This window comes from Eurosta solidaginis, chromosome 4 (genome assembly GCF_040869045.1).
Source record: "Eurosta solidaginis isolate ZX-2024a chromosome 4, ASM4086904v1, whole genome shotgun sequence".
Classification (NCBI taxonomy): Eukaryota; Metazoa; Arthropoda; class Insecta; order Diptera; family Tephritidae; genus Eurosta; species Eurosta solidaginis.
This window is the reverse complement of record NC_090322.1, coordinates 137,252,605-137,324,693: the sequence shown is the minus strand read 5'-3', so window position 1 is coordinate 137,324,693 and position 72,089 is coordinate 137,252,605. Positions and strand designations below refer to the sequence as shown.

The 72,089-nt window shown below is 40.6% G+C and overlaps 2 protein-coding genes across 2 annotated transcripts in view; one reads left to right on the top strand and one right to left on the bottom strand.

Moving 5' to 3' along the window:
- Positions 1 to 15,763: 15,763 nt before the first annotated feature.
- Positions 15,764 to 37,495, top strand: mei-41 (meiotic 41). The gene is made up of 6 exons (XM_067783006.1): positions 15,764 to 16,120; positions 16,194 to 18,702; positions 18,764 to 19,057; positions 22,735 to 26,895; positions 36,360 to 37,088; positions 37,149 to 37,495. Exons 1-6 carry the CDS (start codon positions 15,870 to 15,872, stop codon positions 37,272 to 37,274), a joined length of 8,070 nt encoding a protein of 2,689 aa, XP_067639107.1. The 5' UTR covers positions 15,764 to 15,869; the 3' UTR covers positions 37,275 to 37,495.
- Positions 37,496 to 70,433: 32,938 nt separating this feature from the next.
- The window catches only part of LOC137250362 (uncharacterized), a 17,001-nt gene continuing 15,345 nt past the window's right edge, over positions 70,434 to 72,089 (bottom strand). The window contains exon 3 of the mRNA XM_067783005.1: positions 70,434 to 71,273. Within this exon, the coding sequence (XP_067639106.1) occupies positions 70,557 to 71,273 (717 nt within the window). The 3' untranslated portion in view covers positions 70,434 to 70,556. The remainder of the gene's footprint in view (positions 71,274 to 72,089) is intronic.

The window sequence follows — 72,089 nt, the reverse complement described above, 5'->3', positions numbered from 1 at the left end:
TCTTTGATCGTATTTGTCATGCGATTTCTGCGGCGGCCACCAAGACAGAATCGTCATGACTTTTATGAAGAATTTATTTTTATACCGGGATTTGTCACTTTCACAACCTTTTTGGGTTTGTGCAATTGTTTGATCTTAGAGAATTTGGGTACCTACTTTTATTATTTTAAATTTGCCTACTCGAGTAAATAATCATTTTCCACCAATTTGTCCCTTAGGACAATTGTGATTTTCTTATAAATACCAAGTCCTAGATTGGCGGCATTTGTACAACGTGTGTACAGCCTGATAAGTAATTGTCCTAAGTCAATTTTATCATCCACAATCAGGTTTCTTGTATTTTCTACGCTACCATTTTTCTATCCTAAGATGAAAACGAGCGCGACATGTCTTATTGCAAATTTGTATAGCGCTTCACTTATATTTTTATAGGTTCTCTTTGTGACTATTCTTCATCATTTTTTTTTTGTTGTTATGGGCTGGTTTTAAAAGTTTCTTAGTTTTTGCCTATTTCCACTGTCCTAAAATTTCCTATTGCTTCATGACCATTTTTCTCAGGAGCCATAAAAGGAGTTATGCGAAAAAAAATTTTTTTGAGTTGCTGTTAACTTTAGGCAGTGTTGCTTTTACTGTCGATTGTGACATTTTTAGGTTTACTATTTGAGATTTATTTGAATTTATCGCTCTTCCTCAGCTTTGGTTTGGTACTGGTAATGGGTTAGATACGGGTTGTGGCGGGTTTTACCTGCCTAAATTTGTGCTTTATATAGTTTTTGAGCATCATAGCTATTGTGATGATCAATAGCATGAATACACAACCTATAATTGCTAACCAAACATCTGGGATGTTCGAAGTACTTTCTGTATCTACCCTAGTTGATGGCTTATACTTGATTATTTTATTATCTCTTATTTCAGAGCTTTCTTTTCCTACTTCGTAGCCAGCTATGGCTACCATAATGCCTTGGGCTATTTTTGTCCACCAAGACATTTTGAGATTTTCCTATACTTTTATGAGAGTTGAACTAAATTGAATTTAATAAAATTTTTGATTGTATTCTTTATCTTAAGCATTCCTTTTTATTTTTATTATTTTTCCTTATTTAGTTGACATAAAAGTTGTTGGAAAAATTGTACAATTTTTTTAAAAATTAATTTGTATGCCATTTTTGCCAGATTTATTTGACATTATAAAGATCTAAGAGTGCTTTTGTTGATATTATTTTTGTATTGTTTACATTATTTTTGTATTGTTTATTGTTATTATTTTTTTTCTACGCCACATTGGGCTTCAATCTTTTTCATAATTTTTAGGTTGAAAATGCGCTGTTTTTTTTTTTTTTTTTTTGATGCTACTTAGCATTTGGCATTGTTGGGGAACACTTTAGTTATGGTGATTTTTAAAAATGTTCTATGGGCTTTCTTTAGGGGATAGGTGGACTGTCTGAAGTTGATTTACTATTTTACAGAGCTCTCCTAAACATTCCAATTTACTTAATTTTTTTTTTTTTTGTTATAAAAGTTTAATTTAGGATTTTTAGCATTTTAGCTTTTTTTTTGAATAAGAAATTTTTACTTTTTTTTCAATAAGTAGTTTTAATTTTCCTCCTAATTAAAATTTTAACAATTTAGTTTTTTATACTATCAATTTTTTTTCGAGGTCCAAAGAAGTTATTCGTACATACTTTGTTTTAGTTTAAATTTTTCCTTTTTTTTTTCAAAAAAAAATCCTAAGCAAAATTTCTTGTTTTTATACTCAGTTGAGCAGAGCTCACAGAGTATATTAACTTTGATTGGATAACGGTTGGTTGTACAGGTATAAAGGAATCGAGATAGATATAGACTTCCATATATCAAAATCATCAGTATCGAAAAACAATTCGATTGAGCCATGTCCGTCCGTCCGTCCGTCTGTCCGTTAACACGATAACTTGAGTAAATTTTGAGGTATCTTGATGAAATTTGGTATGTAGGTTCCTGGGCACTCATCTCAGATCGCTATTTAAAATGAACGATATCGGACAATAACCACGCCCACTTTTTCGATATCAAAAATTTCGAAAAATCGAAAAAGTGCGATAATTCATTGCCAAATATGGATTAAGCGATGAAACTTGGTAGGTGAGTTGAACTTATGACGCAGAATAGAAAACTAGTAAAATTTTGGACAATGGGCGTGGCACCGCCCACTTTTAAAAGAAGGTAGTTTAGAAGTTTTGCAAGCTGTAATTTGGCAGTCGTTGAAGATATCATGATGAAATTTGGCAGAAACGTTACTCCTATCACTGTATGTCTGCTTAATAAAAATTTGCAAAATAGAGAACGACCACGCCCACTTTTTAAAAAAAAAAATTTTTTAATTCAAATTTTAAAAGAAAAGTTAATATCTTTACAGTATATAAGTAAATTATGTCAACATCAACTCCAGCAAGAAAATACAAAAATAAAAGAGAATTTCAAAATGGGCGTGGCTCCGCCCTTTTTCATTTAATTTGTCTAGGATACTTTTAATGCCATAAGTCTAACAAAAATTTACCAATCCTTGTGAAATTTGGTAGAGGCTTAGATTCTAGGACGATAACTGTTTTCTGTGAAAAAGGGCGAAATCGGTTGAAGCCGCGCCCAGTTTTTATACACAGTCGACCGTCTGTCCTTCCGCTCGGCCGTTAACACGATAACATGAGCAAAAATCGATATATCTTTACTAAACTCAGTTCACGTACTTATCTGCTCACTTTGTATTGGTGTAAAAAATGCCCGAAATCCGACTATGACCACGCCCACTTTTTCGATATCAAAAATTACGAAAAATGAAAAAAATAATTATATACCAAATACGAAAAAAGGGATGAAACATGGTAATTGCATTGGTCTATTGACGCAAAATATAACTTTAGAAAAAAACTTGGTAAAATGGGTGTGACACCTACCATATTAAGTAGAAGAAAAGGAAAAAGTTTTGCAGGGCGAAATCAAAAGCCCTTGGAATCTTGGAAGGAATACTGTTCGTGGTATTACATATATAAATAAATTAGCGGTAACCGATAGATGATGTTCTGGATCACCCTGGTCCACATTTTGGTCGATATCTCGAAAACGCTTTCACATATACAACTAAGGGCCACTCCCTTTTAAAACCCTCAATAATACCTTTAATTTGATACCCATATCGTACAAACACATTCTAGAGTCACCCCTGGTCCACGTTTATGGCGATATCTCGAAAAGGCGTCCACATATAGAACTAAGGCCCAACCCTTTTTAAAATACCCATTAACACCTTTCATTTGATACCCATATCGTACAAACAAATTCTAGAATCACCCCTGGTCCACCTTTATGGCGATATTTCGAAAAGGCGTCCACATATAGAACTAAGGCCCACGCCCTTTTAAAATACTCATTAACACCTTTCATTTGATACCCATATCGTACAAACAAATTCTAGGGTCACCCCTGGTCCACCTTTATGGCGATATTTCGAAAAGGCGTCCACCTATAGAACTAAGGCCCTCGCCCTTTTAAAATAATCATTAACACCTTTCATTTGATACCCATATCGTACAAACAAATTCTAGAGTCACCCCTGGTCCACCTTTATGGCGATATTTCGAAAAGGCGTCAACCTATAGAACTAAGGCCCACGAGCTTTTAAAATACTCATTAACACCTTTCATTTGATACCCATATAGTACAAACAAATTCTAGAGTCACCCCTGGTCCACGTTTATGGCGATATCTCGAAAAGGCGTCCACAGATAGAACTAAGGCCCACTCCTTTTTAAAATACTCATTAACACCTTTCATTTGATAACCATATGGTACAAACAAATTCTAGAGTCACCCCTAGTCCACATTTATGGCGATATCTCGAAAAGGCGTCAACCTATAGAACTAAAAAAAATAATCATTAACACCTTTCATTTGATACCCATATCGTACAAACAAATTCTAGAGTCACCCCTGGTCCACCTTTATGGCGATATTTCGAAAAGGCGTCCACCTATAGAACTAAGGCCCACGCCCTTTTAAAATAATCATTAACACCTTTCATTTGATACCCATATCGTACAAACAAATTCTAGAGTCACCCCTGGTCCACCTTTATGGCGATATTTCGAAAAGGCGTCCACCTATAGAACTAAGGCCCACGCCCTTTTAAAATACTCATTAACACCTTTCATTTGATAGCCATAACGTACAAACAAATTCTAGAGTCACCCCTAGTCCACATTTATGGCGATATCTCGAAAAGGCGTCCACCTATAGAACTAAGACTCACGCCCTTTTAAAATACTCATTAATTCCTTTCTTTTGATACCCATATTGTACAAACGCATTCTAGAGTCACCCCTGGTCCACTTTTATAACGATATTCCGAAAAGGCGTCCACCTATAGAACTAAGGCCCACTCCCTTTTAAAACACTTATTAACACCTTTCGTTTGATACCCATATTGTACAAACGCATTCTAGAGTCAACCCTAGTCTATCTTTATGGCGATATCTCGAAACGGCGTCTGTTGTCCACGGCTTAAAAAATGACACGACAAAATGTGGTATTAAAATGTAACTGGCCTTAGCGGCAAAGTCTCTTTGTCTTTTTATAAACGAATAACGGATTTCGACAAATTACAAAGTATATAATAAAATACAAAAGAATATCAATACAGACAATTACTAATACAAAGTATCTATATTTATTTGGCAAGTATGTGTGGTAAGTGCATGCCAGTGCTGCCGTCGATTTAGGGCCAAATGTGTTGCCAGACTTGTCGGCGTAGATGCTCTTTTGGTGTATGACTTGTGGAACGTGTGGGTGTGTGGGTGGGTGTGTGATTTTGTATTTTTGCCCCCAATCTCTTTCGTTGGTGGCTTATTCCAACATCCCACCGACCAGTGAATCTTCGGCGGATTCACGATACTTTAAAGCGGCTAGCTTGCTGGCTGGACGACGCAGGATTCCGTGAGATGTCTTTATGGCCGCGCTTCGAATTCGGCCATCCTTATCTGGAAATACTTCCACCACCTTACCCATCTGCCATTGGCTTCTTGGCAGCGCGGGATCGCAGACAATCACCAGCTGATCTAGCTTTAGAGGATCGGATTCCTCCCTCCATTTGGGTCGACACAGCAGTTGTGGCAGGTATTCCACCATCCACCGCTTCCAGATTCTATCTGCGTGGAGTTCATGCATCCGACCAGGAAATGATTAGGAGTAAGTGGCTCCTCCTCCTCTGGACTAACTGGAATATCTGTCAGCGGGCGACTGTTAACAATGTTCTCTGCCTCTATCAGGACACTTCAGGAAGGTTTCGATTCGAGGCGCATCTTCCTTTAGTACGCGGTGCAATAGCTTCTTAACACACTGTATCAATCGTTCCCAGCAGCCACCTGCGCAGGAATTGGCGGGGCAGTTGAAACGCCATTCAATATTCTGCTTCGTAATTTCTTGCTCGATGCGCCCGAAATCAAACAGTCGGTCCTCGGACTTCAACTCACGCTGGGCACCAACAAAATTCGTCCCATTGTCGCTTCTGATTTGCACTGGTACTTCGCGTCGATTGACGAAGTTCCTTAAGCAAATGATGAAGGCGTCGGTGGAGAGATCTTCGGCTACCTCGAGATGAATGGCTCTTGTCGTCATGCATGTAAATAATACCACCCAACGCTTCTCTGTTCTGCGACCAATCGTAACCAGAAATGGTCCGCAGAGATCAACGCCCGCATATGAAAACGGACGAACGAAGGGCGTCAAGCGATCTGATGGTAGTTGTCCCATTAGCGGCACAACGGGTTTGGCAGTCCAGCGGATGCAGATTGGACAAGCTAGTTTGATCGACCTCAGTAACCTTTTGGCAGATGGCACCCAATATTTCTGACGCATTTCGTTGGTAACTAAAAGATCGTTTTGATGATGTCTTCTTGCGTGGAATTGTTGCATGATCAGGCGCGTGACATAGTGGTTTTGTGGCAATATTATCGGCTGTCTGGCTGACAATGGTAGACAAAAGGCTGAATCGATGCGTCCATGTACTCTGATAATGTTGTCTTCATCGACGAAAGGCGTAAGTTTGTGGAGACAACTACTCTTCGGAAGTTGTTGCTTGGCTTTCAATGTTGCAACTTCAGCTCGAAAACATTCTTGTTGTATTTGGCGACAAATATACTTTTCTGCTTCAGTGACTTCGGCAGCTGTTAGCTCTCCTCGTAAATGACTCTTACTGCGGCTATTACCCACAAAGCGTAGTATCCAAGCGGCAATTCTGACTATCTTTAAAAAACAAGAATAGTTAGTGTATTTGATTAAGTCACCTGTTTGACATAACAGCATAATTCTTTCTGGTATTTCTTCACGACTGCACTCGGATGTATCAAGTTGAACTGGCTCGCCTGGCCATTCCTCGGTGCCTTGTTGCAAAAATTCCGGCCCCGTAAACCATCGATGTGATGAGCATTGTGTAAATGTTGCTCGCGTTGCGTCATCGGCTACGTTGGTTTCTGGGGGTAACCATCGCCACATGCCACTATCTGTTGATGTCAAAATTTCGGCGATACGGTGCTCGACGAAGGGTTTATACTTTCGCTCCCTTGAGCGTATCCACATAACCACCGTTTGTGAGTCGGACCAGAACGCAAAGCGATGAATCTGGAAATCATGGCTCTGCTGAATGAATGTTTTTAGGCGGCATCCTAACACAGCTGCTTGGAGCTCCAGGCGAGGAATCGTCATTCCTTTTACAGGTGCACATCGAGATTTGGCACAGATGAATGCGATGTGAATTTGATGACCTTTACGCATTCGCAGATAGGCTGCAGCTGCATATGCTGTTGAACTTGCATCAACGAATATATGGACCTCGATTTCGTCAGCGATTGGCAATACATTTCCATAGCAGCGCGGTATTGACAGTGTTTTGATATTTTGGAACATGGACCACCATGTCGACCATGCCCTTCCGAGATCATTAGGTAGATGCTCGTCCCATTGGATCTTCCGCTTCCACATGGCTTGTATCAGTAACTTTCCTGCAATTGTTATACATGCGAGAAACCCGAAGGGATCATAAATCGACATCACTATGGCTAGTAAGTCTCGTTTGGTGGGTGGACGCTTACACTGTAAGATATCGGGAGAAATTTTGAAAAATTGAAAATGAAATTCAAACTTATCTTTTTCCGAGTTCCAGTGCATTCCCAATATTTTGTCAACGCTTGATTGCTTCTCCATATTAACGATCGCATTTGGCTTATTGTCACCGTTTAGAAGACTTTGGAGTCTTTTGTTGTTGGAGACAAAGTTTCTTAAATTTAACCCACCAGCTGCATTTATGTCGATTGCTTCATTTGTAATGATCTCGGCTTCCTTCTCCGAGTGAAAGCTAATGACCAAGTCATCAACGTACATGCTTCTTACTACCTCATCTGCTCCCCTTGGCATTGTTGACGAAAATTGTAGCGCGTTTGTATTTTTAACATATTCAGCACAACAGGGAAAGCAGGCTGCTCCAAAAATCATAGAGGTCATTACGTAGACCCGTATATCAGAGTTGCTGTCGTTTCTCCACAGGAACCTCTGTGCGTGCTGATCATCTGGTTTGATTTTTACCTGGGAGAACATCTCTTCAATATCACCCGCAACTGCCACCGACCCTTGGCGAAACCGATGTAAAATAACAAAGAGCGATTGTGCTTGCTCCGGACCCTTAAGCAGTTCTGAGTTGAGCGATGTGTTGGTGACCATTGCGGCTGCGTCGAAGACTATGCGCAGCTTACCGGGTTTATGAGGGCTCATTACACCGAAATGTGGGAGATACCATACCTTCCCACTTTGGTTGTTGACTTCAGCTGCAGATAGCTCTCTGGCATAGCCCTTCTCTATGTAGCGCGCCATGCCTTTGGTGTAACTCTCAGCAAAAACTGTGCTTCTCTTCATTTTGTTCTCAATACTAAGCAACCGTCTCTTCGCCATATCGTAGCTAGGTGGAAATACAATGTCGTCTTGCTTCCACAACAAACCAATCTCGTACCTGTCGCCGATCTTAATTGCTGTCGATTTCAAAATAGCTTTTGCACGCATATCGTCTTCTCCCTCGATAACAGCTGCTTTCACTCCCAAGTTTTCTAATGTAAAATATTCTTCGACCCTGTTGCATATCTTTTTCGACAGAGGCGGGTCTCTGATCATAAGTACCCGTGGACTAGTCGAATCCATCTTATTAGTTGGCCCGTAAGCCAGCCATCCTAATTTTGTCTTGGCGGCAATTAATTGGCTCGGCCCGTTCGTAACTGTTTCGGTGGCAATACCGAGAAAGCTGTTGTCTAAACCCAAGAGCAACGTCGGCTTTACGTTGTTGTAGCTGGCGACTGGTAAGTTACCAAAATGGCGATAGTTTTGAAACGATTGACTAGGCAGATTCAAGCTTTTGACTGTGCGAATGTTCTTGAGTGGAAATGGTGCGCCACCTTGATTACCCTGTACCTCCAACGACACTATGCGAGATTTCTCTGTTGCTGTGTTCTCGCCATACCATTGTAGTGTTAGTGATGATGATTGACCATTCAAACCCAGCTGATTAGCGACGTCTTCTTCTAGCAAAGAAATAGAAGAGCCTTCGTCGAACATGGCGTGTGTCTCCATGTGACCCTTCGGCCCAAATAATGTGACGGGTATAACTTTAAATAGAATGGAACGACACTCACCTTGGCAACTGAGGACGACTTCCGCATTATTTGTGGTAGCTGATGTGACCGTATGCGTATTCGATGGTGCGTGCAGTAAGCGATGATGTACACGTTGACATTCTTGTATATTACACCGCTTTTTCTTTTGACAGCTTTGCAAATTGTGTCCTCCTTGCAGGCATGCAAAACAAAGACGTTGACGTTTGACTAGGGCCCATCGATTTTCTATGTTACGTGTTTTAAATTGGGGACAGTCCTCCAATGAGTGTGACTGATTGCATGCAATGCACATCCATTGTTGATTTATATTACCCTGACTACTGTGTAGAAAGCGACTTGCTATGACCGGTCTCTGATCCGATCGACGAGGAGCTCTAAATGATGTTGAATGTGTTGCCTTATCAGCAACTTTTGGCATAATAGCTATTATTTTGGCTAGGTTACCGACCCATTCGGCAAAGGTTTCCACTGTGGCAAATGGTGTCACCGTAGATGCGTGTTTACTCCACTTGAACTGTTTCGAGGCTGGGAGCTTTGAAATAAGTTGCTCAAGCAACGTCGGATTTACTAAGTGCTGCTCACACCTTGCTGACTTAAAGAATGCAGTTATATTGCGTACCTGATTGGAGAGGTCCAGCACCTGTTCCATACGGTCCTCTGTTATATTTGGAAATGATTGTACCTTACGTAACTGCGCACGAATCAGCAGTTCTGGCCGACCGAAGTTAAATCTCAGCTCTTCTAATATGTTTTGCACGTTTTCTGGGAAGATAAGCAGTGATGTGACTGCCCGCTTCGCATCACCCTTTAACGCCTTTTGTAGGCGCATTAAATTTTGGCGATCACTATAGTTGAACTCACGTGTTGTGTCGGCGAAACTGGAGTAAAACAGCGGCCAATCCTCGGGATTGCCATCAAACTCCGGCAGTGGGTGGTGGAGGTGCAGATTTTGTACGTACGTATTTGTCTTTTTTTTTCAGTAGAAGCATGCGTATATATGTGTGTCGGGGGTTAAAACAACATAAAAACAAGAAATACCTACTCGTAGATGAAGGCTATTACGATCAATACATCGTACAATTGCTTGTATGTCCCTTTGAAAATCAAATAGTAAAAAAATTTACTTTTACTTATTTTCAGCAAGTAATTCGACACCAGAATTTCGGCTGTTAAAAAACTGAAAAATTTTTATTTAAAAATATTTGGTCATGAAATACTTATAGCTTTAAAGCACAGTAAAATATTCAAGTTTTTTTTTCTGTTGACTATGACAGCTCGCATCCATTCAAGTAATATCTGCAGTAAAATGAAAAAAACAATTTGTGTGCTTTGCTTTTTTCTGTTGCTGAAATATTTTCCAAATTTTAATTCAAGCAATTTTGTAATACTGAAAATTAGTTCGGCATTTTCTAACCCTGGAACTCATTATGTAACGTATACATATATCGGTAGTCTAACAGATATTAGGAAAGTGCATGTTTCCTTTGAAATCAGATCATTGAAATTTGAAACGTTGGGATGGAGATTCCTGGGACTCGGTGCCTTACTTACTACTTATTTTGTTTTCCTTCTTCCGATTATTGTCGACGAAGTTAAGCCGAGTCGTTTGACACCCTTTCTACTTTTTTTGACCCCTATAAGCAGTTTAACGCTGTTCTAGACGTTTACCCTATTAAAACAATAACAATTCGATTTGCGGTAAAGATGTACAACTCCGTGGCTAATGATTAGAGCTGACAGATGTCGTCAACGTATCACTCAACATGCCGATTTTGAGATCGATCAGCGGAGACGGCGGGGGATATCCTCCTGGAATGCGATGCAATCTCAAGTTGAGGGCTAAGTTTATGGGCTCACCATGGCCAGAGCATTGCCACATTCAATCCCTCAAGCCTAAAGAACTGCTCGGGTTCATCAAGGAAGTCGGCTTGGATGAGGTGCTGTGAAGGAGATGAGGGCATAATAGGCCAATGGTCGCAGTGCAATCCTCAATAAATTATATATTGTTACGAATATTAGCAAAACTAAGGAGTGCTGCCAGCTCTAAGCCGATCTAAGCAGTGACGTGAATGCACATCAATAATTCAATCATTATGTATCTACATAAACGAATAAATAATTGCGTCTACACATATGTACACATTCCGACGAGCAACATTTACATACAAGGCAGCAAGAGATGAGATGTCACACACCGATGAATTTACTTATACGCTTATGTGTGTGCGGGAGACTGTAAACTACAAACACATGCATATACCTTATCTGAGTTGTCACAAGAGAGAGCAATAATTTGTGCACGTAATTGTGGCTGGCGATTTTGTAGCCGAAACAACTAGTAACTTCTGGAAATCGAAGAGCCTAGAAGTATGCAGCGTAAACTATAAAAGCGGCGCCAGCGAGTAAGAAGTAATTCAGTTTGAGTTGAGCAATCAATCAGTTATTGATTAAGCACGCGATCTGGCGGCCAATAGTAGTTTCATTTGAGTTATCAATCAGTTTGGTTATTAAGCAAGCGAGTAGCAAAGTATAAGTGTATTGTGAAGTACTTTAATAAAGGCCATTTTTCCATTATTCAATATTGGAGTTATTTATTCAACAGTTTAGTGATTCGAACTTAGCAGAGGATTGCAAATAAGAGTATTTTCAAGCAATTTCGTTACAATTCCTCTCTGGTTTTCCAATTGAACGGCTGTAATATGCAACTACCTTCTCTTGTCCATCGACCAGTTGTGATAAAACGCCTCCTATAGCATATCATTGGGGCAGTGCACAACCGCTCTTTCAATGTTTGGAAAGCTACGTCTTGCTCCTTCTTCCATTCAAAAGCTTTATTTTTTTCTTGTTAGCTCATGGAGACTATGGGCTACGCTGGCAAAATTTGGTACAAATCGGCGGTAATATGTGCACAGCCCAAGGAAACTTCTCAATTCATGCAGATTCTGTGGTCTTGGCCAATCCTTTACTGCCTCTATCTTTTCATTCGCTGTACAGACACCTTCTGTCGTTACCTTGTGGCCCAAATAATTTACTTCCTTTTTAAACAGCGTACACTTTTTGGGACTTAACTTCAGACCAGCGCCAGCTATTCTCTGGAAAACTTCCTCCAAGTTCTTAAGATGTTCATCAAAGCTCTTGCCCAATACGATGATGTCGTCCAGGTACACCAAGCATGTTTTCCAATGTAGTCCTTTCAGTACCTGGTCCGTGAGTCTCTCAAAAGTAGCTGGTGCATTACAAAGTCCAAAAGGCATCACTGTAAATTGCCAAAGACCATCACCGACACTGAAGGCTGTTTTCTCTTTATCTTCCTCCTTCACCTCAATTTGCCAGTAGCCGCTTTTCAAGTCCAGTGTGGGAAACCATTTCGTACCAGATAGTGAGTCCAGAGTGTCGTCAATTCTTGGTAACGGGTAGCTATCCTTTTTCGTAACGTCATTCAACTTCCGGTAGTCCACGCAAAACCTCATTTTTCCATCCTTCTTCTTTACAAGTACTACCGGTGAGCTCCATGGACTAGCTGATGGTTCGATGACGCCGCTGTCACTCATTTCTTGTATGATTTGACTCACAACTTCCCGCTTCGCCAGTGGAACACTACGTGGAGCTTGACGGATCGACCTCGCATCTCCAGTGTCAATTTGATGTTTCACAACATTGGTGCGGCCTGGTTTGGAACCATCCTGATCAAATATGTTCGCGTATTTTATGAGCAGTTGTTTTGCCTTACTCTGATAGGCTTCCTCTAGCCCATACGTCCATGCCGTGATATATTTGAAAGATCAGTATTTCCAGATGAAACGTGTTCCTGGAGCTGTTCACAGTTAATAACTACTTCGGCATCTTGGCATCTTCCCAAAATAGCTCCTTTGGTCAAATTGAATGGTGACTTGAACTCATTGAGTACTCTTACAGGAATACGTCCATCTTGTTTTGTCATAGCCAGGGTTTTTCCTACAAGTATGTTCAGTGCTGATTTATTTGCTGCTTCGACTACCCACAATTTGTTTGTCCCACAATCTCCATCAATCCTTGCCCAGATGACTGCTTCTGATTTTGGTGGTATTTGCTGACTCTCTTCCACCAGCACTCGTTTACTGCTGTAGCCTCTCTCGTAGCCGAAATTAAGTGGCACATCCATGTTCTTATATCGCATCGTCTTGCTTTGCATATCGATCTTGATGCCTTGGTTGATTAAGAAGTCCACTCCAATTATGATTTCATCAACAATACCTGCCACTATAAAATTGTGAAGTACCGTGACGTTCCCAATTGCTACTTCCATTCTACTTCTCCAATTACCTGGGTGTCCTCTCCCGTGGCTGTACGTAATCTTGCTCCAAGCAATGGTCTTATCTTCTTGTTGACTAAATCTGATCGAATGATGGAATGGGATGAAACCCGTATCTACAGTTAGTAAACGTTCCTTTCCATCCACATGTCCTCCGACAGTAAGATTGCTTGACCTTCTTCCAATTTGCGAGATAGAGATTATGGGGCATTAAATTGAGGGAGCCAGCTGTCGCCCCTTGCGGCTGACTCGCTTTAGTTTAACGATTGAGTGGATTTGGAGATTTGCTCGTCTCCTTCAGCTCTGCCTTTACGGCCACCCACATTGTTGGAACTATTGGAATTGCTACTGCAATGACGTGCAATGTGACCTGGGTTACCGCACTTGAAACATTTCATAACTCCGGCATTTTTCTTTTGTGATCCCTTCAGAGCTTCCAAAATTGTATCTACCCACTCCGGCCTTTCTACTTCCACACGATGAGCTTTGTATGCTGGTTTACTCAATAACGACGCCGTTTCCTGAGTCAATGCATGGGATACCGTTTCAGAAAATGTTTGCTTTGGGTTCGCGTATGTGGCTCGCTTCGTTTCGACGTCCCGTATGCCATTTATAAAGCTCTGAATCTTCACTCTTTCCGTGTATTCCACGGGTGCATCCGCATTTGCAAGATGAGCCAATCTTTCAATGTCCGAAGCAAACTCATGCAAAGTCTCGTTAGCTTTTTGGTAGCGGTTTTGCAATTCTATTTGAAATATATGTTTCCTGTGTTCGCTTCCGTATCGCCGTTCTATCAATGCGTCATAACTGTTCCGTTCGTACTCTGGAATAGTCTGTAAGATTTCGGCAGCTGGTCCTTTCAATGCTACGAAGAGTGCGGCAACTTTATCTTCCACATTCCAGTTGTTCACTGCTGCGGTCTTCTCAAACTGTAGCTTAAAGACCTGGAAAGGAACAGAACCGTCAAAGGATGAAGTTTTTACCTTTGGATTACTCGCTGAAACTGCTGGACGATTTAATTGTAACTGCTGAATCCGATCTTTCAAGGCATCCATCTCCGCTTCCATTTTATCTTGTCGTTCACTAAAACCCTCCAACTGCGATGATATGCGATCTTCTTGCGCTTTCAACTGCTGAGCCAACTGAGATATCATATATATCTTCTGTTCTTCCAGTTGCGATGCCATATATGTCTTCTGTTCTTCCAGTTGAGATGACATATGCGACGACATTTCTGAAATACGCGTTTCTTGTGCTTCCATTTGTGATGACATATACGTTTTCTGTTTTCCAATTGTGATGACATTTGTGCCGATATTGCAACCAATATCATGTTCAGGTCTGTGTTCGCCATTGTCTGCGGTGTTTCATTTTTCTCTTCAATTTTTGTTGTTGTCTCGTCCTCATCAGGATAAAAAACATACTCGTCCACATCAATTCCTTCTGCTTCCATTGCCTCTCGTAGCCGTGCCTGAAGTTCGAGTTTAACGCCGCTTGTATTCAATCCACGGGCTTCCAACTCCTTCTTTAGTTGCTGGATCTTCAATTCACTGAACTTTGCCATGTCCTTGTTGTCCTCTGGAATTTATTCAACAATTCCTCTTCTGACACCAATTGTAACGAAATTGCTTGAAAATACTCTTATTTGCAATCCTCTGCTAAGTTCGAATCACTAAACTGTTGAATAAATAACTCCAATATTGAATAATGGAAAAATGGCCTTTATTAAAGTACTTCACAATACACTTATACTTTGCTACTCGCTTGCTTAATAACCAAACTGATTGATAACTCAAATGAAACTCTACTATTGGCCGCCAGATCGCGTGCTTAATCAATAACTGATTGATTGCTCAACTCAAACTGAATTACTTCTTACTCGCTGGCGCCGCTTTTATAGTTTACGCTGCATACTTCTAGGCTCTTCGATTTCCAGAAGTTACTAGTTGTTTCGGCTACAAAATCGCCAGCCACAACTACGTGCACAAATTATTGCTCTCTCTTGTGACAACTCAGATAAGGTATATGCATGTGTTTGTAGTTTACAGTCTCCCGCACACACATAAGCGTATAAGTAAATTCATCGGTGTGTGACATCTCATCTCTTGCTGCCTTGTATGTAAATGTTGCTCGTCGGAATGTGTACATATGTGTAGACGCAATTATTTATTCGTTTATGTAGATACATAATGATTGAATTATTGATGTGCATTCACGTCACTGCTTAGATCGGCTTAGAGCTGGCAGCACTCCTTAGTTTTGCTAATATTCGTAACAATAGCCGTGTTTTTTAACACGCGCGTATACGTTTCGTTTGCGCGTGTTAAAAAACGCCTATCTTCGCTTAGATAATGCTTAGGAGACCCATCTAGCGGCTGTGGTTAAACAACTAGCTACAGCAACACGGTGTACCGAAAAGCGGAGACGCAACGCTCTGATGGCCATAGGGTATAACATATAGCTGAATCAGTTGCGATAAATTGTGGACACACATAGAATACATAGAATTAGTGTAGAGGGTGACACAAAGACACATATTTCAGTTACATCTGAGTATAATGCGTATTGAAATTTAGTAGGACAAAATTTATGCGCAGCAATTTCAGAGGTGTATTTATAGTTTGTCCCTTAGCAGTCAATATAAAGTTTAAGCGTAAACGGATATACGCGTGTTAAAAAACACGGCTAATATCTATCTATCACTCAACAGTTGCATGTTCATATGACAACCATTTTCAGACGCTCTGCAACACTTTTGGCCTTTAACAGTTGATTATCAGCTGTCACATTTGTCTGCTGTTCAACAAATTTTTGCGCTAAGTATAATTTAAAATTTTGCATATTTTGGCGTTGATTTTTGTGTTTTCTTATGTTAAAATAAGGGAAAACCTGCAATGTCAACACGACGTAAAGATATCTGGATATTACTCTATAATTTAGTAGCACGTGATGGTACAGATATGAATGATGTATTCACTTTCGTTGATGATATACTCTGCCGGGAACCTTCACTCATACGACCTTCACTACGTGAACTCAATAATCGTTTTCAAGATACATTTGTGCTTTGGATCGTTAACAAGTTTATTAAAGGATTGGGTGACGCTAGCAAAGCTGATGATGGTAGGAGTTTTGCAGCCGAAGCGTAAGTACTACTTGCAAAAATGCATGTTGGAACATCTACTTAGTTAAATCGTTCGCTTGGAATCGCCTTTTAGACTATACGAACGAAACATTCAAATACAACAAAAGATACTGCACTCTTGCTTGGTAAATCGTGCACTGCTCTTCGAACGCCTAGTTATCTCCTACGTAAAAGCCATTGAGCAACTAACAAATGGATTACAATGGCTGGACAAACAGCGTGAATTGGAGGGTCAATCTGAAGCTGCAAACCATTCGCGTATCGAGATTACTACATTTTTTAGTGAAGATTTGTGTTTGCGTGAAATTGATGCTCATTTCGCCTTTGAAACGATACGCGTGCCCTATGAAAAAGTAGATGAGCGGGTACGTTCCCTGCTGCGTGTGCTTTATAATGCTACGCAAATTGGTTATGCATTATTACCGAATATATTTATTGAATCATTATTTTGTGGCTTACAAGCGGTACGTGAATGTGATTTAAGTACAAAAAAGTTAGCACTACGCTATTGTCATGGCATTTTCGAGTTGGCATGTGAACGTACGGCGTTATTAGAACATTATGCACTATTGACTATGAAAGCATTACTTTTAATATGGTCGCAAGTGGCATTTTGGTTGCATGTGCGCTGCATACATCTCGATGAGTTGGATGACTTGAAAGAGTTGACGTTAATTATGATGCGTACGTTAACACGGTTTGGTAGGGAATTACAGTGGACACGTCATGAATTAGCGCATATAACCATTAATATATTATACAATTGTGTTGAGCTTGAATCGAGAGCAGAGAGTAAAAATTATAGCAAAAAGTTAAATGAACTAATACAAGGTATAATTGAATATATACTACAATTGCCGCTTGAGGAAGGTGAAGAAGAGGTGCTTGTAACGGAGGCAGACAAATTGATGGCGCTGACAGAAAGAAATTCAAATATATTATACTTATTAGCAGTGATACTTGCGCGCGCAGATGTTCACTGCCCCCAATTTTCACGTGTTTCAAAGTTTTTCAAAAAAACTATTTTCAAAACATTAGATGTCACTGCACCTAAAGCAGATGCATTGAATATTTTGAAAATTTGGCTGCGTGCTTTCATCTACGCCGAGCATCGCAGCTGTCAGCGCAAACAACTCAACGCATTGATCAAATACACCGTTGACGAAGTATTGCAACAAAATCATCATAATAGCATTAATTTATTTGCAACCTTGCAAGACGACGAAGAACAAACAAAGCCACTGAACAAAGTCATACATGGTTATATACTCCAATTTAAGACATTGAATCTAAAGGATTTTGAAATATCAAAATTATATATTGATATTGCAGCATTGATTATGAATAGTATAAGTTTAAGAAACGCCTTGGATATGAGTACGCAAAATACTCTACTTGCAAATATAAGTGATTGGATTTATGTAACAGTGTGCGAACGTAAACCACCACCTTATCTACAAGCTTTAGCATTTGAAAGTTTCCGTGCATTTGCTAGCTTGCATATAGATGGACCAGCTGAGGTAGATGCTTTCGTGCGTAAACGATATCAAGATATAGCACGCGTAATTTTCACTAACGATCGCTCAACTCTGTCTGAAGAATTGTTAATTAGTTTGCGCAAGAGTTTTTGCACAAAACTCCAAACGCTAATCGCATGTGGTTGGATATCTCAAGATGATGTTTTACGTAATTATATTACTGCTATTAGCAATGATACATCGTTATTAATGCTTATGCTACGTAATTCATATTGTGCAGGTACTGCAACGCTCATGCGCTTGTTTATTCGTTTATCGCCCTTAGGTTTAACTGCGGATAAAATCTCACAAGAACCTTTAGTAGTTTGTCAAATTTGTAATGACAACAATTGTATATCACCAGCTCAGGTGCAAGCAAATATGCGCGCTCACAATTTAATACTGATTAAAAGTAATAACGAAAGCATCGCTACGCCTAATATACGTAAACCCCTACCGTCGCTATCGGCGAGTGTGCGCCAAACAATATGGAAACATTTGGTCACAGAAGACAAATCTGAATACACGCCAATTGGCCGTCATTTGGAATTGTCACATATTAGTTCTGGAGACTTCTTTAACGTTTTGCAGAGCGCGAAAGAAATTTCTACGCTTAATCTAAAAATATTGCACACTCTTGTACCCCATTTGATTTCTGTCGCAGGTGATGATTTTCTAATGAAATTCGCACAATATATATTACAGCATATTTTGCAGTCACTGCACATACAGCCCACAACATCTTCAACTTCAACATCGTCAAATGTAATGCAACGTCTTAATCAATTGAAATTACTGGAACTTGTTTCGTGTTGTGCGCATAGTGCCATAAGCGAAATGTGGCTTTTTCACTTCTTTAAATTGACATTTTTCTTCCTTTTACACCCGGAATCGGCTGTCGTACAAGAGGCTGTGATTTGTGCGACCGAAATGTGCTCCAAACATGGCTTACAATCAGTACGTCTTTGGAATTGGTATAAGCGTGATGCTCTCACGTTGGCTGTACAGTTAGTAGTGCAGATATATTTGAAAAATGGTGTGCGTTTGACACGTTCTTTAAAGGCGGTAAGAAAATTCTGTTATCTACGTTTTATTGTGAAACATTAACTTCATGTTATTTCAATAGTTTACAAAGATGTTGGGTTTTTCTTGTGTACAAGAGTTTATCTGCCGTTATTATCGGCTTTTGACGACAATGATTCTTCCATATTGTGTAAAGGAGCCGCTATGCAAGGGCCTGATAGTATGCATATCAAAAGTAACTCGAAAACCTATCTCAACAATATTTGTTGCATCGTTTCTTCGTATCTACACACATATTTATCTAACCGAAGAGGCGGAGATAGGCAACGAGTGTATTGAATTAATCGTTAGATGTACTGACTTTAGTTTGAAAAGGCTTATGAATACGGATGTCAAGGTGCGTTAAATCATCCACCGATCTACTGCATGTAAAATACTTAAATTACAGTCGAGATTCTATAAACGGCTACCTCCAAAGTCGATCGCTAATAGAGCTATATGATAGATCCCTTAGTAAAAAGTAATTTCAACGTTCCTCAAAGTTAGCCTCGCGAGGATCGAAATTGGACCTCTGAATATTTATTTATTTATTTATTTAGAACTTTAGAATATTCATAACATTATGCGAAGACATCAAACAAAGACAAAGACAAAGAAACGCTCATTTCCACATACAAAGCAATTGGCCAGCCGTTTGCGTGCTACGCGTCCCCTATATGGTCGCCAAGCCTAAAAACTACCCACTGGAAGAAGCTGCAGGCCTGCCAAAATACTGCGCTCAGATCCGCCACGGGCTGTCTTCTTATGTTCCCAGAACACCATCTATAATGAGGCGAGAATACTACCCCAGCGGGTTAGGGGATCAGAATATACCCGCCGTAGGTATGCCTGTCGTAAGAGGCGACTAAACTACCAGATTCAAGGGCCTGTGTAGCGCAACCTTTCAGGTTGCCAGCGCAATATATAGCTTCTCCAAACCCAATTGTCAACCTCACCTATCCGCGGCGAATCCTGTTTCACTAACAGACGAGGCTCTGGCGACCCCAAGCTCCTCATGTAACTTAGGGGTAGGGAGGGAGGGAATGGCCTGAAGGTTTAATGTGGCCACATAAATCGTTCCCGAGATGGTTGGGCTAGCACCTTAATGGTGCTATGGTACCGGAGCGTACCGGATTTGTATCCGGCAAAGGACCATCACATCGATAACACTCCCCAAAGCCTTCGGGGAGCAACCTTATCGCTACAACAACAACAACAACAACAACAGGCGAGAATACTCCCCATCAGGGAGAGAAATGAGATACTAACCAAACAGTTCCTGTTGAATACCCAGAAACCTGGGCATCCCAACAGACATCTCATTGATGAGCCAGCACCGCCTAGGGACTTAAGGAGTTATCTCCGTAAGCATTTTGAGGAAATACGGGACCTGAGAACTCAGCCGTATGAAGCAAAAAAACACAAGCAGGTCCTTGGTGAACTCCACAAATAGGCGTCGGACCTTTATGCCAGGAATTGCCCGGTGAATCCAGTACTCAAAGAACAGTACCCAAAACTTGTGGAAGAGGAACGCATACTCCCCAGGGAAACGCGAGTCACTCTGGCTCAACTTCGTTCTGGATACTGTAACAGGTTAAACTCTTACATATGCAGAATCAGCCCCGACATACAAAATGTATGCCCCGCTTGCAATGTGTCCCCACATGACACCAACCATCTCTTTAATTGTAATGTGGAACCAACGCTTCTAACACCCCTTTCATTATAGTACACCGCTGCCGAAACAGCAAGTTTCCTTGGACTCCCGTTAGAGGATATTGATGACAATTTGTGATCGGTCGCAGCTATTAGGTGGGGCGAAACATTGCTACAACAAGAACAACAAAGACATCAAACAAGAGCAAAATATAAAACCATTCAAAATAAAATGTATAGATTTTGTAAAAAAATAGCAGATCCAAATTTTGTAAATAATATCAATCTAATTACAAGTAATCCTCTTATTACTAAAGAAATAAATCAATCAGTCAACCATACAATAGAGCTCCGGTCAAAATCTTCGTAGTGTTCATGCCTCATTTCATTTAAGTAGCCAAGTTTTTTTTTTTATCAGTATGCACTGTAAAATCCGTTTGCATAATAAGTCGGAAAAAATCCCGAGTCGCTCGGGTATATAGAACGGGCTGCATTGGGAATCGAAATTGGCAACTAGCCAATCATCAGCATCAGCATGGTAGTAAACTACATAGCACAAAAAAATGCTTTTGATACGGTCAACCATGGCACGTTACTGCAAGACCTGGAAGGGTCTACCTTCCCCCAAGACTTAAATGGTGGACCGCAAATTATCTGGGTGGCCGACAGGCATCGGTGCAATTTTGAAACGCAACATCAAAACCAAGAAGAATTAAAAAAGGGGTGCCACAGGGTGGTGTCCTATCCCCACTTTTGTCTAACTTCTACATATCAAAGCTACCTTCGCCACCAGAAGGAGTTACTATCGTTTCCTACCCCGATGAATGCTTAATAATGGCCACAGGCCCAGGCCCACAGATCGATGAGCTTCGCAACAAAATAAACGGCTACCTCCTTGGGTTAAAAATAACGCATCCTGCCTAGGGAAACGCGAGTCACTCTAGCTCAACTTCAATCTGGATACTGTAACAGGTTAAACTCTTACCTATCCAGAATCAACCCCGACATACAAAATGTATGTCCTGCTTGCAAAGTGTCCGCAATAACACCAACCATCTCTTTAACTGTATTGTGGAACCAACGCCCATCTCATTATGGTCCACCCCTGTTGAAACAGCAAGTTGCCTTCGACTCCTGTTAGAGGATATTAGCATGAACGATGGCATCTTAAACTTGTTTGACGGTGATGGTAATAGGATACGCGCTGTGTTTATGCGTGTGTGCGCGTCTGTTCCCCTGCCTTCTGGCTTTGTCAACTGGAACGCATTACGTATTGTCGGCAAAAAGCGCTCGAAAAGGCGATGGATATTTTGTTGCTGTTGTTGTTGTTGCTGTAGCGATAAGGTTACTCCCCGAAGGCTTTGGGTAGTGTTATCGATGTGATGGTCCTTTGCTGGACACAGATCCGGCACGCTCCGGTAGCACAGCACCATTAAGGTACTAGCCCGACCATCTCGAGAACGATTTGTATGGCTATATTAAACCTTCAGGCCATCCCTTCCTCCCCACCCCCAACTTCCATGAAGAGCTTGGGGACGCCAGAGCCTCGGCTGTTAATGAAACAGGATTCGCCACGGATAGGTGAGGTTGGCAATTGAGTTTGGAGAAGCTATATATTGCGCTGGCAACCTGAAAAGGTTGCGCTATACAACCCCTTGAATCTGGTATTTTAGTCGCCTCTTACGACAGGCATATCTACCGCGGGTATATTCTAACCCTCTGACCCGCTGGATATTGTTTCGTTGTGCTTAGTCGGGTTCGATAGGTACTTTACGGTAGACCATAGCTTATCTACACCGGCAGAGAGGTTTCAATTCTGTAAGTGCTCCTCCCATTCCAGCCACTTGTGTTTATCCACAAGCTGTATATTTGGGGGTCGCTAGGGTCGTGCTGCCTTATAATGTCACGTTCTCCCGTTAAAGTTGCGACCTCCGCTGGAAAGTGTGTCCGGATTTCCGCTATTCTTCCAGCGGGGATGACACGAGCCGACGCAGAATCAATGACCTTGCCGTAAGCACGCTCTCCTCGATAGGCATCAGTCGAGATTGCGAGGGTAGCAAAGCGATTGTCAGTATATTTTTTATAGTCTCAGCGCATCGAAATTCATATTAACACAAGTGTCCAGTATAACCTAATCCACCAATTTTGTTCTATTTTATCTCTATTAATATTAACGGAGATCTGCCTTTTGACAACAATGCTTACAAGTGGTCTATATGGAGATTTGTTTTAGAAAAGTTTCATCAAATACTAAACACTTGTAAAAAATCTTAAATTTTTTTTATAAATTTGCCAGCGAACAAGTCGCCATACTTAGAAATGATTTTGTACCGTTTTTATTTACATTTACACCTTTTCACTAATCTCAATTGCTTTTAGCAAACAGTTTCAGAATTCCTCATCTACTTCAATCGAAATCCACAATTTGTCATGAAAGCATTCCAATGTTTGCTTTTCAACGATAGTGCAGCCGCAGCCGGTAGAGGAGTTATTGCGTCGAGCAGCAAGTCAACAGGCGTTGCACAGCTGTCACAAACAAGTAGCAGGACAGGAGATTTTGCTAAATTCATAGCCGATCGTTTCTTGGGCGTGATCACTTATTTTGAGACATGCCTTGCTGAGCCAACATTCGAAAAACCATTGAAAGAGGAGGCTCTCTATAGTCTCGGACAAATATTACGTTTTGTTGGAGCTAAACATGTTACACAATTTCGCTTCAAAATCATTGCCATGTTGAGTTTTGTGTTAACTCTACAAGATCGTCATTTACAAACGATATGCTTGAAGATTTGGAATATTTTTCTCCATATTGTAAACATACAAGAACTGGGCCCATCATTAAGCCGCATAGTAGCTTCACTACAACCGTTACTATCGTACCGCGAATCAGAAGTGAACGCTATATATGAGTTTGTCATATTAAAAAATGATAGCCTGCTAGGAGTCTACATACCTGATTTGTATTTTCTGGAGCAAATAGAAAACGTTACACCCGCCATACGTCAATGCATCGCACGCCAAACAGAGGTACTGAAAAGTGAACGTTCGACATTGCTGGATAAAATTGGTTTTCTTTATCGTCAAATAACTAATGAAAACTCGCAAGTACGCATTTATGGTTTAACATATCTACGAAATTTCATAGCCAGTCAGCGTGCAGATATTAACCATATGGTACTGAGTGAAATGCTTGTCGATCCGCTTATTGAAAAGGTAGTTGATACTTTGATAGCTGGATGTAAGCATGAAGATGTAAATTTGCAGCTTTCATCTGCCAAATGTCTCGGCGAATTGGGCGCCATCGATCCCAGTTATATTATGACAAGTCATACATTTGCACAGCGCGATGATTTACCGTTAAGTGTGCATACAGATGGTTTTGCTGTAATGGCGCTAACCGAACTTTGCCGCGCATATCAATTTCAAAAGGACACCAAATATGTCGACAACTTCTCGCTGGCAATACAAGAAACACTAGCTGTGTGTGGCGTTTCACCACTAGAGAATAAAAAAATGAATGTATGGGAAGCAATGCCGGCGCGCATGCGTCAAGTAATGGAACCGCTGCTCACATCATGCTATACGAATTCAAGGCGTGATAGTACTTGTAGCAATCATCCAATTTTTAACAGCAGTTATTGTCGCACTTACGCCGACTGGGCATTCAATTGGGCAGCGCGCTTAATTGATTACGTACAAACAGACGAAACCAAACACTTGTTGAACTCCTACAAGCCCAGTATTAAACGTGATAATAATACGCTAGTCACTTTCTTTCCATATATATTATTGCATGCCCTGCAAGATGGCACGGATATGCAGCGCCAAAAGATTTATGAAGAATTTGAGGCGGTATTCACATTTAGCAGTGATGACATTGTCGAACAACCAGTTTATGAGGCATCTGGTATGAGAGAGTTTGTATCCGCTAAGTATGCGGCTGATCTGACATCGGGTGGTCAAGTAGCGCAATATGATGCACCAGATCATATAAGTCGCACCTGCACGAAGCTTTGTTCGGAACAAATCGATTTTTTGCAGCGTTGGATACGCGAATGGCAGCGTTTGAATAATGTAAGTGCTAAAGCGGGAGAGGATGATAAGAACTATAAATGTATGCGCGATTTTATACGACGTTTCGACAAATTACTAATTGCAAAAGCGAACTATCATTCGAATGAGTATGCGCGTGCGCTAATGTACTTGGAGGCATACATCGAAGAGGCTGAAGCGGAGCAGCGTTTGCAAGCGCAGATTTCATTTTTGATAGAAATACATGGCGAGTTGTTGGATGCAGATTCTGTAGAGGGTGCAGTATACGTTAAAAAGACGAATCTAAGTTTGGATGAAGAAATTATGGTAAATCGCATTGTAGATAGACCACAAGAGCTACAAACATGCTATGAGCAGTTAATGAGTAGTGATGAGCCTGTGAGTCAAGAACACATTAAAGGTATGATAAACTGTTATCTGCGCATGGACACACCCGAAACGGCGCTGTTAATAACCGATGGCTTGTGGCAGAAATTAACTGACCATTATACCGATGATTATTTTAAGGAATGTAAATCAGAGTTATTATGGCGTCTGGGACGCTATGAAGAGTTGGAGGAGTTACTCGAGGATTCCGTGATGCGTCGTAAAACCGCCAACTGGAATATACAATGCGCGGATGCATTTTTACTCTATCGCCAACCCATCGTTATCAAACCGATGGAAGCAGAAGATACAACATTGGCTGAATTCACACAACGCCTGGACGTTATACGACGTAATGTGCTTGCGACTATGCGCAGCTGCTCGGGCATAAAACAAAAATCCTATCCACATTCATATGAAGAAGTTGTTAAATTACATTTACTGAATGAAATGGAAAAGAATAAACAGTTAATGCATAAAGTCATCGCAGCCAACGAGGTTGAATGTCTCTCGAACGTGCGCGATTTCTTCAATGACTGGGATAGGCGCTTGAGTGTGCTACAGCCAGTGGTGCGCGTTATGGAACCCATATTGTGTTTTCGTCGTAACTTGCTAGTGGAGGGCAAACGCCTTTTATCATCTGTAACTTCCAATGCGGGATCTTCAACGTCGCGGCAATTAGTTGTCGATGCAATTGATGCTGAAATTGGCAAGTTATGGTTACGTAGCGTACAAATGTATCGAATGGCCGGCAGTCTTCAGCAAGCACAGTTGTGCATAATGAAAGCAGCCGATTATGCGCCCAAAACGTTATTCATTGAAAAGGTCAAACTTTTGTGGCAAAAAGGCGATCAGACGCATGCTTTCAAATTGCTTGAAGAGCATTTAGAACGCATCGAATCACAGTGTGAGCGTAATGTGCGCACACTGGGCGCAACTGAGCGTGCGCTCTATGCGGAAGCAAAATATCTGCAAGCGACCTATAGCGCCGAATCAATGAATAGCTGCGCCGAGCGCAATTTGCGTTATTTCCGCGAGGCAATACTTGGCAATCGCAATTCAGAGAAGTGTTATGTGCAGCTAGCTCAGTATATGGAAAAGATTTACGAATCCTTTTCAGCCGAACAACAAAATGGCGATAACGGCCGAAAACTGTTACTCGATATTATGGTTAATTACGCAAAATCGTTAAAGAGCGGCTGTGAGAATATTTATCAATCATTGCCACGCTTGCTAAGTATTTGGCTTGATTTTACATCACGTAGCGCTTCGGTGTGTGAGGCTGCATCTAGCGATCCAGCACTTACCGCCAAAGCGCACAATATGCAAGAGATGACAAATAAAATGAATGACCTTATCAATAGTTGTTCCAATGGTTTACCAACTGCCATATTTTATACGGCTTTCTCACAGCTTCTTAGTCGTATTTGCCATCCATCGAATGAAGTGTTTGCTGTGTTGCGTACAATTATTATCAAATTACTCGAACGTTTCCCACAACAATCGCTATGGATGTTATTGCCCATACTCAAATCATCACAAACAAATCGTGTTAAACGTTGTAAAATGATTTTTACCGATGCGCGTTTGTCAAAACCACAATTTCAAAAACAATTAAATGATTTCAATACACTTACTGAACGTTTGATTGAGTTAACGAACAAAGATGTGGCGCATGATCGCGCATACGAGTTGAGTACGTTGGTTAAACAGCTACCTAAACTATTTGAAGATCCGAAATTCTCGAATATTTTATTGCCATTCGAGAAGTATATGCAGGCATCATTCCCTCTCACATCGGCAATGACTTCATCAGGGGATTTATTACGTTCCTCTGGAAGTTTTGAGGCTTCATCATCGACATCTGCGCTATCATCGTCGACGTCCAGCCCTCTGTCGGTGCCCTCAAATCCATTTCCTTATCAACAGATTTATATAAGCAGCATTAAAGAAGAAATCATTGTTTTGCGCTCAGCGGCAAAACCGAAAAAGATTAGCATCCAATGTAGCGACGGCAAAAGTTACGACGTAATGGTGAAACCAAAAGATGATTTGCGTAAAGACTTTCGTTTGATGGAATTCAATGGATTGGTTAAACGATTTCTACATCAGGATTCACAGGTAAGCTCATGAATATATTTAATATCAGTATCGAAGCCGATACTGATAAGGACCAGTCAGTTTAAAAACTTTGGCCTAGACAGAACCTTAGATACGATATTAGTCAGGCCAACTTCGCGATAACTTACGCGATTTGCGGGGTTGTCTTGCTCGTTGGACCGTATTTTACAGAAGGGGTATTCCATCGTCACGGATGGGACACTTGTACGCATAATTGCATGTTTGTTAAAGGATTTTAATAAATTTTACAATTTATTCCTAGTTTAAAAATAGGTTTTTTGAAAATATAGTCAATTGTTAATGCACCAATAAAAAAAGATCCGTAAAATTACAACGTATTTGGAAAAAATTTAATTTTAAAAATTGTCACGGGTGGGACAAAAAAGACAAGCTATTCCCTAGTGACATGAAGTATTAGTTAAACTCTGCGAATTTATAAAAGTAATTAATTTTATTTAAATATTTCTGTTAGCAATAACTGTACCGCGGAATTAAGTATAGATAACTGAACAGATTGAACCGTTTATTAAGAATGATGAAATATGAAAATTACTAGCGCAAAATGATATGACACAAAATTGAAAGAAAAATACTGGTACATATATGTATGTGACAGTGCTGCCATACAGTCAAGATAAAATTTCCTTCAGTTGACGGGACGTAACGTTTCATTTGTTTGATGACGTTTGGTAAAACATTCCAAGGAGTAATCCTAAACATCCTGCCCGGTCGAGTCGGCGGACTCGAAAGCTTCTTGGTCGAAGAGGCGGCACAGTTTCTGGACAGCTCGCTTCATAATTCCACTGGCGGTATTCAAGGTGACATTGCGTATGGCACCATCGTCGCCAGGATGGACTCCTGTCACACGACCCATGCGCCACTGAGTTGGCGGTAGGTTCTCGCTCTTAACCACCACAATATCGCCGATCTTTATATCTGGTTTGCGCCTTTGCCACTTATTGCGCCGTTGCAGTGTGGTCAGGTACTCCTCACTCCATCGCCGCCAGAATTCTTGGTGCACTTGTCTGACCCATTGCCATTGCTTCAAGCGGTTGGTTGGAATATGGCGTACGTCTGGTTCTGGAACAGCCAGAAGCGGAGCGCCGATAAGGAAATCGCCGGGTGTTAACGCAAGTTTGTCGTGAGGATCATCGTAGAGCGGAGTTACCGGACGAGAATTCAGACACGCCTCAATGCGTGCGGCTAAAGTCTGTAATTGACCATACCACAAAGTTTGCGAACCAACAAAGCGGACCAAGTGACGTTTAGCGCTCTTGACAGCAGCCTCCCAAAGACCACCTTGATGAGGAGCACTCGGTGTGATGAAATGCCAATTCGTCCCTGTGCCCGCTAAGGAGTGTTGAGTATAAGCGCTTTGCCATGCCGAAAAGTCTGGAGAAGTCGATTAGCGCCTACGAAGGCAGTGCCGTTGTCGCTGTATAAATCACAACACGGACCGCGACGGCTGATGAAGCGGGTGAATGCGTCGATGAAGGCTTGTGCGGACAGGTCGTCAACCACTTCTATGTGAACGGCCTTAGTAGCCATGCATAAAAATATTGCCAAATACGTTTTAACGAGAGTACGAGAGCATTTCGCACCGATACGCAGAGTGAACGGTCCACAGTAATCTACGCCAGATGAAACGAACGGTCTTCCAGGCTTAACTCTCTGCCCGGGTAACGAAGCCATTTGCTGTTGGAACACTTGACCTCGATGACGACGACACACCACACATCTGTGTATACAAGTTTTGACGGCCTGTCTAGCATTCAATATCCAATACCTGCGTCGTAAAGTATGCAGCATCAGCTGGGTTCCACCATGGAGCGTGGTCTCGTGGACTTGTCGTATTAGAAGCTGAACTAATGGAGTAGATTTCGGAAGTATTATAGGAAAACGTTGATCATCCTCTACATCTGCCTTAGCGAGCCGACCTCCGACACGTAACATCTGATGCTCATCTATAAATGGATTCAATGAAATTAATTTATTGGAAGATGACAAACCTGAAGCAGTCGTCAACTGATTCATTTCGACTTTGAAGTGTCTCTGTTGCTCAATGCGAATCAAAACATCCAATGCGTCGTCTCTTTCTCTGGCACTTATGACAGGTGGGCGAAGGTGTCGATATCTACCCAACCAACGCAGTATGATGGCCACCGTACCCAATAATCGCTGCATGGAACTGAATCGTTCGTCCAATGGTATGACCTGACCATCTAGGCGTCGAGTTGCTAGTGGATAGGCAGAAGGAAGACTAGCCACTCCTGAAACGATGCGCATTTCACTACGATGTACTTCTGATTCGTCTTGACTAAGTAGAATGTCTTGCTCGGCTGACTGAAGTTCTATGAAACCTGGCCCACGCCACCAAAGCCGATGATTCAGCAATTCCTTTGGAGTGATGCCCCACTCGCGCAATCGGCAGGGTTCTGTGCTGAGCGAACGTGGTACCAGCAATCGGGAGATGTTAGCTCTTGAATCCTGCGAACTCTATTTGATACGAATGGTTTTAGTGTTGTTGGGTGCTTCTTCAGCCAGCACAATACGATCGCCGAATCGGACCATAAAATGTACGGAGATGCGTCCAAACGCAAAGCACCTCTCACATTATGCAAAGTCTCAGCCAGAAGAAGCGCAGCCGAAAGTTCAAGGCGGGGTATCGTCGCACCTTTCAATGGTGCTACCTTTGTTCGTGCAGTTAGTAATGATAAGCGCACCCCATCCGCGTCATTTATTTGGATGTATATAACAGCAGCATATGCTTGTGAACTGGCGTGACAAAACCCGTGTAACGTGGGTTGATTATTCCGAACCATGCCCAACCAGCGATTGATACGGATTTCGCTAAGGGCCTCCAAAGTAGAACGATACTTGAGCCATTCGTCACGGAGTTCTTCGGGTAAAGGCGAGTCCCAAGATAGACCCGCAGACCACATTCTCTGAATGAATAGCTTTCCTGTTATGATTACTGGTGCTATTAGTCCAACAGGATCGAAAAGACGTGCCACCTCGCTGAGCACATGTCGTTTTGTAGGTATCTGACTTGCCTGATTAAGATCGACATGGTAGAATAACTGATCGGATACCGAATCCCACCTCAGTCCCAATACCGTTGCCACAGATGCCGTGAACGTGTAACTAGAAAGAGACGGGTTATTAGATAAATACAACAAAACCTTACTATCATTGGAATTCCACTTCCTTAGCTTAAATCCACCGTTGGATAAAATGGTGTCCACGTTCAACGCTAGGTCAACGGCTTGGGAGACATTGTCGCAACTTGTTAAAAAATCATCAACGTAGAACGAATGGAGTATCTCTTTACGCGCGACAATCGCTTTCGTAGTATCAGGAACGGTCGAGTAGTTATCATGTGCGCATTGTTGTAAAGCACGAACAGCGTTGTATGGACTGCACGCCATGCCATATGTGACTGTTTTCAAACGATATATGCCCAGTTCGTCGGAAGGAGACTCTCGCCATCTGATTCTCTGATAGTCTCGATGCTCCGACGCCACCAAAACCTGGCGGAACATCTTCTCAATGTCACCAGTAATTGCTACTTGATAACGCCGGAAACGCAACAGGATGTTGATTAGCGAGTCCTGGATTGTTGGACCCACCAGCTGAATGTCGTTGAGCGATAAACCAGTGGTGGTCGGCGCCGAAGCATTAAATACAACTCGAAACTTCGCGGCGACCGCATGATGTGGGATATAATAACAGCCCGTATGGTCGTACGGTGATTCTACCTTCTCCATATGGCCCAAAGTAGCATACTCTCTCATGAATTTTACGTAGTTTTCTCTCAGTGTAGGGTCTGAAACTAAGCGTCGTTCCAACCGCTCGAACTGGCGCATGGCCAACGAGAAAGACTCTCCAAGCTGTGGAGCGTCGCGCCGCAAGGGCAGGTGTACGACATAACGTCCGTCTTGTGTACGGGAGTGTGTGGTATCAAATATTTTACCACACTCATCTTCGTCAGATTCATCCGCCGTTGGAACCTCTTCAATCTTCCAGAACCTGTGCACCAGTTCTTCTAGGCGAACGTCATCTTCGCCAACGACGGTCTTAAACGAAAGCGATGAAACATTGGAAACTGAAGATACTGTTGCAGGGCCAAATACCACCCAACCAAAGTGTGTACGCTGGGCGCAAGGTTCGTTTGGCGTGCACCGATGACCTCACCCTGTACGATTTGTCCCCATACATCTGCACCGATGAGAACGTCGATTGCTCCTGGCGTACCAAACCAAATATCAGCCAGATCGAGTCCTTTCAAATGTGACCACTGGCTTACGTTAACCCTCACTGCGGGAATCTCAGACGTAATGGACGGTAACACCAGTGCTTCAAGTTGTATGCTGAAATCCTTCGTTGTCGACTTAAGTGTGAGCGTTGCGCTGCCATTTGCTCGTGTGTTTACTGTAGCCCCGACGCCTTCCACATTTACATTACATTTACGACGATGAAGCTGCAAAGAGTTTGCCAAGCGATCCGTTATGAAGCTTACCTGCGATCCCGGATCACATAAAATACGAGCCACGCGTTGAATTAAGCTTTCTCCAAAGGCATATGCACGCTCTGTTGCCAAAAGAGTGATTGCCTGGGATTGCGCAACGCAGGCTTTCGCAGGTACGGTTAGTCATGATGTTGATTTTAGCTTCGCTTGATCACTAGCCTCGTCTGGCACTGCAGGCAAAGCCGTCTTGTTGGGTTTGTCACGACATAAAAGCGTGTTGTGCTTACGGCCACAGCTTCTACAACCACCAGAGGGGCACTGACGTGAAGAATGACCACTACGTAGACAATTGTAGCATAGCTTTAAAGTTTTGACTGCTTCAAAGCGCGCATCTATCCCCATTGCTGTGATAGCGGGGCACCTTGTGATTCGATGAGCACCTTGGCAATGTGCACATTGTCCAACCTCAGTGGATGCCATGTGAGATTTCACTTGTCGTTGTTGTCGCGCAGATTGCCCACTGGATGGTTCTGGAACAATGCTATGAGCGCGTCTCTCCAAAAATTTAAGTAAATCGTCTAGAGTTGGTATTTCATGCGTCGAACACTTCATGGACCAATCTCTCTTCGTTAGCGCTGGTAATTTCGATACCACAATTGGCACTGCCAAAGCATCCCAATGTTGAACAGGGATTTCCATTACGCGTAGGGCACGAAGAGTCTCGTGCACCGTATCAACAATGACAAGTAATGCCTTAGCCGATTCCTCTGTAGCAACTTTGAGGTTAAGGAAACGTGACACGTGTATTTCCGCAAGTTGCTTCTTATTGTCGTAGCGCTCCTTAAGAGCTTTCCACACCTCTTCGTAGCCGCCTGAGTAGATTCCTCCGATTAATGGCACTGCGCTGGCACTAACAGCTTGCCGAAGTTTGCCCAACTTGAATGCTTCTGGGAAGGAAGCCCGATGCACTAATGTTTCGAAGGCATCTTTAAAAGCCAACCACTTGCACATGTCACCATCGAATTGTGGAATAGCTAATGGATCAAGTTTTAGATCCAACGAGCAACCTTCTAAGCTTGCAGTCGGGCTGTTGCGTGTAAGCGCATTTGATGTGGGCAGTGATTTTTCTTTGCATGCGGCAATAAGGCGATTAAGTTTGCTGCACGCTTCTACATACACCTGCTCGATGTCTTCCCACAGGGCTTCATGTGCCGCAACTTCCGCGGTTTCAGCTAATCCAATTAGGTGGTCGTGATTCTCCGTAAATCGCGTAAAATGTGATTCTAGCATTTTCAGCTCCCGTTCCAGCTGAAATACATCCAACTCGTTGACTGTCTCCCTATTTACGCGCTCAAGAATGCGCCTTATTGATTTGACTGCCGTTGAACGCAATTTCAATTCTGCCATTTTGTATTTAACCAAAAAAAATAGTCCTCACAGGAGGCACCAAAATGTTAGACATAACTGTACCGCGGAATTAAGTATAGATAACTGAACAGATTGAACCGTTTATTAAGAATGATGAAATATGAAAATTACAAGCGCAAAATGATATGACACAAAATTGAAAGAAAAATACTGGTACATATATGTATGTGACAGTGCTGCCATACAGTCAAGATAAAATTTCCTTCAGTTGACGGGACGTAACGTTTCATTTGTTTGATGACGTTTGGTAAAACATTCCAAGGAGTAATCCTAAACAATCTCCATTTGCACTAACATATGTGGAATATAATAACATAAAAATAGCTTACTTTTAATTTCTACTATTATAATCATAATTCTAATTGTAGTGTCACGGGTGAGACATGTTCGAACTGAAAGTACTTTGAAAGCTTATTGACCATAATTTATAGATGCCAAAGGTTCAGAATCGGACTCGCTCGATAATTTGCCATAAATTAAAGATGCCAAAGGTTCAGAGTCGGACTCGCTCCATGAACTTTCATCATCGTCGGAATACATTTTATTTACGTTAAGTTCAAATACTTTAAGACTAGTAAGATTTGACTTGAATGAAATTATGTGACTGAACCTTTTTAATAGCGAGTACATCGTTTCATCTTCGGTCAAGCATGATTCTGTTATCGTCGTGCTGATAAAAGTTTGTTATTAATTTTTTTATTACATCAGAAATAGCATGCCTACACATTCTTTTCCCTTCAGGTGGGAGAAGTAAGTTACGAGGATCATCAGCATTTTCCAAAACAAGTTTTCGAATGACTGCTAGTTTCTTGTTCTTGTTTCTTACCTTATTTACAGCTTTTCCCAATGTCTGATTGCAAGTACGACCCCAAAGATGAAAACAAATTTCCGCTTTGTTGTATTGAACTTGACGCGAGAAGTCTTTTTCTATCTTTATACCGTCTTTTCCTCTCCCTTTCTTTTTTTGCCTGTCCCATTTCATTAGTTTGAAACGATTTTCCTCGTCATTCCTTATTTGACGCCTTATCTGATCTCTTTTCCTTTCCAGCAATAAGTGGTCAGCAAAATCGTCAGGTGATTCCTTTAGTTTCTGTCTTTCTCATTCTTTCCGCCGATGTTGTTTTACCCATATCTATATATATAAAAAGAAGTGTACATTTTGATTGTCACTCCATAACTCGAAAACGGATAGATATATTGCCATGAAATTTTTAGGAAAGATACAGGAAGGAGAGATGATGGTTAGTTGATTTTGAAATCCCAGTGCGTCTATCATTTGTCATGTCCATCAATAAGGCACAAGGACAAACGCTTCAAATATGCGGATTAAATTTGGAGGAGCCGTGCTTTTCACATGGACAGCTATAAGTGGCCTGCTCAAGAGTTGGAACTCCAAATTGTTTGTTTGTTCTCGCTTCCAATGGGCAAACTAAAAATATTGTATATCCAAATGTTTTGGATTGACATTAATAATTTTGAAATACAATGCATTCATTTCATAATAAAAATTTATAATCTTTCATTTCTTTTTTTGGTTGGTTGCTACGAAGTGCAACGGGGTCCGCTAGTTTCTGATAAAAATTTCTGTTAACATAATTATAAGAAACATTTTTGTTCACTATAAGGCGCATTAGCCCTGTTAACCCACCTCCAACAACGGTCCCACCCATATCTGTGACGGGTGGGACATATTTCACTACTGCATATCTCTTAAATAACTTTGTTGAAACGAAATTGCAATTGTGGTATACATTCGCAATAGAATTCTACTTTTAGGCAATAAAGACGAAAAAACGGTTAATCACTAATTAAGGAAAAAAAGAATTTTTTTTTGTCACGGGTGGGACAAGGCCTATACTGTTTTATTTATTGTACAAAAAATAGTAATAACTTACCCAATGTGAGATAAAACTAAATTTTATTAAATAAAGACGAGCTCCTGTATTTACTACAATTATCATTCACTTGAATTGAGAACCACAAATAATTTGACAGCTATTTCAAAACTACCTTATTCATCCCTACAAAAAAAGCGGGCCAAATACTTTACTTTAAAAAGTGAAAAAAAGTCATTTAAAGTGTATTTAATGTTAAAATTTGTTATTTTTCGGATGTGTTAATATATTTAACAGCGTTTTTCGCAAGGGTTTGTTAGTTTTAATAAAAAACAAATTTTTGGTCTGAGGTTCTCTTTCTCATGAAAGCTCCCAGAAGAGTTAATGTTTTACCAACTCCTCTTCACATCGGTAATAGTCTAGTTGAGGGGTCGACTGCTAATACGCTACCAAAAATATCGAGAGAGGTGTCAAACGACGCGTCTTGACATCAGTATTAATAACCCGAAGGCGGAAAATAAAAATTTTAACGCGTTCAAAAGATATTAACGAAAAACCGAAAAAAGACCCGCGGGTACCTCCGAAACCGGGGGTCGGATCCATAGTATTTTTGCGCAGAACACCTTTCTGCGTTGGCGGCCTTCGGCCGCGATTATAAAAAATAACCCTGGGCTACGCCATGCCAAGTCCGGGTGTGTGGTATAACCGTGGCTACCGCCACGGCGATGCACAATTTTTTTTGGGGGTACAAACACAACAACAACCACATGGAAATCGCCAACTTCAAATGCAAATATCTCCGGACAGAGATAAAATGTTTCTTTTCCGCCATCGGATTATTGTTCTCGAGATTAATACGCGTCGTTTGACACCTCTCTCGATATTTTTGGTAGCGTATTAGCAGTCGACCCCTCAACTAGACTATTACCTTCACATCCTTTGAACATCTACATACAAGTCGGCAGAACTCATGTGTGTTTGATTTTAGATATTGCCTGCAACTTAGCAATCTGCAAAACATCAGATCAATACGATGTGCTTTTGCTGTGGTTGCTGATATGGATAAGCGGTGTCAAATTCTATGATAGGGGCATTTTTAGAAATTTTTTGTTTGGATACAATCCATGCCGTCCATCTGAACTCAATCACCTGACCAAGATGCACAATAGGTGAATGACATAATGGTCGGAAACTATTAAAGGAAATGTGGAAAACTGTTCTCGTTTTTGCGGCGGTGGGTTCGCAAGATAAAGCAACATCAAAATACTTAGAAAACGCTTTTCTAAGATTGAGTGCTCTTCGGCAAGTGTATTTCTGCCATGAAAAGGTTCGCAGCGATATTCGCCTTGCAAATGCCGTTCGGAGTAGGCCAAAAGCATGTAGGACCGGCCCCGCCAATTTGTAGGAAAAACTAAAAAATAGCACGGCACAAATTTTGCCGTCTACTTACTTAAACATACTCAACACTCGGTTAGCTTGTTTGGGTATTGCCTTAATTAATTCTCATCGAATAAAAATTTTAGAAATATCCGAACTTAAATGTTAAATCATAAGGATATATCTGTACATTATTTTTACTGCTTCTACACTACTTCTGTGTAGCAGCCGAAAACCTAAACCCTTTTTCGATAAAGCATCTTGGTTTGATGATTTCTGCAACGCTTTTGATACTAGTTTAGAAAACTACAAAATATAATATATTTACCTCTGCTAAATTCTTAATTTTATTCTAGGCGCGCCACCGCTGTTTACGCATTCGCACTTACGCAGCGATTCCTTTCAATGAGGAATGCGGTTTAGTGGAATGGTTGCCCAATCTGAACTCATTTCGTGCCATTTGTAATTCCGTGTATCGAATGCGTGGTTTAGGTCTCCCAGACCGAATGTTGCGCCAATGTGCCTTACCAAAAACTGATTCCATAGAAAAGAAACGAAGTGTCTTCCTTGACACCCTACTACCGGCACATCCGCCAGTTTTCCAAGAATGGTTACGTCGTCGCTTTTGTACACCGAATAGCTGGTATGAGGCACGCTGTGCTTATGTGAAAACTGTTGCTGTTATGTCTATGGTGGGGTATATACTTGGCCTAGGTGATCGACATGGCGAAAATTTACTCTTTGATGAAACGAACGGCGATGCTGTTCATGTGGATTTCAATTGTCTTTTCAATCAAGGCGAATTATTCGCATATCCAGAACTGGTGCCATTTCGTCTTACGCATAATATGGTTTTTGCTATGGGTCCATTGGGTGTTGAGGGGATGTTTCGACGCTGCTGTGAGATAACAATGCGTGTACTAAAACAACAATCGAAAACTTTGATGTCGGTTCTGAGACCATTCGTTTATGATTTGGTTGCATTGAATCGTAGTTTTAGCGGTAAAACTAAACCGTCATTAGAGTTGACAGATCCCAAGGCATTGATGGATGTACGTCGTATTGAAGAGCGCTTACGTGGTTATGTAAGTATTTATGACTATGAACGTAGTGATATAATAATAACTAAATTCAATTAATGACAGGTTAAACGCACACAGGCAAACAGTATGCCTCTCTCAACCGAAGGGCAAGTAAGTTTTCTGATTGCTGAAGCCACGAGTATTGATAATCTTGCTGCGATGTATATTGGTTGGGGTTCTTATATTTGATTCTAACACACACATAGAAAAGTAATTTGTTATACCTTTTTATTCTGTGGTTTGTTTATGTTGAACTTTTTATAAAAGTTGTTCTGTATTTTGTAGTTTGCGCATATTTGTATGTTAAGTTTACTTTTGTACTGTTTGTAGGCTCGCGATAGTAAAAATATGTGTACTGTTATAATAAACTGTAATATTGTTGAACTCATTCTCAATAAATATCATTTGAAACATAACATATTTATGCATCTTCATGTTGCCATAAAGGCACTCCGCGAAGGCTTATCGACATTGGTAGTCCTATGCTGAACACTGCTCCGGTACGTTGCCGAAACAAGCACCACAAAGCTCTACCATTTTAGGAACAGTTCATTACTACCACCACGCTTTTGAATATTGGGATGGAGAAGCCGGATATTCCGGAGTTTCGATACATGCGATGGCTACTCTCACCATGACAATAGCCGATTGGTCAAGTAAGGTCCTAAGGTCGGATAATTCAGGGTCTGCGATGTTACAAAGAAGCTGCAGCAGTCAAGCCGCGGACGGGTTCAGAATACGCGTTGTATAAGATCGTTTTCGTAACGCGAAGAGGAAGAAGATACGCTTAGCTAAGAAAAAAGAAATGTAAGAGCGAAAGGTGTGAGTACGAAAAGCTTCAGATGCTGGCTACAACAATCGACGCGAACATTATTTCAGAAATTTCTAGGGTGTGTGTGCTTAAGTTATGGAGGGATCGCTTCACATTCCTAAATAGCGAAGGAGGTAACGAAACCGATATCGAAATTCCTGAGAACAAAGCAAAAGTTCCTACATCCGACTATCACAAAAAATGGAATAACAAAGCCTCAAGGAATCACCGGTCCAAATATCGTATTGTAATGAATACTGGGGAATTCCGATATTTAAGGACCTTCTGCTAACGTTCGAATCGCTAAACTGTTGAACAAATCACTCCAATATTCAGTATTGCAAACTGAGTTTATTTAGATTACTTTGGGAGTAGTACTTCACAATTATTCTTCACAACCAATGGCGTGTTTAAATCAAAACTGATTAGTTATTACTCAGCTTGCTCTGATTTTATACTCTCTGTTGCCTCGTCCGCATATTTCTTCAAAGATCTAGACGTTTCACCTTCTAGAACTATTGTATCTCCTGCTTGGTAATTTAGTTATATGCGTGTGTATGTGTGAGTAAGAACTTCGGCTGATGACTACAAGTGTGTGTGAGATATCTTTTCACTTCGAGCTGCTGGTTATGTGTGTGTATGTACTTCTCGTCGCCTTCCATGTATGTGTGATGATGTGTTCATGTACACAGGGCCGTAGAGAGAAAATCCACTAAAACACTTGATTAACTTAAATTAATGACGTTTCATTCATGAATCATTATTGATGGATTACATAAAAAAGAATTTTTTCTACATCAACTAAATGATTTTCGGACTAAGAACTGACAATAAAATGAACACAGATTATTTCCTATTTATACTATTTTATTGTAACGTAGAAATAAAATTCTCGTTTAACAGCCACATATTGTTTCAAATAATCTTTTCTAGTTATTTGGTAACATTTTAATACATTTCTGATTTTAATGATGATTATAAATTTAAAGTATTCAATATAAAAAATTCGGATATCAAAGAGTGGCTTTTCTTGCCTTTTTCGCTGCAAAATTTTTTATAATAATATTAAAATTTAACTGTCTTGCCAAAACGGATTCAACACAAAGCGTGGCAAGTCCTAAAACTCGCTCTTTAGATGAGCACGATCTATGAATGTTTTTGATTCTTGAAACGACGCTGAAGGTACGTTCTGCACTAGCTTCAGTGACGGGTATAGTGCAGAAGATACGTAAAGCAACACAAATGTTGGGGAAAATCGTGTACAGATTTTTAATATATGTAGATGGCATTTAGCAGTTCCAATGGTGCAAGACATTTTTATCAAAATTTGCTTCGTAAATGTGTTTCAAGTGCATTATTTCGCATTCTAAGCTTTGAGAAATGTCCGACTTGTATTTTTCGACAAGTTTTGCTGCGCTCGCTCGAACCATAGTTTCATCCATGTCTTCAAATTGCCACAAAAACGAAAACGTCTCGCTCAAATTTCTCATAGCTGCAAATCGTTCAGTAATGCCAGTGATTACCGAATCAACGATCACCAGGAATGTATTGTTTCGAAAATCAGACTCTGAATCATCCGTAATCATCTCATTTAAATTATCTTCAGAACGTCTTTTGGGTTTTCTCTTTCGAATGTCCGGAAACTTTGGCGAGATGTTCAATTGAATAGCAACTGTTTTGCATTCGTTTAAAATTGTTTCCCATTGGTTCCTGGTCAACTTCAAATCAGCTAATAAGGCATCTAGATGTCGGACCTCAACATCTATGGTGGCTCTCTAGCTTGGAGGACCACGTTTCTTTCATTATTGGTGATTCCGGTCAATTTTCTTAAATTTATTGGAGTTAAGTAGGCTATTTGACCTACTTTGGTTTTCAGTGCAAATAAAACAATTTTACTTCACTGTCGCAGCTCGACGTTTCACTAGTCACCCTAGCATCTTCTGGAGCGAGATCTATATTCAACAACAAAATCATTATACATATTTTGCATTACATTTTAATTTTTAACAATTAAACATTGAGTTACATATGACAAAAAACAAAAACTAAAAAACTTACATTATTTGTTTATAGTATTAACTAAAAGATTAACTAATTATTAGTACCGCGCGCATTGGGTATCATTGTCATACTAAAGTGCTTATAGGCATAGTAGGTACGCAGAGGCAATGTCAGCTGTGTCTTCCTTTTTATTGACTGTGTTTTCCCTTTGTTGCAATATTCGTAAGCTTTCGTTTCTTTCATTAATGGTAGTCAGTATTTTGAACCAAATTGGGGACAGCAAGATACATTCGAACTTGTAGATATACTTGAAAATGCTGGTAACATCTCCGTACGCACGCAGTCAAATTTGGCTTTTGGCTGAAAGACTATGAAGATAGCTCGGTACATTTTTTTTTTGAGGATGTCCCATCGTTGTGGAGTGCCGCTGAAAATAGTAAAACATTTTTGTACAACTCCGAAGAAAGTAATTGCAGCCGTACAACATTCAGCAGCATCAACACCACATAAATTGAGACTGTGGGTTGCACAAAGCGAGTAATCAGCTTTCGAGTTTTTGTCGAGAATGTGACGTAGTGCTCCGTTGTAAGCTTCTTTCATGTTGGCGCTGTTATTGTACCCTTGTGTACGACAATTACCGTTATTGTACCCTTGTGCACAATGTTTATCTAGAGTATGGTAAATTAGATAAGCGATTTTCTAACCAGCTTTTTGGTTACAATTCATGAAAGCAAAAACCGTTCCTGAATTGTAAAATTTGTTGCTTTCAACGCGACTAGCGTCAGGAATAGCATCAAAGATAATAGCAAAATACTTGGTTTTCTTGCCTTGATCTAATATAGTTTCCCTCACGTGCTTTGCACAAATTTCTATAAACTCGTTCTGAATGTCTGGGGAAAGATAATGAACTTGTAAACGTTTGGGCTGCTGTTGTGAAATCCTAACTTTCTCCAAATGATCTCTAAGTATCGGATCATATTGGCTTATGAGATCTTAGATGCCCCAAAAATGTTCATCGTTTCGTTCACCAAGATATATACTTTCGCCTTCGAAAGCTAGGCCTCTAAAATAGTGTCCAAAATTCTATATAAAATTTCTTTCCACTTTTGAGTTTCAGTGATTAGCTGGTCATTGATAAGTGTATCAATTGTAGCCTCCTTTTGAATTACATTTTGTAAAGATCGCCATTGAATATAACATTTAATGTGATCTTGAGTATTTTCGTGTGATGGCAGTTTATCGTATAGCTTCTTCAATACCTGGAATTTCGAATATCCGCAGAACATATTTTAGGTCGATTTAAAGTATTGGTGCTTAATAGACGACATGGTAGGCAATAAAAAGCATTGCTACTGGCACTCCACACTAACCAGTCACGCTCCACTTTCTCTCCATTTGGGAAGATTCTGTTTAACAACGAGGTAGGAAATGCCTCGCCATGACAGTCTCGTGGAAAAATAACAGGACACTTTTGATGACCTCGACGAATTATTTCGTTGACTTCTTCAGATCGCAAAAACTCATTATTCACGGTACCGATATCGAAGTCGTTTTAATAATCTGGACTTTGATTCAGAGTTGGTGGTATTGTTGGAAGACTTTCTGAAGATGAAAATTCATCAGTGTCACCACGAAAACTCTACGATTACGGATTCATGTAAACATACATATATTTTTGTTTGATGTTTTTATTGTCTCCTCAGGTCCAGGCAAAAAGTCATTATCAATATTCGTTGCTTTTGAAATTCGGCTTAAAATTTGCACATGGAACAACTAAAGGCTCTCCTGTATTAAAAAAAATTTCTTAGAACCTCTAAATCTCTAAAACGCGGGACCGCTGAGAAACCCCGGGCCGGGGTTAATTAATTTCGCCTTAGTACTTTTAATAAGTCAAGCAATGCATTGAGATATATTTGCATTGACTAGATTTTTTTATGTAAAATATGGCTTCCAAATAACATACTCAGAAAATCGAGTCCGAGGAAATGCTACTTTTTATGCTTAATCCGCATTGTTTTTATGACAACTGTTTGGTGTGAATTGACGAAACTGACTTGGAAGCTACGTCCAATTTTTACAGTAGCTTAGAAAATATCTCTATCTCTATAACTCAACGAACATTAAACTCGTAGCTCCCTTACATAAATATTTATTTGGCAGTGAGGTAGGAACCGCCCTCTTTTCGGCAGGGAATTTCCAAAGATAAGTGCAACTAAATTGGTGCACGTGCTAATAATCCTTTGGATTATATTCGTGGCAATATTTACTTTTTATTGTAATGCAAAATGCTCATCTATGATTTACGTATTTTACGGTGTTTACCACTTTAAATCTCCTGAGTAGTAGAACATAGCCTTACATGTTCCCAACCAAATATTTATTGAATTAAAATATTCCACCGTAATTCGGCCGAATATTAGCTGTTCGACTGTTGTTGTTACTATTGTCATCTCCTATTGTTACCACTTTCCAACACGAAGCTGTCGTTCTTGCTGCAATCACTTTTTAGATCTACAGATTCCTGCTACTATGAAAATGGGCGTATACATACATGAGGGTCAAGGGGATGCAGGAATACATTTGACATTAATTTAATCAATGGATCAAGTGATCCAAGCATCCTTTCATGTAGATTGGGTTCGAAGGGAAATTATGATGGCTTCGTTTGGTTGTTGTTGTATTAGCGGTAAAGACACTCTCCGAAGGTTTTGGGAAGTGTTATCGATGTTGATCCTTTACAAGCACCATAAAGGTACTAGCCCTACTAGCTCGGGAACGATTAATATGACCAAATTAAACCTGCTAGGCCATTCCCCCTTTTTTTTTGAAAATTATAAAACAAACTTTAATTATATTAAATAATATACAAATTAAATTAAATCAAATAAAAAAATAAAAATAAAAAAAAAACAAAAAATAAAAAAAAAAACAAAAAATAAAAAACAAAAAATTCAATAAAAAATTTTTAACAATTTTTGTTGTTATATCGGCCTACTGATTTGTAAGATCACGGGTTTAAATTGAGCTTAAAGCCTAACAATAATTATTTTATCATTATTATTGTTATGCATTTTTTTTTTCTTAATTGAAAAAATTATTAAATTAGAATAGAAGAAAGAAAAAATTTAGACAACTGTCAAAGCTCGGTGTATAGATCCATTTCGGGAACTGCTAAATTCCTTCATGGGCAACGTTGAAGTATACTTATCCCAAGTGCTTTCATTGCATATTTTATTATACTTCAACCATCGTAGGTGTCCGGGTTCGAGTCCCATTCCCGGGAGAAAAGGCTTTGAAGAGATTTACAAAGTATAATCGAAACATCTGTCGCCTTGTCCGTCCTGATGTCACATTGTTAAAATTTTTCCCAAATTATTAAATAAAAAATAAAATTAAATTAAATTAAATTTAGTTAAACTAAATGAAATTATATAAAGCATAATAAATACAAAAAAAAAAAAATAAAGTGAAACAGAGGAAATTAAATAGAATCAAAAAAATATACTAAAATAAAATCATTTAAAGTAGGATAAAACAAAGTACTATAAAAAGTTCAGAAGAAAATGAAATGAAATAAAGTCAAATAAAATCAATTAAAATAAAAAATAAATAAATAAACAGAATAAAATAAAACAAAATAAAGTAAATTAAAAAACAAATAAAATGAAAGTAAAATCAAAAAATAAGGTAAAATAGAAAAAAAAAAAATAAAAATAAAAATAGAGCCAAACAAATTTTATAATAAATTAATTTAAAGTAGGATAAAGCAAAATACTATAAAATCTGAAATGAAATAAAATAAAACAAAACATAATAAAATAAAATGAAGACATTTTTAAATTAGAATAGAAGAAAGAAAAAATTTAGACAACTGCCAAAGCTCGTTGTATAGATCCATTTCGGGAACTGCTAAATTCCTTCATCGGCAACGTTTAGGCGCCGCTGCTATAACCATTCAGCCACCACAGCGGTTTTTTGTTTGTCTTCATTATTCCTACTTCAATTCTGGTTCTTGCCAATCTATAATCCATCCATTTGAGCTTCTACCCTAAAATTTACTGCACTACGCCTCTGACTATAAGTATTGTTATTGGTTTGTGTTATTGCTGTGTCTTTGTGTAATCAATGGAATCAGTTAAATGTTCAACCATAGGAACGTGGCATAAGCATTTTATTTGAATTAAATTCGATTTCTGTAGCCATCATTGTTTTGTCAATTGTAAAATTTGGTAGTAGCCTTGATCTTGGTCCAGCTACTGTTAATGTTGCTGACGATGTTGACAATAATGTAGACGAGTGTGGCTAGAGTACATGTTGACTTCAGTCTCGCAGGCAGCGCATAATGGCACTGTATTGCCGTTGATTCTTTCACCTCAGTTGTCGTCCGTTCTCTACTCAAGTTTAGTCCCATTTCCCCATCCCATATATGTAAGCTAGTAAGCGCACAGTGTCCTATGATTAAAGTAAATGTAATATACCAGTGCCTAAAGGCTTATCTGTTGCAAATTTGTTGCTTCCTGAAACTTAGCTCCGGGTTGGACTCATGGTAGCGATTAATAAGAACTTTCAAATCTGTGTACTGTTGCTGGATCTAAATTATGTTAGCCATTTGATAGTCGGTCAGAACAGCGTTGTATCTTTGTCATCTCCACAGCCCAACTTAATTGTTACACAAATTTTCTGCTCCAAATACTCCCAAACTCCCTCGTATTATCGCCACTTACTGCATTTATTTTTTTTTATCACTTGAACACTTTTACGGACCATTTTGATGTTGTTGTTGTTGTTGTTGTTGTTGTAGCAATGCTCGCCCCACCTAATAGCCGCGACCGATCACAAATTGTCATCAATATCCTCTAACGGGAGTCCAAGGAAACTTGCCGTTTCAACAGGGGTGGACCATAAGGAAAAGGGTGTTAGAGGCGTTGGTTCCACATTACAGTTAAAGAGATGGTTGGTGTCATGTGGGGACACATTGCAAGCAGGGCATACATTTTGTATGTCGGGGTTGATTCTGGATAGGTAAGAGTTTAACCTGTTACAGTATCCAGAACGAAGTTGAGCAAGAGTGACACGCGTTTCCCTGGGGAGTATGCGTTCCTCTTCTGCGAGTTCTGGATATTTTTCTTCAAGTACTGGATTCACCGGGCAATTCCCGAAATAAAGGTCCGACGCCTGTCTATGGAGTTCACCAAGGACCTGCTTGTGTTTTTCCGCTTCATACGGCTGGGTTCTCAGGTGCCGTATTTCCTCAAAATGCTTACGGAGATGACTCCTTAGGCCCCTAGGCGGTGCTGGTTCGTCAATCAGATGTCTGTTGGGATGCCCAGGTTTCTGGGTATTCAACAGAAACTGTTTGGTCAGCATCTCATTTCTCTCCCTGATGGGGAGTATTCTCGCCTCATTATGCAGATGGTGTTCTGGGGACATAAGAAGACAGCCCGTGGCGATTCTGAGAGCAGTATTTTGGCAGGCCTGTAGTTTCTTCCAGTGGGTGGTTTTTAGGCTTGGCGACCATATGGGTGACGCGTAGCACGTAATCGGCTGGCTAATTGCTTTGTATGTGGTCAAGAGCGTTTCTTTATCTTTTCCCCATTTTCCATTTCTCGGGTATGACAAAGCTGGAAAGAGACAGGTTGAAGACATGCGCTAAATATTTGAAACGCTCTTTCCCTAGGTTTTTAAGCATCGGCATGGCTATGCCGTCTGGGCCCACTGCTTTGGATGGTTTAGCGCGACCAATGGCGTCCTCAACCTCTCTAGCGGTGATGGTAATTGGTGACGCGCTGAGTTTGTGTTTATGTGCGTGTCTATTGGCTCTCCGTCTATCTTTGTCGACCGTAGGATGCATTATATATTGTCGGCAGAAAGCGCTCGCGCATTTTTTCGCATCCGACAGCACCTTATCGCCAAAGGCGATGGAAACTTTGTCTTTGTGCTTAGTCGGATTCGATAGGGCTTTACGGTGGACCAAAGTTTACCTACACCGGTAGAGAGGTTACAACCTCTTAGGTGCTCTTCCCATTTCGCCCGCTTGTGTTCGTCCACAAGCAATCTGATGCGTTGGTTTATATCCCTTATTTGGGGGTCGCCTGGATCAAGCTGTCTTATAAGGTCGCGTTCCCTCGCTAAGCTCGCGGCCTCCGCCGGGAAGTGGGCCCGGATTTCGGGAATTCCCCCGGCGGGAATGAAATGTGCCGAGGCGGATTCAATGACCTTACGGAAGGCACGCTCCCCTTGGCGGGCATCAGTCGGGATAGGGAGGGCAGCAAAGCTGCTGTCTGTTGCAGATTTATATTCTTCCAACTTTCCTTTTTTGAAGTTTATGAAAGTGCGTTTTTCGGTGACAATGAAGTCGGCGGTACGCTCGAACGAAATAAGTATGGGCAGGTGGTCGGATGCCAATGTTACCATCGGCTGCCAGTTGACGCAGTTTACGAGTTCTGCGCTCACGATTGAGATATCTGGCGAGCTATGACAGCTTCCTACCATACGTGTGGGGGCGTCTCCGTTTATTGTGCAGAACGTCGTTTCGTCTATTTGATCCGCCAACATCTCACCCCTACTGTCCGCCCGCAAGTTTGAATGCCATAGGTCGTGATGGGCATTGAAATCGCCTAAGATAATGCGATTGTTGCCAGTGAGTAAGGCCTCGATATTAGGGCGGTATACACTGGGGCAACAGGTGACAGGAGGGATGTAGATGTTGATGATTTCTAGATTTGCATCGCCTGACCGGACAGATAGGCCTTGACGTTCTAAGACATTGTCACTGCGGTCGATGCCAGGATCAAATATATGATATTGCACAGAGTGGTGTATAATAAACGCGAGGCCGCCTCCATTTCCGCTCTCGCGGTCTTTCCTGCGGACATTATAACCAGAGCAGGTCTGCAATGCAGATCTTGCTGTGAGTTTAGTCTCTTGAATCGCAGCAATGCGGATGTTGTGCCGCTTCATGAAATCGACTATCTCCGTAATCCATTTTGATATCACATTGATTTGTAATCAATAAGTGAATCTCTGGGTACTTCCGGATTAGGCTTACTCCGACGTTCAAAAATTTCTCTGAGGCTGCGTATTTATTTATACCGAGGTATTTTCGCCTTGTAGGAAAAACTAAAAGGAGCACGACACAAATTGGAAGAGAAGCTCGGCCTAAAATCTCTCAAGGAGATACGTATGGAAATTGCCATGGTACCGCAGTGTCATGGTCATAGTGTACCTATACAAGTGTGTTCACTAAGCGATAAACGTCAAAACTACAAACAGCCTCGCTCACCTGATGGAAATCTCAGGTCTAGAGTCGAATTTTTGGTCTCAACGACAACATTTTTGACTACCAATCGTCTCGACTTTTTCAATTTTTCAATCATTCGGCGCATTCGGTAATGGTATCCATTTTGAATTCGCTGTCATTCCGAATCCAGCGAGTGCCTGTCAGAATGCTTGACAGATAAGTCAACACACTTGTACTTGTACACTATGGCAGCAGTAAAAGGCAACTGTAGCTTTCCTTTCTCGGTCTTCTATGTGAGGACTTTTTGTCAAGTATAATGCCTAGGTATTTAACCCTATCTGATAGTACAAGCGACACTTCGCCAATGGAATATGTCTTCAATACTACAATCTTCTTCCTTCTTGAAAATAGAACTAGGTCAGTTTTATTGACTTACAGCCAGACCACAGTGTTCAGACCACTTAGTAACCGTACGGAAGTATCCCTGCAAAAATATTCGATAACGTGTCCGTGTAACAGCTGACTGCAAAGTAATAGCTACTTGACGCAAACTTTCTTATATATATTGGCTTCCACACTTCATGCGAAAACTTTCTTAAAGCTGGAGTCATTGGTGCCGTATGGCGTAACGCTGTATCCGTATCCCTATCGTAATCAGCTGTTTATCGTTACGACGGTAAACCAAAACCCAATTGGTTGGCTACGATACGGTTACGACCTTAGCGGCACCAATAATCGATTGCATTGATTCTCATAAGAGCCGTGTTTTTTAACACGCGCGTATACGTTTCGTTTGCGCGTGTAAAAAAACGCCTATCTTCGCTTAGATAATGCTTAGGAGACCCATCTAGCGGCTGTGGTTAAACAACTAGCTACAGCAACAGGGTGTACCGAAAAGCGGAGACGCAACGCTCTGATGGCCATAGGGTATAACATATAGCTGAATCAGTTGCGATGAATTGTGGACACCATAGAATACATAGAAATAGTGTAGAAGGTGAAACAAAGACACATATTTCAGTTACATCTGAGTATAATGCGTATTGAAATTTAGTAGGACAAAATTTATGCGCAGCAATTTCAGAGGTGTATTTATAGTTTGTCTTGTTATGGTATCGCATTTACAACGGAGCAGTAAGGAAGGCGGTCGGCATGATGTGTTGGTGCACAGTGGCTAGTCATTGTCGGCTGGGGCGGGTCCTTGCCAACCTTACTGTTCCTGCGCCATAAGCAACGAAAAAGTTCCTATCATGCCTATCAAAACGAGCAGCTGTCAAATTCAAAAAAACCTGGCAGAAGCGCAGAGACCGACTCAAAACGCTTATCAATACAAAATAAAACAACATCCGGCTGAACCGGATGTCACGGACAGACCGTTAACATTCCAAAATTTTAAATTCAAATTCAAAAAAAAACTGACGCAAAAAAATACTACCGAACCGGACATGGCCGGTCACTAACGCTGAAAATCAAATTCAAAAAAAACCGCTGAAAAACCAAACAATAACAAACAAAAAAGCTGAAAAAATTAAAAATAAAAAGAAAAGGGCCGAATATACATAGGGGGCGCCGCGGGTGGTGTTGCGACGCCCGGTGCTTTACCCACCCTCAAAATCCATGGCCACCGACGCACCTGAATTTCGGTGGCCCCTTACCTGTATACCTTAGGTGCCCTCTAAAAGAAAGGAGACCTCAGCATTCCCATTTACAATTTAGATTTATTGACAGTTCATACTAATTAATAACTTATGCATTAAATTTTTAGGATTCTATCGAGAATTTCTAAGTTTCACATGTGATGCTAGAGTTTACGTTTATTCCGAATTACATTTACATCGCATACAATTATTCGGATTCAACTCCTTATATGTCTTACAGCCTAGTGGTTTCGTATATAGTGTAGAAAATATTTTGAATGTACTAAATATCTTTTGGTTTTTAATTACTAGTGCAATTACATTAAATTCATTTTTATGTATTTCATTTAATTTGGGGAATTCTTCCTCTTCTTCCTTTTTTTTTGTGCAAGGGTTCATTCGCGACGTTATTTGAAAATACAAAAAAAAACGTCTGAAACGAGTTTATTGTTCCGGTTCAAAAGGACATCGCTCCCCAACCCCTGTTGCATCTAGGTTATAACTCTCGCAGAAAGGCCTATGTCGCTAATGTGTAATGCATTACCCATTTACATGGCTTTCGCAGGTAAGTATAAAAAAAAATTTATGGTTCCGAGTGACACATTCAAATATGTAAGGTATTATATATATACTAGTGACACTATTCTGTAACTCGACTGGAATAAAATTATCTGCAGAACTCACACTTTCATAATTTTGGTTTCCTATTTCTTGACTGTATTGACCTTTCACAAGCTTTACAGAACAATGGTTCTTATTCGCCAGATTGCAGAACGGGTTTTACATTGCACTTATCCGACGGGTCAACAGAGTTAAGAGCACCAAAGTGTCCGAATGCATATACCGTACGTTCGAATCGAGTTACAGAAAGGGGTCTTTAGATTCATTAAGCGTGCTTGGAATGAATTACAAAAATTTGAAACGATAATCTGTAAGTGACGAATTTTATCACTTCACATAGATACATAATACAATTTCACCGAGTTGGAACGGACTCACCCAGTTTCAAACGTTGTTGTTGTAGTTGGTGTTGGTACTGTTGTTGTTGCTGTTGCTGCTGCTGAACCTGCTGCTGCTGAGTGTGCGTATGTTGCTCAGATGTTGCTGGCTGGCGTTAATGAGGTGTGATTATCGTGCCATTAGGTAGAATGTTATAGGGCAATGCTTGGCCATTGGACACCACCCAATATTTGCTCAGCTCGTTTAGATGATGGTTTTGCGTTTGTTGTTGCAATTGTAATTGTTGCAATTGTTGTGTATCATTAATATGTTGCTGTGGTGAATGGCGCTGTGTTTGTTGATATGTCACTCTAGGAGTGGTACGTCTGGCGTCTTGGCATATGACGGTGCCGGGGTCACTGGATATGGTTGGTGCTATTGCAGTTGGTGTGGATGGAAATGACACCGCTAAGCCAACACCACTATTGCTAAGTTGAGGAACCGTGTATATTACGTGGCAATCGTTGGGAATATTCCAACATTCCCGCGCTCCTCGCATACGCGGAGAAGGCAACGCCGATGCCTTCCAATTACTATTTATTAGTATTCACGATGTTCGGGAATTTAGCACGTCCTGAGAGTAGGTTAAAACGGTTTCAACGTGGCCACCGGCTAGCTTACTTCGTTTTTAATTGAATTCACTCATTTCGGAGACAATTTTCGAGTTAAAACGTTAAAATGTAAACTTCCCGTATGTAGCTCCTTAGCCTTTCAAAATTTGGCTATGTATATAAGCACGGCTTTGAGGAATTCCGAAAATACGATGAACATATGTAGAGGAGTGTTTTACGATTGCTATAAACCGCCCAAATTTTGATGGTGAACTATTTGTATTTGAGAACGCGCTCGTCAGTTCCACCAACTATATGTGGATGCACTTAAGTATCCTGTAATTTTTCACTTGACCACTTTTTGGTCACGAGGGTTGTGTGCTCTACCGCTTCAGACCGCCAGCAAAAAGGAAAAGGAAGCTTTTTCTTCCTCGGAAACTCGTGGTGGTTTTTTCTTCCTTTTTTTTTCTTTTTTTTCGTCTTCTAGTGATGGCCGGTCTGTCTGTTCCCTTCTTTTTCGATATTTTTCATCGCAACCCTTTCCACATCGCTAGGTGTGTTCCCGTGAACACGCTCCCAAGTGGGTCGTAGCCGTAGACCGTAGCAGCAGACCGTAACAAACCTGCTTCGCTTTGAAGACCTGACGATGAAGCGAACAGGGAACCGGATCATCTGTGGGAAGCTATTGCCAGGGATCTCCGATGACAAGCAACGTGGGGCACGACTCACCCCTGAGATAAGAGTCTCAAAGTCCTACTACGCTAGCCGGGCAACATGGGTCCATCAAAAAAAGTTAAGTCAAATTTGGGAATTAATTCTGTTTCCTAGTTTAAAAGGGCTTTGCGGCAATTAGACATTTGTTATGGAGAACTCGTCAAAACTCCGAAAGGTTTTAGTGGTTATCGCCCCCACAAAAGGCAAGACAAAAAAAAATTTTCGTAGACATTTTGGTAAAGGAGAACTCGTCCAAACTCCGAAAGGCTAGTCCGACCTAAGCGTGGACTGCCAGGGTGTTCACGGTCCTCGGTGAGTACGCGTGTGAACAACCTATGAGGTCAGTGCTCGGGGAGAATACTGGGCGAGATGTCCCCGACCGCCAAAACGCCCAGACAAAAAAAAGGTCCAATTGGTGGGTGTATAAAAAAAATCAAATTGTGAATTGGCAAAAGAAACGTTTTCTAGTTCATTGCGGGCGAATGTCCGACGCGTGAAAGCGACCTATCAATTTCCCGTTTAGGTCCTCGAGATCATACAATGCGTTGCCTATTTTTCGAAGCACGCGACACTTCAGGTATTTGGGTAGGAATTTGGCATTAATGCCCTGTTTAAAATTACTTAAGGCAAAGTTTCTCCGAAAAACTTCCTGACCTTCCTTATAGTTGACGTGTCTAGAGCGCTTGTTATAGGTGGTTACTCCCCTATCTTTGGCCTGATCTAAATTTCTACGGATCTGCTCACGAATATTAGTCAACTTGTCAGCTCGGCTTACTACCTTGACCTGGTCTTCTCGGAGGCTGCCGAGTTTCCCTAAAATGTTGTACGTTGAGGCATGTTGGACCATGTTTTGGCCATATAACGCAAAGTATGGAGAACACTGAATCGCTGTATGAAAATCACTTCTCAAAACTGATAAAATTTCGGGTATATGCTTATCCCAATTAGTGTGGTCAGGTTTATCCTTCAGGAAAATCCTAATCTTAGAAACAATTTCTCTGTTGACGCGTTCGGATGCGTTCGCTTGGGGAGAATATAGCCCCGTCCTCACGTGCGTCACCCCGTAGTTTGCAAAAAATTGGTTCATTTCCTTCGAGATGAACTGTTTACCATTGTCACTGTGAATAAACTCAGGGACCCCTACAGCCGGAAAAATTTCTGAAGCGAAGTAATTTATAACGTTTACAGTGGTGGCTCTCTGCATGGGCTTTAGCCAAACGTATTTTGAAAAATGGTCTAGTACTATGAAAAGAAATTGATTTCGCCGCTTAGATCTCGGATACGGCCCTAGAAAGTCGCAATACAACCGCTGAAATGGCCTTTCGGATTCAAAGGCACTCCCTATAGGTGGTCTCGACTGCTGATTGGTGGGTTTTACCGTTTTGCAGGTGTCACAACGCTGGACGTAGTCCCTGACGTCCTTAGCCTGCTGCGGCCAGAAGTATTTCTGCCTAACACGTTCTAAGGTTTTCAGCCATCCGCCATGGTAACTCCGGTTAGCGTCATGTGCTAATCTCACTGCTTCCTCAGTCAACCCTTTTGGCAACCATAAACGCCACAGCGAGTCTTCTTCCCCTTCCATCCCCTTACGAAACTTAACTCTTTTGAAAATTACACCGTCCACCACTCGTAAATCCGGAAGTGATTCCTCGTTTTCGGTGACGGTCCGAATTAAGTCTAAATATTCGTTGCTGCAAAATTCGGGAGAGACTAAATCTATTTCTCCGGGCGTGGTAGTGAAAGTTAACTCGTCAACATCAAAACGCGACAGCGCGTCTGGTACTACATTCAGGGTGCCCTTACGATGTTCCATTCTAAAATCGTATCTTTGCAGTAAGAGTGACCATCTCGCCAACCTCCCGCTCAAGTCCTTTTGTGTCATCAACCACTTGAGACTGGAGTGGTCCGTAATAATCCGAAAAGGTAATCCTTCGACATAGGGTCGGAAACGCTTCACGCTGATTATGGCTGCAAGACATTCCAGCTCGGTTACTGTATAATTGCGTTGAGCATTATTCAGCTTTTTCGACACGAACGCGATTGGATGCTCAGCGCCGTCATCATCGACCTGGAACAACACTCCGCCAACACCTATTTTGGAAGCGTCGCATTGTATTACGAATTCTTTGGAAAAGTCTGGTTGGGCCAAGACAGGCGCCGAACTCAAGGCTACTTTTAGTTTTTCGAACGCCTCTATAGCTTCAGGAGTGAGTTTAAACGGGCCTGCTGACTTGCGGAGACAGTCGGTCAAGGGGCCTGCCAAGTCAGCAAAATTGGTAATAAATGCTCGGTACCAATTCGCCATGCCCACAAACCTACGCACTTGCCGAGGGGATTTAGGGATCGGGAAGTTTTGTATTGCTTCTACTTTTCCCGGATCCACTTTCAGACACCCGCTGCCTATCAAATACCCTAAGTAGCGTATTTCCTTCTGACAAAATTTACTTTTTTCCACATTTATTGTCAGACCTGCATCTCTCAAACAGTTCGCCACTTCCGCTAGCAATTTTAGATGATCCTCAAAATTAGTGCTACATACCATCAGATCGTCCAGGTAGACAAAGACGTTCTCTCGCAGACGCGAAGGGATCGCCTTGTCCATCAGCCTACTCATAGTCTGCGGTCCATTGCACAGACCAAATGGCATCACCTTGAAGTGGTACAGAGGCCTCCCCGGAACTGCGAATGCTGTTTTTTCCTTAGAGGACTCTGTCAATTTGATCTGGAAGAACGCGTCTTTCAGATCAATGCCACTAATAAAATGCGTATCTTTCAGTCTGCTCAATAAGCCGTTGATATGAGGCAGGGGGTACGAATCCTTCTTAGTCACCGCGTTGACCTTTCTCGAATCTATACACAGCCTGACTTTGCCTGGTTTCCGGACCAGTACTACAGGACTACACCACGGGGAGTTGGATTCTTCTATAACTCCTAACTGTAGTAACCTGTCTAGTTCTCTAAAAGCTTCGGCTTGCCTCGGCGGCGAAAGAGGAAAATGCTTGCTTTTTATAGGCACAGCATCACCGGTGTCGATGTGATGCTCCACTAATTTAGTTTGCCCTAGGCCTAACTTCTCGTACGAAGGAAACGTCTCGATGACTTTTCGCAATTCTGATTTCTGTTCTGGTGACAATTCATGGAGGTTAAGTTCCTCTTCCTTTTCAAGCCTAGTCTCTAAACACTCTACGCTCGGGAATATTTCGGGAGCTAACGCAAATGCTCTCCAAAAATCTACCCCGAAGTATGCTTCTTGGAGCAATGAGGGAACAAGGTAAAAACGAATAATCTTTGTGATATTTTTAAAAGTGACCGGTAGAGATACTGAGCCTAAAATTTTTTGCTTGTTGCCGCCTGCGGTATATACGAACGCATGTAAGGGCTGATATTCGAAGCCATTATCCTCTAGGAATTCTACTCCATTTTTCCCTAAGATGGAGACGTTGGCTCCCGAGTCTAACAACCCTACAAGAAAACTATTTTTAATTCTAGCCTTTACTAAAGGCCTTTCGTCCTCTGTAAGCGTTAACGTGGTGGCTTGCAGCAGTCTACGCTCCTGTACTCTCCGGTGGTATCTCTTCCTACACTTCAAAATATTGTCCGATACCGGATATTGGTCAAAAATGGTATGTCTCATTTGTTCATACCTATCCTCCCTTTCTTTTAGGGTTGGGAAAAGTTGCGTTTGGCACGCGACATCCCTATGCTGGCGTCGCAGGATTTTGATTTGCTCGCCCATCGTGAAAGAGGACGTTCGACTCTCGGATTCAGAACTATTCGAATCGTCAGTACTATCGGGGAATGTTATTATTACAGTCGAGGGTTCTTCTGCCAGGGTACTACTGCACCTCGGAAGCTCACCACCTCCATGCAGAGATTCGCCCTCTGGTTCAGCGCACGGGACGACGCCTCGAGCACTGGCTGATGTGGGAGCTATGAAGCCGAACGAGGTTCCCCCATCTTCTCGCTCGGGTACTGGTTTCCCTGCCTGCGATGGTCCCTAGGGCATTTAGGAGTGAATACACCCTTATACCCACATTTAAAACAAAAAGGACTTTTTATGGGTTCCTCGCAATATATATAGGAGTGCCCCATTCCCTGGCAATTCCAGCACTGGATTCCTGAGTAGTCCGGTCTTCTGCTGCGTCTATATTCCAGCGCCTCTATCTGCGGATCTATCTCGCCGTTCTCGCCTTCCATCGTCATGTCCGGGGTTGTCACGCGGGCCTCGCTTACATGCCGTCCTGGGTAATTGGCTCCCAGCAGCTTGCTCTCTTTCAGCACTTGTTCACCTCGGCGTGCTACATCGCGCAGATCATGGAGGTTCCTTACGTCCGCATTAAAAAGCATTAGCTTAAGGCTACTGTTGACGTTCCTTTTTATTATGTCAATCAGTAGAAGCTCTGACATCGGCTCCCTTAAGCGCGCGTTCAAGGAGATTATGTCCGCGTGAAACACGTCATAACACTCACTTGCCTTTTGCTTGCGCATGGAGATCTCCATCATGATCTCGTGGTCCGTTTTCAAGGTGCCAAACTCTCTTTTTAAGGAGTAGCACAAAAAGGCATATGTCGCATTTGGGTTTTGTTTTGTGAACAGCCAGTACCATTCTTCGGCTCGTCCCGAAAGGAATAAGTGGAAACTGGCCATTATTTGTTCGTCAGGGCATTGTGTGCGCTCACACAAGGTGTTTAATTTGAAGAGGAAATCGCTTACACTCCCAGTGCCGTCGAATGCGATTTTCCACTCCTGCGGTTTTACTGTTATGCTGCTTGGAGTCGGGTACATTGGCGGTACTACCGATGGCAATGGGTTACGGTCCATCCTGCTTGCGTTCCTGTGTTGCTGGTGTGCTTGCTGCGTGGATTCGAGAGCGGCGTTGAGCTGGGCCATGTTGGCTCTAATTGAGCCCATCTCTCTCCGCATTTCCTCCTGCGAAGCCTGGAACAGTTGGTGTAGCACGTCCACCCACGAGCCTCCACGAGTGGCTTCGTCCTGCATTCCTAGGAGGTTCGCCTGATCGCTGGTAGCGTCCCCAAAATTTCCAACCTCTTGATTTGGTGGTAAGGCACCCGCTCCATCTGGTGCATAGTTCGACACATTGGTCATTATCCCCGAGATGTTGTGTGTGTTTAGCAGCGATGCATTTAAATTGCTGGTGCTTACAGGTATGTCCAGTTTGTCGCGGTCGTCGTTCGGGCCCGAGCCTATATGAGTCCCCGCGGGATTTCCGTAGGATCCTCCTACTGGGGTATGCACCACCAAAGGACGCCTTGCTTTCGAAAAAGCCCCCCTATTAGCACCGCCCCGGTTTTGGTTTCCCCGGAACCCTCCCGCACTCCCGAACGGAGTATTTCGCCCCGGTTGGCCGAACGATTGCTCGCGTGACATAATCAAAAATAATTATATAAAAAAAATGTAGTTCGTTACGTAGTAGTTAAAAAAACTTTTGCCGCGTAGCGCAGTTAGGGGTCAACAAAAAAAAAATCAGAATTCCCCCTTTTACCTTATATTTTAGGCGATGCCTTGAAAAAAAATGTGTATATAAAAATTACGCGAGGAGTTGAGAAAACTTGGTAGCAATTGTAATGGGAACGCTGACATCCCATTCCCAGAAGGCACCCGGGCTACAGGTCGAGAAAAAATTTACTACAAACACATTCATACTTGGCTCTAGTGCTCCCAACCGCAATCGAGGGGGGGTCTTAAGGCCCCCCTCCGAGATTGGTTGGGGCCACCAGGGTCCGCTCCAGGCACACACGAGTAGGTCTCAACACGCCCAGCCGCAACGCAGGGGCAGTCTCCAGGGGCTTGCCCCTGGGACTGGTTGGGGGTGTTGAGGCCTCCCGTTCATTTTTACTGGACACCCCTCCTGCCTCCGCCGCAATGGGTGGAGCGGTTTCGGAACCGCTCCCCCAGTCTGGTGGGACAGGAAGGAGTGCCACTCTGAATCCCAGCTCAACCCTCCACAGTCCAGGTGGTGTTCGGAACTACCACCTGGGACGTGGGATGAGCTGGGGTTCTTTCAACACATACACACACACACTCATACCAAGACGATACAAAATTCGGCAAGGAAAAGAGAAAAAAAAAATTTTACATTACAAAAAAAAACCCAATTAGCGGACATATAATTTTCCATAGCCGACTGCGGACAACATTCCGGAAACACAAAAACCCACTTACAAAAAAAATCAAGTGCGTTTAGCACTACCTCACTGGGTGAAATACAAAAGTCCGGAGGACAAGACGTTCAGTCCGTGGCTCCTTCCGCTACTGCCCCCGATGACCAGCCCGGACAACCTGATCCGTCTAACCATCCCACCGCAACGTAGGTGGCAGCTCTGTGGCTGCTCACTCGGACTGGTGGGATGGTCAACCTCACAGGTTGACCCGACTGACCCCCGCGGTCAGCGCTTCAGGCGCCACGTTGGGCGCCATCTGTTATGGCGCCCTCAGCAACTGTCATCGCGACAGTGCCTCGGACGCCAGATCGTTGGGCGCCATCTGTTATGGTATCGCATTTACAACGGAGCAGTAAGGAAGGCGGTCGGCATGATGTGTTGGTGCACAGTGGCTAGTCATTGTCGGCTGGGGCGGGTCCTTGCCAACCTTACTGTTCCTGCGCCATAAGCAACGAAAAAGTTCCTATCATGCCTATCAAAACGAGCAGCTGTCAAATTCAAAAAAACCTGGCAGAAGCGCAGAGACCGACTCAAAACGCTTATCAATACAAAATAAAACAACATCCGGCTGAACCGGATGTCACGGACAGACCGTTAACATTCCAAAATTTTAAATTCAAATTCAAAAAAAAACTGACGCAAAAAAATACTACCGAACCGGACATGGCCGGTCACTAACGCTGAAAATCAAATTCAAAAAAAACCGCTGAAAAACCAAACAATAACAAACAAAAAAGCTGAAAAAATTAAAAATAAAAAGAAAAGGGCCGAATATACATAGGGGGCGCCGCGGGTGGTGTTGCGACGCCCGGTGCTTTACCCACCCTCAAAATCCATGGCCACCGACGCACCTGAATTTCGGTGGCCCCTTACCTGTATACCTTAGGTGCCCTCTAAAAGAAAGGAGACCTCAGCATTCCCATTTACAATTTAGATTTATTGACAGTTCATACTAATTAATAACTTATGCATTAAATTTTTAGGATTCTATCGAGAATTTCTAAGTTTCACATGTGATGCTAGAGTTTACGTTTATTCCGAATTACATTTACATCGCATACAATTATTCGGATTCAACTCCTTATATGTCTTACAGCCTAGTGGTTTCGTATATAGTGTAGAAAATATTTTGAATGTACTAAATATCTTTTGGTTTTTAATTACTAGTGCAATTACATTAAATTCATTTTTATGTATTTCATTTAATTTGGGGAATTCTTCCTCTTCTTCCTTTTTTTTTGTGCAAGGGTTCATTCGCGACGTTATTTGAAAATACAAAAAAAAACGTCTGAAACGAGTTTATTGTTCCGGTTCAAAAGGACATCGCTCCCCAACCCCTGTTGCATCTAGGTTATAACTCTCGCAGAAAGGCCTATGTCGCTAATGTGTAATGCATTACCCATTTACATGGCTTTCGCAGGTAAGTATAAAAAAAAATTTATGGTTCCGAGTGACACATTCAAATATGTAAGGTATTATATATATACTAGTGACACTATTCTGTAACTCGACTGGAATAAAATTATCTGCAGAACTCACACTTTCATAATTTTGGTTTCCTATTTCTTGACTGTATTGACCTTTCACAAGCTTTACAGAACAATGGTTCTTATTCGCCAGATTGCAGAACGGGTTTTACATTGCACTTATCCGACGGGTCAACAGAGTTAAGAGCACCAAAGTGTCCGAATGCATATACCGTACGTTCGAATCGAGTTACAGAAAGGGGTCTTTAGATTCATTAAGCGTGCTTGGAATGAATTACAAAAATTTGAAACGATAATCTGTAAGTGACGAATTTTATCACTTCACATAGATACATAATACAATTTCACCGAGTTGGAACGGACTCACCCAGTTTCAAACGTTGTTGTTGTAGTTGGTGTTGGTACTGTTGTTGTTGCTGTTGCTGCTGCTGAACCTGCTGCTGCTGAGTGTGCGTATGTTGCTCAGATGTTGCTGGCTGGCGTTAATGAGGTGTGATTATCGTGCCATTAGGTAGAATGTTATAGGGCAATGCTTGGCCATTGGACACCACCCAATATTTGCTCAGCTCGTTTAGATGATGGTTTTGCGTTTGTTGTTGCAATTGTAATTGTTGCAATTGTTGTGTATCATTAATATGTTGCTGTGGTGAATGGCGCTGTGTTTGTTGATATGTCACTCTAGGAGTGGTACGTCTGGCGTCTTGGCATATGACGGTGCCGGGGTCACTGGATATGGTTGGTGCTATTGCAGTTGGTGTGGATGGAAATGACACCGCTAAGCCAACACCACTATTGCTAAGTTGAGGAACCGTGTATATTACGTGGCAATCGTTGGGAATATTCCAACATTCCCGCGCTCCTCGCATACGCGGAGAAGGCAACGCCGATGCCTTCCAATTACTATTTATTAGTATTCACGATGTTCGGGAATTTAGCACGTCCTGAGAGTAGGTTAAAACGGTTTCAACGTGGCCACCGGCTAGCTTACTTCGTTTTTAATTGAATTCACTCATTTCGGAGACAATTTTCGAGTTAAAACGTTAAAATGTAAACTTCCCGTATGTAGCTCCTTAGCCTTTCAAAATTTGGCTATGTATATAAGCACGGCTTTGAGGAATTCCGAAAATACGATGAACATATGTAGAGGAGTGTTTTACGATTGCTATAAACCGCCCAAATTTTGATGGTGAACTATTTGTATTTGAGAACGCGCTCGTCAGTTCCACCAACTATATGTGGATGCACTTAAGTATCCTGTAATTTTTCACTTGACCACTTTTTGGTCACGAGGGTTGTGTGCTCTACCGCTTCAGACCGCCAGCAAAAAGGAAAAGGAAGCTTTTTCTTCCTCGGAAACTCGTGGTGGTTTTTTCTTCCTTTTTTTTTCTTTTTTTTCGTCTTCTAGTGATGGCCGGTCTGTCTGTTCCCTTCTTTTTCGATATTTTTCATCGCAACCCTTTCCACATCGCTAGGTGTGTTCCCGTGAACACGCTCCCAAGTGGGTCGTAGCCGTAGACCGTAGCAGCAGACCGTAACAGTCTCTTAGCAGTCAATATAAAGTTTAAGCGTAAACGGATATACGCGTGTTAAAAAACACGGCTAAGGTTGGTCGAATCAGCTGTTATAAGGTTACCGATAAAGCACCAATGTCTCCACCTTTAAGCCAAATTAAAATTCCATCAAACGCCATAGTCGTAACCATACCCATATCCATAACCATCTCAATGTGATCGATTAATGGTGCCTTAACCTAAAAATCGTGAAAATTTCATAAAAATGATGAAAACGCAAAAAATTACAAACATATTCCACAAAAAATAAGTATCAATGAAGAAAATCTAAAAAAAGTTATTAAATTCACCAACTCAAATATTTTTAGGTTATGGATATGGCGAGAAACCAAAAACCAATTGATTGGCTATGGCGTTAGCGTTATGGTATGGCACCATTAATCGATTACATTCCTTTCCATAAGGTAGGTTCGATCAGCTGATTTATCTGGTTATGGCTTTATGGTTATAAGTCACCATTAATTCGCCCTTTATACATCAATACATATTAGCTTCCATACGAGTCGATTTTGTAGCACCAATGCCATAGTGTACTTATACAAGTGTGTTGGCTTCTTTCTGACAGGCACTCGCTTAAGTGAGCATAACGGGAAAATCTGGGTTGCCATTGTGGTTTCGGTAGAAAACGGTCCATTATGGTTCTGTGCAGAGACGTAAAAGCAGGCATGCTTAACGAACGAAACGATATCATTTCGTTACGATAATCAACGTTAATAAACGAAACGAAGTGACTTCGTTTCGTTTATTAACGTTAAGATCGTCAAATTAACGTTAATTTGACGTTCTTAACGTTAATAAACGAAACGAAATGACTTCGTTTCGTTTATTAGCGTTGATTATCGTAACGAAATGATATCGTTTCGTTCGTTAAGCATGCCTGCGTAAAAGATTGAAACAGGGTTTATGTAGTCACAAAAGTGTTGCTCCTGTTCCACAGCATTTTAATATTATATCATGGCGAAAAGTGTTCTGTTCAGAGTTATTGATTTTCATTAAAAGTTTAATTTATTACGGAGGGTTACTCCTTTAAGTGTAAAAAGCAGAGAAAACGTAGAGTTTTTTAAATTATTGTGAAAAACTTTTTAATTTTAAGTTCTGTACCCAAGTTCACTATATTTGTGTAACGCAAGAATCTGGAGGTCAATTCCTTAACTATGGAAAACTAAAAATGTACACTTATTGAAAACTCATTTGCACACAATTTACACTTTGAATTTAGTTGTGTTTTTATGCACAAAATTTTGAAACTAAAAACAAAATTTTCATTTGTCAGAAAAAATGAAGAAAAAACGGCCTAATGTCAAAAAACCCTATCGAAATACAAACTGGCTTGTTTGTTTTTAATGAACTACGTTGTATTTTTCTTGTATTTCGTTAATTTTTTTAAATATAGTTCACACACTTACACCAGTACTGAAACCTTATTGGCTCCCTCGACAAAAAATATAAGAAAAATTACATAGAAAATAAAGTAGTGTCATATAGGAGTTTGATTTGTTTGCACTTACAGCACCATTTTATTTGCAGGAGACTTTCACAGCTACAAAAATTAAGGCGGATTTTCACAGACGCTTTGGTCATAGTGTACCTATACAAGTGTGTTCACTAAGCGATAAACGTCAAAACTACAAACAGCCTCGCTCACCTGATGGAAATCTCAGGTCTAGAGTCGCATTTTTGGTCTCAACGACAACATTTTTGACTACCAATCGTATCGACTTTTTCAATTTTTCAATCATTCGGCGCATTCGGTAATGGTATCCATTTTGAATTCGCTGTCATTCCGAATCCAGCGAGTGCCTGTCAGAATGCTTGACAGATAAGTCAACACACTTGTACTTGTACACTATGGCTTTGGTTGTCTTGCAATCATTAATTCATCTGTCGGGCGAAGTATCGCAAAATTTACATAAGTTCTTTGGTTGCGTGCCTACGCTTTGACAACGCCATACGAAAAACAATTGCCGCCTTCCAATGAGTTTTACAGCTCCGGCTCACGCTCACTTCTCACGGGAATGCTCTGGATCATTGAGAGACTTGAAAAGCAGATGTCGTGAAATTTTCGCACACGTGAAATGTGATAGGCAGATGTCGCCGCTGTTTTTCATTTAACTCATACGGCGAAATGCTAAGCAGCGACATCTAATTTTGAAAAAGTAGGTTTATTAAAGGCAGCGTTGCCAAACTAAAAAGAAGTAATTAAGAAATTATCTGGCTCACAAATTGAACCAGACTTCTATTTGGATTTATCTGGCTCAAATCGTTTTTGTTGCATTTACATGCAAAATTATTTATCTGGCTCAGGATTTTGCCACCGGATGACGGCAAATGAAACGCCGTACGTTTGCTTTGAAGCGACCAAAGCGTTTATACAATTTTTCCCTTATGCATTTTTGCAAACAGCCTTAGAAGTGAAATTTTTCCATGTTACACGTGTGGCGCTTTATATTTTGACTCTAATTTAAATAAATTTTGCTTTCCGTATGTTTCCGCATTGTTGCAGGCTACAAATCTTCTAGTATTCTTATTTCCGCGGAAATATATGCAACTATTTCATCTGTAAATACTACAAAATTTTATTAAACTATCAAATGCAACTCAGCTTGAAGTACTCTTAAGTACCAAAAATGCAAGTCTAGACCTGAGATTTGCATCAGGTGAGCGAGGCTGTTTGTAGTTTTGACGTTTATCGCTTAGTTGACACACTTGCTAACAAGCTCGATCTTTTGAGAAAAATGTCGCTACATTATTACCAAGGATCAAGGTTTAACACAATTTGGATACAAATATAACAAAAGCGATCGCTTCAGGAGGTAGTAGGCGCGAGACATAGATTAGATTGATACCAATCTTTTGCTTACGCTCTCATATTTTCGCTCTCACGAGGGATTTATCTTCTAGTTGTTGCTGGCAACAATCACAGATAAATCCCTCGCGCCAGCTGAAGTGGGTGCCAGAACAAAAAATGTGCCAGCCAAAACGAAAAACGTGCCAAAAATTTTGGTAAACATTAGTTTGACCTACAACTGTAGAATAGCGTTCAAAAATTATGGGAAAAAGGATAAAAATACTTGTTTTAGTGTAAGTATTATTAGTTCGAAGGCGGAGGGTAAATATTATTTCCCATTCAAAAGTTATCACTAAAAATAAGTTTTGTAAATATGAACTCTCGATGCAACCAGTCCATTTTGATCACAGAACCTGGAACGCCAGACATGTAGGATAAGCCCTATCCATTAAATAATGTTAACTATTATATATAGGTCCGATTTACTTAAATTTCAAAAGAATATATGGTTTTCACTGCGAGTTAAGTGCGTTAAAATATTTGACTAATTAATTTAATCGAAATGTAAATTTTACTTAGATTTGTTTATATTTAACTCTAACTAGTCGTATTATTGTAAAATAACTTTAAGGAAATAAATATTTTACGACTATCATTTTATTAAATGATTGAACCTATAATCGCCGAAATGTATGTCGAAAATCCCCATTTTCAGAAAAATGTCGGCTATGCAAATTACCCTACAAGAATACTGACTATCATCTGATTGTCAGCAATTTCAACCTAACGATCAGCGCCTCGTACAAACTTTCTATCACAAACTTAAGGGGACTTGCGCAAATGTGATGTAAACAACTGTGTACGTGTGAGTTTTTGTCTCCTTCTTATACACCAACGTGGCCTACTGATTAAGTATATAGCCGTACTGCTCACTCTCATTCATTTTCCTGGATCAGTGCTGACACTCTAACTATCAAAAAGTGTCATAAATGATAGTTTACTGTAGATATCAGGTTTGACTGTTATACTATCATAAATGACCATTGTTATATTCCGCCAAAAATGAAACAATGCTTTTTGCTTTTTATTTACTTTATTTCATTACGTTTTTAATTTTGTACGTGATAAAAGCACACGTGTTTCTTATTTGTGTAAAATAAATAGTTTTATAAGAATTCGAGTTCAGAATGTTCAATTTAAATTCAGAATATAACAAAACAACAGAAGAGCGCTTTCCTCATGCGGAAACACGTTTAAAAATGAATCACCACTAACCACTATTATTTTTCGCGTATCAATTTTTTGAGTGCGCCCCACACATTCCGACAGCTTTTGGTATTTTTTAATATTATTTTTGATTTTTTTTCTTTTAGCATGGAGCTTTGAAATGCTCTCTTTTTCATTTTTTAAATTTATTTTTTATATGGTTTTCGTCGGTTGAAAATGGTGGAATTTAAAAAATAACAAAACAACCGTGATAATCATTTGATTGTCATATGACAGTCAGTAGTGACAACATGATTAAATCGGATAAACTGTTCTCGCATACATAAAATTCCGTTGAGAATTATGTATCTGTCTCACATGCATAATGGTATCTGCTGTATGTTCTTTTGTTCTGTACCAGGTGTCCGAAGCTTTCCCAGTTTGAGTTCTTTTTCATAATTATAGGCTGTCGTTGGGTACATGCGGACATGCGTGAGCGAACAAAGGAACATACATAAATTTGAGTATCAATGTTTACGTCATCGCAGGATCAGCATTGTCAATTACAAGTGTGAGTGTATTAGTAAAACTATCAGCGTTTCTTGTAGGGTATATTGTACTCGTAGTTGTTGGTTAGAAACTGGATCTGATCCAAGCATTATGTAATGACGCCGTAGGAAGAATAATGGCTGACGAATATAGAGGGCTGGAGATACCTAGCAATGAGACAAAAGTGGTTTGGTGCGCTGCTGTGGGTATGAGTAATTTATGACATTGGAATCGATCGACCAACAGTTATGTGACAGGAACAGGGGGGTGAATCGAGGAAAAGACGCGGAAATTTTACGTTAATTAGGAATAAAGCGGAATGGTGTGAGCGGAAGCACGGTGAACTAAACTGTCAGCTCACGCATATTGGAGAAGGCGGTTTTAAGGAGTATTTACATAAGCCTAGGATAAGAGGATTCATTCTATCCACAGGGTCCTAAACTAAAAAACGCAGAAACGTAATATTTCATTGCCCTCATTTTCTTGACAAAAGCCTTAATAAACACAGAGTTTGAGGGTGGGGGGGGGGGTGGGACTTTATAAGACATTTTGTTCTCCTAATTTGTATTCACACAGGTTTTTGGACTACTGACAGAAAAATGGCGTCTTTAGCTGTGACACGCTTGATTTATGCTGAAAATCGCCTTCGCCGCCGTTGGACGGCTCCACGGGGTGTAGCCACACAAACAGGAATAGCCTAGTCCCACTGAGACACCTGAGGACTGTGCGCTGCCACAACTCCCATGGAAAAAAATAACCTATAGCATACTTTCTAGAACCATAATTGCCCACTGTACATTACGTTATTTTGTGTTTTACATGTACATTCCTGATAATCGCTGTTGTAGCATGTTTCTATCCATTGTACCAGCCACCGTTTTATCTTACCCTCTGCTACCGTTTGGTCACGTTCAAATTTTGTCAACATAATCTATTTTAGCTCATCTCATCTGTTGTTCAAGGAAATACTGATAGAAACGAGAAAGGCAAAAAATACAAGCAAAGAAAAAAACAGTTTAACCTACTATTTATTTGAGCAACATGTGCACGTTGCATGTTACAAATGCGCAACACTAAAAGTTTGTTTAATTCACGAATTATCCTTTTCGTTTTGTTCCGAACTCGTTTGATATTTCCTTGTGTTTGCCTCACCTGATTGTCTTAGCTACTTAGGTGTTAGCTCAACAGCAGCTGTGATCACCGCTACTTCTCTGCGCATAATGCGTTTTGCTGCCGATGTTTGGCTGATGGTCACTAGCCAGGTGAGATGGTGCGCATGCCGGTAGCGAAAAGCGCTTTAGTCGTGGTGTACCTGCTGCTGCTTGGTATTGTTCCTTATAGCAACTTGTGAAGCAGCATATATTTTCTTTGTTCGTTGATGGAAAATCTTCAATTTGACAATTGGATGAAACTCAAATTATATTTAGATCTCTGTACCGGGAAGTAAGTATAATAAGGGGTGGCTTCCCATTATCCAATATCGTATCAAAAGCAAATTAGCTGTCGAATCTTGCTATTCGTAACCGAAAACTTTTAATGGCCTCGTTGAGCATTCGATATCGAATTGAAAAGTCGAACTGACGAATATCGACTGATGAGTCAATGTAAAGCCTGCCCAGTCGACACCTTTATTCAAAAATTGTCTTCGAGGTTTTGTATTGCCTAGCGTTTTCTTTACGGTCCAATCTGTATAAGCAAAGCTCCGCTAAAACAAAGCCTGTTTTGTATATTGTAGGATCTCGTTCGGCTCGTGGCAATGCTTCCTTTTGCAACTGGGTCGCTGCTCCGCTTCAAGCACGTATCCGGGTACTTAGTGTGAGAATTTTGTCGCGAATCCGAATTTTAGGCACAATCGCGGTTGTATGTTTGGCGAAGGAGAGAATGATATCCAAGATAACGAGACATTTGTTATCGTCACGGATACCTACTGGAAGTTGTTCTTGTTGTGTTAACAGTGCTTCGCCCCATTCAATGAGTACGACCACTCACAAATTCTTTGTGCTATTTAATGTAGAGCTTTTTGGCCACACTATGTAGGTGGTTCTCGGGGGTCATTAGGAGACATCCGGTGGTAGCATTTTGACAGGTCTGCAGTCTTTTCCAGTATGTATTTTTAAGACCAGGCGGCAAAACTGGTGACGCGTAGCTCATGAGTGGCCGGCCAATTGCTTTGTACGTGGTTAGCAACGTTTCTTTATCTTTTCCCCAGGTGCTGCCGGCAAGCGACTTGAGGATTTGGTTGCGGCTTTGTACTTTAGATACAATTTCGGTGACATGTGACTTGAAGGTGATTTTGTTATCGAACGTTACCCCTAAGATCTTTGGGTGACTGACAGTTGGTAGTGTGACACCATCGACGTGAACGCCCAATATTTGCGACATCTGTTCCTTCTACGTGGTAAACAGAGTGGCCGTGGATTTTATCCATGATTATGCCAGGTTGTGCTAGGTGAAAAAAAAAAGAAAGATCGGGGAGATAGCTATTTATTTTAGAAACTAATTCATCAATTGAAGGGCCAGATCCCATGGCCATAATCGTGCAGTCGTCGGCATAGGAAATGATTGTAACTCCTTCTGGTAGGGAAGGGAGTTTTGAAGTATAGAAATTAAACAGATGTGGTGTGAGCCTTCTACTGGCAAAGTCACGACGTGAAGCGAAGAAAAGAAAGAGATCCTGCGGATAACAATTTCAGTGCCCAAAGAAAAGCTGTGCTTTCCCAACATCCCAAAACAAATGCAACATCCAATCGACACTCGAGTTCGATCTGGATATTTAGCTTTTTCGTGTCCACCTTAATGTCCTGCATTGGCTTCGGTTCTATATGTCAATGAAACAAATTTTAGGTCTAGTTCATAGAATCTACGGATCAGTGTTAAAGCATACCACACAATCCAAAGCGAAGTCTTGAAAAACTATTATATGTAACATAAATCGAAAAACAACAAGTAAGGAAGTCTAAGTTCGGGTGAAACCGAACATTACATACCCAGCTGTACACTTGAAATGTTGTTCTTGTTTGTTTTGTGCGCTTAATAGTGTCACAAGGCTGCGGAATAATACATATATGTACATATGGTTCTATTCTGAACTCATTTTTCTTCGAGTTATGGCTCCCGAAACATAGAAAATTTTTTAGTCATAAAAGGGGCGGTGCTACTCCCATTTTTTAAAACTTGAAGTTTTTCCTATTTATTGTTATAAATCCACTTGGGAAATGAAATACCATTGATATAAAACTCTTTTTTGCAAAGATATAGCTTTTTTTATTCGTCCACGACCCTTTTAAAAATCTTTTATATATAAGTGGGCGTGGTCCTTAACCTATTTTTTCTTCAAAGCATTCCTTATAGTACAGGAAACCTCTCTGCCGAATTTTGTTACAATAGGTTTAACGATTTTTGATTAATAGTAATTGTAAAATTGATTTTATCACAAATGGGCGGTGCCACGCTCATTTTAAAAAATCTTTTCAAATTTTTATAAAGAATCTCAATATCAGTCCACACGTCAACTTTCAACATTTCAGGTGTATTATTTACTAAATAATCAGGTTTTTTGTATTTTCCAAAATGTTATATACATAAAAAGTGGGCGAGGTTATCATACGATTTCGCTTATTTTCAATACCAAACTATTCTGGGCCCAGATAAGCTCGTGTACAAAATTTGGTGAAGATATCTCAATATTTACTCAAGTTATCGTGTTAACGGACAGACGGACGGATGGAGGGACATGGCTCAATCAAACTTTTTTTTCGATACTGATGATTATGATATATGGAAGTATATATCTATTTCGATTACTTTATACCTGTACAACCAACTGTTATCCAATCAAAGTTATAATACCCTGTGTACAAGTACAGCTGGGTATAAAACAAAATTTGTGAAACATAAAAATTAAACTTATTGTTCATTATTATTGTATCAAGATTTTTATAAATAAAATGGCGACGCGTCCCCACGCTATGTGGGTATTCCATCCCATTTCCACCAATTTTGAACCCGACCCCTTTAGAATTGGCTGAAAGTTTTTCTTCTTTTTCTAGCTTACGAAAGACTTTTTTCAGAATTTTTTTAAATTTTTTCATCCAACTCAAAAAAAGTTATGAATTTTTAAAAAACCACGGTTTTTGTTTTCAAAATGTTATAACTTTTTCAAAAATTGACCGTTTAGGGTCTTTTTTTTTTAATTTGTTTTTAAATGTACTTTTCGGAAAAAATACAAAAAAATTTTTAAAGTTTTTTTTTTAATTTTTCAGTTTTTCGAGATTTTTCGAATTTCCCCATTTTTTTTCTCATAAAAAACTTCAATCAATTCTGCAATCATCCCCACTAATCCCGGAGTGGGCCGATTTTTTTTTATATTTTTTTGTATTTGATTGAAAAAAAATGTTCCAAAAATAAACATTTTTTTTATCAATTTTATTTATATAACAAAAAAATGTAAGAAAATGATTTTTAAGTATTCTTTTCTGATTCTAAGTATTGATTTCTGATTTTCAAGTATTCTTTTCATTAATCCTGGTTATTTTAATAGTAGATTACCATAATATATAAAGAAAAGAATACTTAAAAATCATTTTCTTATATTTTTTTGTTATATAAATAAAATTGATAAAAAAAAAATTTTTATTTTTGAAAATTTTTTTTTTCAATTAAATAAAAAAAATATAAAAAAAAATCGGCCCACTCCGGGATTAGTGGGGATGATTGCAGAATTGATAGAAGTTTTTTATGAGAAAAAAAAAAATGGCGAAATTCGAAAAATCTCGAAAAACTGAAAAATTAAAAAAAAACTTTAAAAATTTTTTTGTATTTTTTGAGTTGGATGAAAAAATTTGAAAAAATTCTGAAAAACGTCTTTCGTAAGCTAGAAAAAGAAGAAAAACTGTCAGCCAATTCTAAAGGGGTCGGGTTCAAAATTGGTCGAAATGGGATGGAATACCCCATATATAGTCTGTACGCAGTAGTGTGTGGCAACGGGTCGCCATGCAAGAGACAGCGCGATTCTCTTCCCACTCGATCCTGCGTTTACCCAGGGTCCTCCCAGGGTTATTTGGCGGTCATTTCACTATGATTTTGGTGACTTCTTCGCAGTCCTCCAAAACTAATTTGAGGCTAATTTTGGGAACTCAATTGGAATCTTCCCTGGGTCATTTTCGATGATTTTCTAGGGTTATTTCGGGGTAAATTCAGACACTCCCAGGGTCATTTGAGTATCACTTAGGGGTCATACCAGGATAGTTTTTGTGACTTTCGGGTTCTTCGCAAGGTCATTTGGGGATCTTTGATCTTTTCGGTTTCGTTAGGAGGCAATTTCGGAGGCTTTTTCGGCGTACCCCTGGGTTCATTAGGGGTAATTTCGGAATGATTTTGAGGACTCCGTCGGGATCCTGCCTGGGTAATTTGGGAATCACTTCGGAAAAAATAGTAATATTTTATTTTATTATCACTCCATACTTAGTTGCTATCCCAATCTATTATTTTCTGCATATTACTTTTAGAAAATAATGTCGACGATTCACATTTGCCAGACGTCCCGTAACGGCTCATATTTTGTATAGTCTTTGAAGTTTTTGTGATTTTTTTGAAACTCGGAAAACAAATAATTATTATTTTGGATGTCTGAAATAAATATATAAGGATTTAGTTTATTTTAAAATATTATGTCTACTTTAATGAGTGGTGTTTTTAAGGAGTTGTAGCTTATATTTAACCTAAATCTTAAATCTTTAATCCCATATACCCATTTTGTCAAATTCCTTTAATGTGTAACGTAGGGTGTCCACTAATTTTTTGGATGAAAATACTTGCTCCAACTTCTTCTTTGCGAATTCCTTATCAACTAAATTATCCAAACTACTGTCTGCATACTTTGTTTTGTCCTGTAACACCATCGGGTAGATACCGAAATTAGCAAAGAAACCATAACCGGCACGACGATGAAATTCATCTAAGACTTGTTGAAAGGTGGGCAACGGCGTGTAATGTAGTTCAGCAAGTTTCGCTCGAAAGTTGCTGTAATATTCTCTTAGCAATTCTTCACGTTTACTTTTCAATACATCCAATTGTACGCTGCTATAAAGGAAATAGTTCAAATCGAGCCCTGAACTGCCCCATACTGTCATTTGATAATCGATAAAGGTACAATCTTGCACCTGACCTTTGTCATCATATTTAAAGAGTATATTATTGACCCAAAGATCACCATGATTTAGTACACTGAAAAGGTCATCGGGACGAGACGCATTTGAGCGCTCTAAATTGTTACCCAAATTTCCAATATATCGACTCAGTTTTTTGGAAATAGTTGAGTATTCGGGCCAATTTGAAACTATTTTCAGCAGAGCAGCAGCACTGCCAGCAAAATAATTAAATAGAAAGCCATCAGGTTTGACAGATTTTGTGGATATAAGTCCGTAAGTATACAGCTTCATTATGGATGAATCCTAGAAATGAAACAAAATAATTAAAAAATACTTATAGATAAAAATGATGCAAAAGCAAACGTTAGTACTTTAAAGAAAGTAGCCAATCAGCGTTCTTTCAAATACAGAAACGCGTTCTTGGGTTCGTTTTGAGATTATAAAATCGGCTGATCTTTCTATAAAGCTGCAAGGTTCTAGGTGCAGTTGTGCGAATGAAACACAGCCCTATTATGTAAAGAAAGCGATGCCTCCGCCCAATTTTGGTGGGACAGGTGGTGGAAGATTTGATCTCCCTTGGTGTTCTCAATTGGCGTAATTTGTCGGTATACAGGTATGACTGATTGAATTTGCTACGCTTGCGAAAATCGGCTAGACTATTAAGCACCAATTCATTGATGATGGCCGTTCAGTTGAGAAAAAGAATCAGGCTGTATGGGGCGTAGTGATAGTTAGCCTTAATCGCAATTGTAAGCAGTTGACTTCGCTGACGATGAAGATATTAGTCCAGTTATTTTAAATGAAATAAGGTAGGAATCTCAGAGTTCGAGATACCCAGCTGATTTTTGTATAAACTTTTATTTTGACATCCTCCAACTTGTCTCAAAACCTACATATTGTAACGTGTCCGTGTGTCAAAAACTAAGGTAAAAGCTTATAAAAATCGACTTTTTTGACATTTTTCGCGAATATATCGTTTCCTTCGCGTTTACGCCATTTGTATTTATTATCAATATAACAGAAGATAAAATTCTCTACAACTTTTGTCTGAAAGGTTCTTTATACGTTCGATCGTTTTCGAGATAGAGGACACTGAACGGATGGTGTTTCACAATGAGG

Bases quoted from the DNA above. Each gene is read 5' to 3' on its own strand.
- mei-41 (XM_067783006.1), top strand. From the start codon at position 15,870: ATGTCAACACGACGTAAAGATATCTGGATATTACTCTATAATTTAGTA. The intron at 16,121-16,193 runs GTAAGTACTACT...ATCGCCTTTTAG, and splicing joins AGGAGTTTTGCAGCCGAAGC to ACTATACGAACGAAACATTC. The intron at 19,058-22,734 runs GTGCGTTAAATC...AATTGCTTTTAG, and splicing joins TTATGAATACGGATGTCAAG to CAAACAGTTTCAGAATTCCT.